At 37.3% G+C, this 60948-nt stretch overlaps 3 protein-coding genes, 2 long non-coding RNA genes and 1 pseudogene across 9 annotated transcripts; 2 read left to right on the forward strand and 4 right to left on the reverse strand.

Moving 5' to 3' along the window:
- Positions 1-10563: 10563 nt before the first annotated feature.
- LOC143877111 (hyperosmolality-gated Ca2+ permeable channel 1.8-like) lies at positions 10564-33504 on the reverse strand. The gene is made up of 12 exons (XM_077378951.1): positions 30978-33504; positions 29914-30280; positions 25537-25689; positions 23695-23830; positions 21894-21995; positions 16804-16923; positions 16574-16654; positions 15437-15777; positions 14430-14675; positions 12300-12624; positions 11361-11594; positions 10564-10907 (listed from the first exon to the last, which is right to left on the reverse strand). Exons 2-12 carry the CDS (start codon positions 30225-30227, stop codon positions 10776-10778), a joined length of 2184 nt encoding a protein of 727 aa, XP_077235066.1. The 5' UTR covers positions 30228-30280; positions 30978-33504; the 3' UTR covers positions 10564-10775.
- Positions 25046-25189, reverse strand: LOC143878042 (small nucleolar RNA snoR74; annotated as a pseudogene).
- LOC143876898 (uncharacterized) lies at positions 30480-31259 on the reverse strand. Its single transcript, XM_077378578.1, has one exon. It carries the CDS (start codon positions 31257-31259, stop codon positions 30480-30482), a length of 780 nt encoding a protein of 259 aa, XP_077234693.1.
- A 756-nt stretch (positions 33505-34260) lies between the features above and the next one.
- On the forward strand, positions 34261-42415 carry LOC143877113 (putative ADP-ribosylation factor GTPase-activating protein AGD8). 5 transcript variants are annotated; one of them, XM_077378960.1, is made up of 5 exons: positions 34261-34641; positions 36445-36883; positions 37046-37312; positions 41837-41938; positions 42018-42415. In XM_077378960.1, the coding sequence occupies exons 2-5, from the start codon at positions 36485-36487 to the stop codon at positions 42162-42164; spliced, it is 915 nt and encodes a 304-aa protein (XP_077235075.1). In that variant the 5' UTR covers positions 34261-34641; positions 36445-36484; the 3' UTR covers positions 42165-42415. The 5 variants fall into 5 exon arrangements, with proteins under 5 accessions (XP_077235075.1, XP_077235074.1, XP_077235076.1 ...); XM_077378959.1 differs by having other exon boundaries at positions 34261-34618; XM_077378961.1 differs by having other exon boundaries at positions 34261-34618; positions 36479-36883.
- A 906-nt stretch (positions 42416-43321) lies between these two features.
- Positions 43322-45147, reverse strand: LOC143877115 (uncharacterized). The gene is made up of 4 exons (XR_013250559.1): positions 45035-45147; positions 44805-44885; positions 43877-44040; positions 43322-43782 (listed from the first exon to the last, which is right to left on the reverse strand). It is a non-coding gene; the product is annotated as an uncharacterized LOC143877115 (long non-coding RNA).
- Positions 45148-47262: 2115 nt separating this feature from the next.
- LOC143877114 (uncharacterized) lies at positions 47263-50589 on the forward strand. Its single transcript, XR_013250558.1, has 5 exons — positions 47263-47398; positions 49130-49270; positions 49690-49754; positions 49886-49934; positions 50246-50589. It is a non-coding gene; the product is annotated as an uncharacterized LOC143877114 (long non-coding RNA).
- Positions 50590-60948: the final 10359 nt, after the last annotated feature.

The raw sequence follows: 60948 nt of genomic DNA on the forward strand, positions 1-60948 counted from the left end.
TGCAGGAGCGAGATGAGGCTTGTAAGTGGAATTGGGGAAGGGAGTTGAAAAGAGATAATGGCGCCTTGGGGAAAAGATACAGGCTAGTAAGGATCAATTAGATAGCCTGATCCAACAAAAGAGACCCATTAAAATTCTTCTGATTCTAATTCATAACTTCCCCTATTCTTCTTCTTCTCTTCTTCTTCTCTTCCCTCTCTTCTCTTCGTCTTCTCCTTTTCTCCACTTTCTTCTATTTCTTCTAATTCTTAACTTCTTCTCCTATGCTTCATGAACTAATACAATATTAGTTCATGAAGCATGAGATGCAAGAAAAAAATAATAAAAAAATTATGTGTTCAGGTCTATTCATGTAAACTAAACTTCACCGTGCTGCTTGTTTAAGTGATTCCAGCAACAGGAATGGGGGATTGATTTTCTCAGATGCGGGCAGCCCCCTAAATAGGCCTGTGGGGAAAGTATATAAAGAACATAAATAATACCAAATAATCAAAGAAAACAAAGATTATAAATAATATACAAATACTCTTTCGAAAAAAATAAATAGTATACAAATACTACTGATAAACAAGAAAAGAGATTGCCTTGAGGTCTCCAATACCTGTGTTTGAGGCATATCTGGCATGTGCCTGAGATCATAATGTTTTAAAATATGGAAGGCTGTTATTCATGCTTTTTTTTTTAATGGTACCCGTATTGCATAAATTACTGTTGAAGATAAATAACTGCCGTTGTGGTGGCAAAATGCATGCAGCTTCTGTTTCAGTTGTTGAATCTGGATAAACTTTTATGTCGACATTTTAAATAATGTGTTTATATATGTAGAGTTCAACAGCCATATCAAGTGCTGATCTCTTCGGTCAAGACATGGATGATTCTCAACTTGACCTCACAACATCTGACCTCATCAACCGAATCTCCTTTCAGGTAGTATATGTTGGAACTTTTTAGCTTAGATCCTTAGATTTGTTATGCTTGTGGTTGGTTTGTTTTGCAGGGATCACAGGATATCTCGTCCTTAAATAATATGGCAGGGGAGACTGGGAAGAAGCTAACATCTTTTGCTTCCAATTTTATAACAGATCTTCCAATATGGTAGTATATCTGTGTTGTTTCTTTCGTCTTGCCAATATGTATTGATAGTACCGAAATCAAAAGAACACTTGCGTTAAACACATTAAGATCTGCACTTGATATTAAAAGTATATCTCCGTTGTTCCTTTCGTCTTGCCAATATGTATTGATAGTACTGTCGAATAGACTATCCATAATGTTGGTAGTATATCTTGCCTGTTGGTGCATTTTCAGTTGTTGCAAAATAAGGATGCTGGAAACAACTGGAGTGACTTTAAAATATTACAGCATATACAGGAATGCGGCAAATAAAGCCATCTTTAGATGCCAGCAAAATCGGTTCTATTTTATTTTAAATCTTATATGCAATCGGGACCTTGAGGCCTTTTTGGAAATCACCATCATTTCTATAACTATAACAACTATTACTTTTTCCCATTAAAAAAAAAACAATTATTTGCAATTGAAAACCATTTATATGTAAGATTGTATGCAAATGATTTTTGGAGGTACCCCAAAGAGACCACAAATCATTAGACAACTCTATACGCTTGGCACAGGCATTTCAATGTCCTCATTTCGTACTAAATGAGAAGTGGGGAGCCGGGGACTGGCCATGAGAATTACCGAAAACCAACTTTTTAGCTGGGCTTCTCTACTGTTCGTAGATAGAATTGAGGGGCTCATTGGATGTGGCCAATTTTTTTTTCTGTTTTTTTTGTTTGGGAAAATGACAAAAAAAGCCTTTTTTTGAACTATTATTGAAAAAGCAGTGCGAAGTTGAAAATGACCAAAATGAAGTGCTTTTAACCGTTCATGGATTTTGGAGGACAAAAATGCCCTTCACCTTTTTTCAATCACATCTATTATTTTATTATTACCTTTTGAAACTTACCTCTCTCTTTCTTTTCAATCACATCCATTATTTTATTATTACTTTTTTGCAAAACAAATTTCAATAGCTATTGAGGGTTTTTTTGAGGGTTTTGCAAAACCAATTTCAACAACTATGTAGGGATTTTGTTATGGTTTTGTAAAGGTGAATCACATTTTAGGATTTTGTTAGGGTTTTGCAAAACCAATTTCAACCACTATTTAGGGTTCTGTTAAGGTTTTTCTGTGTTTGAGAACCCTAGTGGTTTAGAGTATTCAAATAGAGGTTGAAAGTTCCTAAATAGTGGATCAATTTATAAAATAGTGGTGAGAAAAGTGATCCTACTCGGTCGAGTAGATAAGCTTATCTACTCGGTCGGGTTAAAAACAGGCGAGCCCACATAGTTTGGGTGATCCAAACCATTCATTTGAAAGGCCCTTACCTAGATAGGGTGTCCACAAAAAATCAGATACATAGGAACATCTTAACCCATCCAAAAATGGAGGGAAAATGGAAAAAATGGACAAACACTATTTGTCACAAATTTGAGCATTTTTCCCTCCACTTTTGGATGGGTTAGGATGATCATATGGGGCTGATTTTTTGTGGACACCCCATATAGGTAAGAACCTTTCAAATGAATGGTTTGGATCCAAGGTTTTAAATTTCGACTTCGGATTTCGATCATACCGAAATCGAAATCAATTAAATTCGAAATGGTAAATTATTTCGATTGAAATTTCAAAATTTCGGTGGAAATTTCTTTTCCCTGAAATATCGGTGCGAAATTTTAGGGATTTCGCCAAAAAATTTGGAATTAGTTAATCATTCAATATAAATGCATTTTTAGTTCGTTGGATTTCGAACGAAATACAGAAGTTTCGGCAAAAAATTCGGTTTCGGTGAATACCGAAACGTATTCTGAAACCTTGTTTGGATCATCCAAAAAAAGTGAGCCCCCCACTGTTTTTGGCCGACCGAGTTGATAAGCATATCTACTCGACCGAGTACGCTCACTTTTCCCAGTAGTGGTTTATAGTGTTGAAATAGTGGTTTCTAGTGAGGAGTTAGTGGTTGAAATCTTGAATTATTGGTTGAAATTAGTTCAAAGTGTGTGTCCATAGTGGTCGGAATAGGTGTAATACTGATAAATTAGTGGTTGAAATATGTAATTAGTGGTTGAACACATCTATTTAGTGGTTGAAAATGTGATTAGTGGTTGTAAGTATCTATTTGAACCACTAATATGTAAATAGTGATTCAAAGATCTATAGTGTTGAAGTAGTGGTTGAAAATGAGAAAGCAGGTATAATATTGTGGTTAACAGTTACAAGTTTGTGGTTCCAAGTGTCTACTTAGTGGTTAAAACTCTGTATTTAGTGGTTGAACTCTGTATTTAGTAATTGAAAGTGTCTATTTAGTGGTTGAAAGTGTCTAAATAGTTCCTGAACTCTGTAATTATTGTTTGGAATGCGGTTGAATTCTATAACTAGAATTTCCCTTACCTTTTTCTCTTCTCATTTTCAGCTTTCATGTTCAACATTTTACCTCATACCTTTTCCAATAGTAGTTCAGGAGTATTGGAATAGTGTTTAATAGTGTTCGAATAGTGATTCATGTGTTTACATAGTGTTTCCTAAGTATAAATAGTAGTTAAAACTGTATAAATAGTGTTCAGAGGGTATAAATAGTGGTTCCAACTCTACCATCAGTGGTTAATGGGTGTACGTAGTGGTTAAAATAATATAACTAATAGTTCAGGGTTGTAAAAAGTGATTCATTGGATCTGATTCCATCTAGTTTAAATTGGTTCATTGGATTGGATTCCATTTACTTGAATAGTGGTTTAGGAGTGTTGGAATAGTTGTTCATAATGTTTGAATAGTGATTCATGTATTTATATAATGTTTCCTAAGTGTAAATACTGATTCAGAGGGTATAAATAGTGGTTCCAACTCTACCATCAGTGGTTAATGGGTGTACGTAGTGGTTAAAACAATATAAATAGTAGTTTATGGTTGTAAAAAGTGATTCATTGGATTCGATTCCATCTAGTTTAAATTGGTTCATTGGATTGAATTTCACCTACTTGAATAGTGGTTCAGGAGTGTTGGAATAGTAGTTTATAGTGTTGGAATAGTGGTTCATGTTTTTACATAGTCTTTCCTAAGTGTAAATAGTGGTTTAGAGGGTATAAATAGTGGTTCCAACTCTAACAATAGTAGTTTATGGGTGTAAATTGTTGTTAAAAAAATAACAACCGAGAGTCGACTCAAGCTTTGACTTCAAAACTTCTATTTTCTTTAAAAATTGAACATAAACGTTGCAAGGCGCCTCAAGAGTCGACCTCAAAAGAAAATGAACCTGAGTCGACTTTGAAACTACTGTTTTGCTTAAAATCGACTCTAAAGTCGACTCCGAACCTTATGTTGCATATCGTAATAAGCAGAAGCCTTTTGAGTCGCCCAAATCATGCATAGCTATATATTGACACACCCAAATCTTGAACATGTAAGAAAATAATGAACTTTTTCTTCTACGTATATTCAATTACAGAAAACAATTAAAGACATTAAAGTGGTCATTCATCTGTTCCTTCCATTTAGAATTTTGAGGATTTTTGAGCTAGGGTTTATCAAAACAGATCTAACGTCTTTAAAGATCTTCGAGTTAGGGTTTTAAAAACAATTAGATCCGAAAAGGAATGCAACAGATATTAGAAAATCAGCCACAAAAGTTGATCGGAAAATGAAATTCCGACAAAGAACTGCCTGAGAAGAAGATCTTTGATCTAAAAAAAAATTAAAACTCAGCAAGCAAGAAGGAGGATATGACTAAAATTTCACCGGAACATGGCCGGAACTTTAGGGAAGATGATCGAAAAATCGCGTTTGCAAAGAAACCCTAATTTTTCCCTTTTTTTCTCTTTTTCACTCTCTCTCTGCTATCTCTATTTCTGCAAAAATGAGAAAAACCCCCTCTAATTTTTTGTTGTTGTACGCAAATGGTAACTGATATTGGCACTACCCATTTGATGGGCGCGCCAAGAAGTGATGAGCGCGCGAATGGGTTTAGCCTCGGACGGGATTATGTACCCCCCCTTTATCGTCTTATAACAATAGTTTATATGAAATTTTTTTAACCCTCCATCTCAACTGGATAGCCCCCCCCCCCCAGTTATATGAAAATGATATTTTATCTCCCTCTTTTCTTTTCTTTTATGGACAACCCCTGATGCAGATAATTCACCCTCTTTTACCCCTTTTTATCAATAGAATGACATACTTATCCTCCCCCAAATATCATCTGGACAGCCCCTCTATGCATATTTTATGGCTATTTTCATTCAACAGGGGATGACCAAGATAAAAAAATATGAGGACCACCATTGACTCTTAAAACACTATAAAAACAAATTTGGAACACTAACTCACTGCTTTAAGGGAAATTTTATTTAAAATGAAGATTTGGGGTTCGGTCAAAATGGGGTGTCTACAAGTAGCTGTTGAATGCCCTCTATAGTTGCAATAGTTGTTCAATAGTGGTTCAATACTAGTTCAATTGTGGTTCAATGGCCTCTATAGTTGTAATATTGGTTGAGTAGTGGTTAATGGCCTCTATAGTTGTAATATTGGTTCAGTACTGGTTCAATGGTGGTTCAATGGGCTCTATAGTTGTAATAGTGGCCCAGTAGTGGTTCAATGTTGGTTCAAAGTCCCTATAGTTGTAATAGTGGTTCAAAAGTGGTTCAGTAATGGTTCAATGGCCTCTATAGTTGTAATATTGGTTCAGTACTGGTTCAATAGTTGTTCAGTGGCCTCCATAGTAGTTCAGTAGTGGTTCAATTGTGGTTCAATGAACTCTATAGTTCAATAGTGGTTCAATAGTTGGATTCTACCTTACCAGTGGATTGGATTGGTTCAAGGTCTCTATAGTTGTAATAGTGGTTGAATAGTGGTTCAAAGGTGGTTCAATGGCCTCTATAGTTGTAATATTGGTTCAGTACTGGTTCAATAGTTGTTCAATCGCCTCTATAATAGTTCGATAGTGGTTCAATTGTGGTTCAATGAACTCTATAGTGGTTCATTGGTGGTTCAATGGCCTCTATAGTTGTAATAGTCGTTCAATAGTTTGATTCCATCTACCTAACCAGTGGATTGGATTCCATCTACCTTTCAATTGGATTGGATTAATTGGGTTGGATTCCATCTACTTTACCTGTGGATTGGATTCCATCTACCTTTCCATTGGATTCCATCTACCTTACCAGTTCCTCTATAGTTGTAATAGTCGTTCAATAGTTCGATTCCATCTACCTTGCCAGTGGATTGGATTCATTGGATTGGATTTAATCTACCTTTCAATTGGATTGGATTAATTGGGTCGGATTCCATCTACTTTACCTGTGGGTTGGATTCATTGGATTGGATTCCTTGGATTGGATTCTATCTACCTTACCAGTGGATTGGATTCATTGGATTGGATTCCATCTACCTTTCCAGTTGATTGGGCTTTTTTTTATACTCTGTTATTGAATGTTGTCGTCCATAATTTGACATATTTGAGTATTTTACAATGGTTTTTTTGTAGATTACTTCTACGGACCTTGTAGCATCTCCTCACATAATGGTTGGCTAAAAGCATTGTTAATCTGTCAATTTGATTCCATCAATTTAGAGTTGTAGTGTATATGTTTTTATGATATTGTGTTTTTCTGCAGGCACATGACACAACAGGATGAAGCTATCGCCGCCGTGAAGACAAGACTCGACGATTTTATACTGCAGTATAGTGAGCCTGACGAGGAGGATGAGGAGTAGATGGGACATCTTCAGTTCTTTTTTGGATCTATGGGGTTTAGATGTTATCATTCGCATGTTCTTTTTTTGGCATCTTTGTAGTAGTTGGCATGTACTTATCTTATTTTGGTTTAAACTGTTCTGTGGTGTTTAAAATACTCTTTCGTTGGTATTAGGCGTTTAGTATTTTGTTGGTGTCGTTTGATGGATGGACAACACAACCCCCAAAAAATGGATTTTTTTTTGCACGGGTTGATGAATTTTAGAGATAAAAATGGATTCACAATATCATAATAGGATGATAAGAAATCCCCATACCAACTCCTCTACAAAAATACCTATGCCTTTTTCGCTCTTTGGGAGCAACAACGGATGGAATAGGTGATGCATAATGTGCTGGGACAGAATTATTGGAGTGCAAACCCGATGTAGGTTGACTGGAAAACGACACAATTCTGCTTTGGAAAATATTTGGAACTTCATTCAAGTCCACTTCAAACAATGGTAATTAGAATAATGGGTGCTAAGTCCATCGCCATCTCTTCCCTCAATCAGGGGACCTTCCGATGGAACAGATAAATTCGGAGGGAGTGTAGAGATAGAATTGATCAGGGGGCCAAAGCCGGTGCAACCGGCCACATAATTACTTCCTCCAACTCTATACTCTTTAGTTATATAGAGGCCCAGAGAATTGATCACATTATTGTCAAAAAGTATCATGACCAGCTCAAGGTCGTCATCATTTCCAACATCATATAGAATATTTGAAATGGATCTATGATATATCGATATTTTATTGACAATGCAACTTCAGCTCCTATAGTCCCAATTTTGTTGTGAATTAGGGTCTCCAATTCTAAGAATTTAATTTTTCGATTCACTATTAGAGGCATCATTTTCCCGCCAATGTATTCGAAGGATATTGCATCCTTCAAGCATCCATCAACAAAGAAAGCCCTTCGCTCTACCATATTCACAACCCTGTAAGGATATGATAGGAATGAAAGAATCAATATTTTAACAATAATAAGCAGTATTTAGTTACTTAGAACCACTAATTAGCAATCCCAAACACTATTTTATCACTAAAAACCACTGACAACCATATTTACCACTGAAAACAACTTTTTTAACACTTAAAACCACTATTTAATTAATTATAACCACTATCTAACAATCCCAACCACTATTTAACACTAAGAAGAACTATTTACCACTCCGAACCACTATCTATACACTAAGAAGCACTATTTATCAATCCAAACGACTGTATCAACACTAAAGAACCCATATTTATCACTCCAAACAAATATTTAAACACTACGGATTGGGTATTAAGTACTATAAACCACTATTTTAACTGTTTCAACCACTATTTAGTTAATTAGAAGCACTACTAAACAGTAAAGAACCCATATTTATCACTCGTACCCACTATCTAACACTAAGAACCACTAAATACCACTCTGAAACACTATTTAAACACTAAGAACCACTATTTATCACTAAGAACCACTATTTAACACTACAGAACCAATATTAGCACTATTAGCCACTAGTTCAAATTTACAGAACCACTATTTAGGTCTCCGAACCAATAAATAACAAACCACTATTTAACACTAAGAACCACTAAATACCACTCTGAACCACTATTTAACACTAAGAACCATTAAATACCACTAAGAACCACTATTTAACACTAAGAATCACTATTTAACACTAAGAACCACTAAATACCACTCTGAACTACTATTTAAACACTAAGAACTAGTATTTATAACTCCAAACCACTGTTTTAATAGTAAAGAACCCATATTTATCTCTCCAAACCACTATTTAAACACTAAGAACCACTATTTGAACACTAAGAAAAACTATTTAGTTAATCGGAACCACTGTTTGCCACTCCGAATCATTGTTTTAACAGTACAGAACCTCTATTTAACACTAATTAGCACTCTGAACCACTATTTATCACTGTGAACCTCTATTTTCAAAAAACAAAGTTAAGAGGGAGGGAATACCTTAAATTTGATGCGAAATGGAATCATAGATAGCTCGCAAGAATTCCAGGTTTTTAAATACAAGGTTTGGCATTGAGAAGAGAAGAGATTGAAGAAGAGGTTTTTAAACTATAGCTTTGAGGAGAGCTTGCCAAAACCATGGTTTTACAAGCCTTTGAGAAGAGGTTTTACAAGGTTACAAGGTTTTTATACTATTGGTTTGAGAAGAGAAGTGATTGAAGAAGCTCAAATGGAAGAATAAAAAGTGTTTATGGGACTATGAGAAGTGGTTTAATGGAAGTTTTTTCATATGTTTGAAAAAAGAAGAGGTTGAAGAAGATGGTTTCGTTGGGTGGGTTAACTTCAAAAGGTGAAAAGGTGAAAAAAGGTGCCTTTGGAAAACGTGAAAAAAGAATGATTGGATGGGTTAACTTCAAAAGCTATGTAAGGTTATTGTGGTCTTCCAATAATTATGAATTTGAGATTTACAAGCAATATATTCCAGGAGGGATTTCATAGGCAATTTTGCGGAAAGCCCTTACGCAGGTCAGTTAATTAAAAGAAGCTGACCTCTTCCAAATCGTTTGCCTATACACACAATCTGAATAAAACTTTCAACTCATTTATCTCATCAATTGGACTAACATAAAAGGAGAAAGATGTTATTTTCTCCACCTAGTTTTGCCGAACCTGAAAATCGCCACACTTGGAGGCAATAATCGGTGATCCAGGGTGGTTTAGGCGACCCCAAAGCTTCACTTGAAGATGATCTTCTTACCCATTAAAATCCTTCCATGAACTCAATGCATGAGGTTGAAGATGATCTTCCTTCTCCAAAGTGGTTGCAAGGTTGTTTTTTTCATTCTCCACCAAGTGTCTCAAGGTTACCCCAAAATCACGAAGGAGAAACTAAAAGTTACAGGCAAATGAAAATTGGGAGAGTGGAAAAAACAACCTACTACTTCCGTTTTCGGTTGCTCCAACCATTTTTTTTTTTTTTTTTCCCACTGTCCTGCAACCACTTTCCTCCAAGAGGGTAAAAAAACAACCTACTCGAAAAACAAACGATTTCAATGCGTTCAAATTCGTCGAACATGATTAGTTGACCCAAAAATCATTACCAATGAAGTGTCTTTAGGACCTGTCAAGCCATGAGTTTTAGTGGGTGTTGGTCTAACTGAACACATGTATATCAACTCATCGGGACCATACATGTGCTATGTGGAATCATGATCAGAATATTGGGTTCAACAAAAATGGTGATAAAGTCACCCCCATTCTAGGATAAAATCACCCACCTATACCAGTTGTGAAGCTACACGCAAAACAATGGTACAACCTCTCTCTCCAAAATGAACAGTTGGTGGGGCCCTGATTGATTAAAATCTTTCAAAATGGACTCTACGGTCCACACCATATGACAATCCAGACCGTCCATTTTATTGGCTACCTACAACATAAATAGGCTGTGACCCAAATTTCATTTGCATAGGATTATCCCAACCCTATGATCTATGGAGGTTTCCATTAGCTCAGAGGGCAGAGATCGGAGGTTTCCATTTACATTGTGGCCCATGAAAGGGATGGTTTGGATCATCGCATGGTGTGGTCCATACAGTCCATTTTAAAAAGTATACACTATACAGGTTTTCACGGGTACTCTCTTTCTTATATCTTTGAACACAACCATTAGTAGAGCCCAACAAGGAATTGTTTATATCCTTGATGTAGGTGGAGACCATAAAAAGATCACTTGGGTTTGCTTTGATCGAAACTCCAAACAATTCATTTGTTGCGACTCGTTAAAGAGTGGCCTAAAAATTACATTTATTACATGATTTTGCTAATGCATGGAAAATGAACCGTTAAGGAGGGGACTTTTTTTAAGCAAAACAAAAATAAAATGAAGTTTCCAATGGCAAAGGGGTGGTGAGTCTAGAAACAAAAGGCCCGCTTCAGACCATCTGCTGGGTGAAATTAGTTCGCTCATGGCGGGCGTACTTATATGAGATTGAGCCTTGTCTACCCTGAACTCTGCATTTCCACTTCCTCGGATGACCGAAATAGTGGGTGCAAGTATGCATTCGCCAAGTATTCGTTAATGTTGAGGTTTGGTTCCGAAGCTCGCTCCCATTTGTCCTTCGCCATGGCTTCCTGAAATACAAACAAGAGACTTTAAAAGTAAAATACAGAAAAGAAAAACACAAAACGCGTAAAGATACACATGTAGGAAATGAAATATGAACTCCCTTATTTTAATAATTTCATTATCCGCTTCACTAAACCTTTTGATTAGCTATCAATAGCTTTTGAGGAATTGTAAGAGCTTATAGGAGCTTATTAGAAAAGTGTAAAACAAATAAAGTGCCATCACCAAGGCAAGGGAGTGTTGATGTCATTTCCCATTATATGTTTATGTATATGTATATGCATACACACTACATTTGTATAACATAGAATGCTGGGTACTACTAGTTCCATATCATACAGACTGGGAAACTGCTAATTCTGAATCCATAAAGTATCTTTCTTCAACTGGTAAGAAATGTTTAATTTCAAAAATGAAAATAAATCCAAAAGTTACAAAATGCATACAAGCAAGCTCACCTCTAGAGGAAACTTTCTAAATGCAGGTTCAAAGCGACTCTTGCAGTACCGGTGGAACCATATCGTGAGTACAGGCAGAACAAGAAGAAGAGGAGTGGACTTAGCAGCTTTCTTTGTGGCGAGAAGACCAAGCAGAAGAAGATGGGATATTAACAAGCTAGCAATAATGCGGCCATGTACATGTGGCCAAAATGCAGCAACACTTTCATATTCTTGATTGTAGACATTAATAATCTGGAATATACAATGTAAAGAAGAAAACCATGAGCTAGCCTTCCAAATATTGAAGTAAAAATTAAGTTTGACAATAGGATTTATATGGAACGCAAGAATTTGCAAAGAAGGCAGAGTTATAGGGAAAAAGTAAATGAGTCACATGTTCTTCAAATGTTGCAAATAGAAAAACCACTGGAGATGTGTAAACCTCAATTTAACACCAACTCAAATGGTTTGGTCCAGTGAGCTTCATGAATAATAGATCAGTAAGCCTTCCAAAAATGCATCTGCAAATTGTTTATGCAAATTGTTTTCTTATTTTGCATATTTACCATATTTCACCAAACCTTTATTCCTAATCTTTCACGACTTCTTTCAAATATTTAACACACCAAGTCTAAATGTCCATATATTACCTGAGCCACTGATTAACTGATTTCAGACACGAGCTTACAGAACTTGCCAACAGTAATATAACACTCGCAGTTTATAACAATTTCAATATCCGATGTGCTTAAAAAATATCAACAGTTACGGCTTTCCACAATAATAGCCATGCAAATATTTGAAAATAGTTCCTTTTCAAGTTGAAAGGAAAGTTTATGATGGCAAATATTCAATGTCTTGTGTCAGTTTGCACCAGTAAAGAATGTGGTAACCTTCAACATTTAATTCAACTATGGGAATGAAAAGAGAAGGAACAGCATTGGGATGATTACAAACCTGATGACGATAAACAAGGTATGCCAGCCCAAAGAAGACGAGTATAAAAGGAAGAAGAATTGGAGTGATCACAACATAGACAATGCCCAGTAGAATGTATAACTGGAGTTTTGGCAGAGTCTCTGGGAGGTTAACACTTCCAGGGTTCATTGCGTTCTCTCTGTCCCTTTCAGTTTTCACCCAAAAAATGTTTTTAAAATGATATATGACCAGTGGCTTCAATCGTAGAATATCACTAGCAATGCCAGTCCATCCGTCAACCATTATATATGTAATGAAGAACGTAGCTTTCATCGGTATAGATACTCCAATGGTTCTGGGAATCCTGCAGAGAAAGAGAGAGAGAGAGAGTTTTCAGGATTTGTATGTATGTGCAAGATCAATTTGGCAAGGTAATAGAGTTGTTCACTAGATTTTTCAAATTAATCATGGACTGCTAAGGTTATGCAAGATTGAGTGTAGGAACTTGCAAACTACTATGCGCAAATTACCTTATCAAATACAAAATAAAGATTCAAAGTTTACATGACATACAAGCTACCACACCTCGCATTTTACATGACACACCAATCATAATTTTGAGGAAAGTAGCTAAAACCACCTTCATTGAACGGTCTCATTCATTTTTTGTGAAATTTCACTTCTGATCTAATCATAAGAGCTTAAACATCAAGCAATCCAAATATGGTTTTTGTTTTTGTTTTGTTTCATTAAATATGCAAACGACTCCACACAAAATAAAAGTGCATGCATTCACATCAAATATTTTTAAAAAAAAACTAAGCATATTGCATACTGATTTGTATGCTCTTGCACGTACTTAGGAAATGAGGCAAACGAATTTCAGGAAAAAAATTTATTCAAGGCTATAATTCAACAAAAATGATTAAAGAGAAGAAGAGGGTCAATCGGGATAAAAAAAAAGTAGACCAGTGACGAATGAAAACATCATGCTAATGCTAATTGTGAGCCCTACAAAGCTCCATTCATCAGAAAAGCTGGCAAGATGGGTCATTGTGATTAATGGAAACTAATGTTTATTTAATTTTGGGGTAGAGTTTCATTAGGTTTTGTGAAACAATCAGTTACTCCAAAAGCTTAAGCTGTTGGAGAAGGTGTTATATACTTTAACATTCCCCCTCATGTGTGGCCCCTCTTTTAGGATTGGCCCACATGTGGCCCCTTTATTGGGTTGGGCCATTACATGTGGATTTTTTTGCTATCAAGGAGGTTTGATCCCAGGCATTCGCTCTGATACCATGTGAAACTACCAGTTACTCCAATAGCTTAAGCTGTTGGAGAAGGTGTTATTTAATCCTTTATACTTTAACAGGTTTTAGTGAGCCATACGAACAAAAACTTGAATAGTGTTTTCGTCAAATATGGAGTCTAATTTTAGAGTTCTATAATTTTAGAAATTGGTTGTGTGGGTTTCATGGAAAGCAAAATGTAAAGGACTTGGGGGCTCTAATATCCTCTTTACGATCCCTACTCGTGATTCAAATGCCAAGTATTTAGCTATTGAGACTCATACTTTAAGTTAAACAGAAATCAAGCTTATCAATGGTTATGGTTGACCTAGGGTTTTAAGGTGTTTTGGGCATATATTATACTAAGTTTTGATATACTTTTCAAGAGGTCAATGAATAGTTGCGAGTTTCCCCAATTGATATTTGACTTTTATCCTTCTTTGACCATGTTCTGATCAAATCTATTTTCACTTTATCTCCCCAATTTTGGTTGTGAAGATCTATTGGATTGTTTGTGTGATCATTCAATTATCTAGTAAATTTTGTACTTTTGACGAGTTCCTAATAATTTTTAACTATGAATAATTTTGTGTGAACATTCAATTATCTAGCAAGTTTTATACTTGCATCATGAACCATCACTTCCTGAATCAAGAACATGAATAATTTTTAACTTTCCATTGATGTCTCATCATTCTAGGTTATATATTCTCTCTTTTTAAAAATTTGATAACTTTGAATTTCTATAAAGTACAACTATGAAGAACAATAAGTGAAATACATCCCAAAGATGGCCTCGTTTGTACTAAATTACTCTGAAATATGAAGTGTACTATCTGCAAATAAGAACATGCAATATCAGAAGGTGTGAGACAATTACTTGGTTGGTGATTGATGGAGAAAAGAATGGAGTTGCTGGAAAGCAGTTCCCGTCACTATGCTCCCCAAAAACACATTGACCAACATAAAATAGTAATATTTAGATGCAGTCTTTCTCTCGAGCGATGATAGTGACATGTAGCCTTCAACTTTTGACAAAAACATCAGATTCGAAGGAAGAAAGTATAAAAATATTTTTAAAGCCAGACCGGGGAGGAATCCTTGGAGGAATGATTTGATCACCTTCCTGCATGATATTACAAGCATCCAAAGTCAATACTAATAAAAATGAATGTGAGGCTAGAACAAACATTTAACTGATAACTATTCTAAGAGTTAGGCTTTGGAAATCTCACCAATAAAATCTTGAACGAGCAATCAAGACTACAATATTCAATAAACTTAAGCAGAGTAACTAGATTTGCCCAAATCATGAGTACATTTTTATAATATAACAGACTAGAAAAGCTACAAGAAACGATGGAAAGCAAAAAATATTCTAGTATCATTGGCACAACCCAAGTCATCAAACAGTCAAGAAATATATATGGGACTGAAACTGATTGGAAGTTCCTAATACAAATTAAGTGATAGGAATCAACACAAAAAATTGTAAGCATGCTGCACACAACCGAAATCATTAGTGAAGTCAAATTATTGCATGGGGCGTGCCAAAGTAAAATATACCAAAACAAACAAAGATAATATAGAAATAATAGAGGTTCCTCAATAAAATGCTGCTGAAATGCAATGAAATAATCGGACATAAAAACCAAATTGATCTAAGCTTTCAGAAGTTCCTAAAGATGGTTTCATTTTGAACTTGTAGAATACATTTCAATCGTCATGATCAATCAACTCTATGCTCCACAGTACACATTCAAACCCAAATATTCAAGTATAGATTCCCAACTAATTTGTCCTGTCATCTTAAGTAATCGCTTAGTTTAAAATCTCAAAATTATAAAATTTCTTCTACTTATAAAGCACATCCGACAGAAAACTTACACTTCGATCACTGGCCTGAGGAAAGGAGCAACTCTTTCTAGAATTTCAAGATTTGCAAATGATTGCACTATAGCAATGGGCATCATGTAAAAGAACACCAATGCAAACACCGATAGTGATACAACAAGCTTCCGGATGCTGAGAGAAACAAATGGTATTGCAAGATTTTGCCAGTACACATCATGTGGTTCTGGGGCCCAATCAGTTATCCACAGTGTAGAATTCTTGCTTTGCTGTGTCTGTGCACATACAGCTGCCCCCCATCGTGAATTGAATGAAACAAAAGCTACTGGCTTAGTAGCTTTTGGATCATTAAGAATCCTGTGACGCTCAGATACAATCTGAAACATGATATAAGAGAATTGTATAAATACTTGTTGGGGCATACTTAATTGAGAATCCAAACAAAACAAAAACAAACATATGATATCCATGCCAATCAAATCTAAGAAAATGCATCAGTCGTCATAAAAAACTAGGAAGTAGAAACCGAGTATGAACATCATGTGTTGCCATATAAGAGAAAATGCAAGGTTTTAAATTTCAGTTTCGGTTGCTGCCAAGGAAATGGATATGTTTTGGCTCCAGTTGGGAATTTTGGTGAAAATCAAATAAATCCATGGAAACATATGGAAACCCATGTAAATGATAGAATTTTAAGATGAAACTTAGGAAATGCTAGAATACATACTTAAAAACCATTGCATAAGCAAGACAATCATCCATAATGGTTTAATAACATCCAACATCTAGTGACGTGAGGTGTTGCACATGTCTAATAATAATTCAGCAGACACCACATTTCACATGTAATTTATATAATATGTATCACAATACATGCACCACATTTCATATGCAATTCATCTAAATGTAAACTATGTAACACATATTGATACAGTATACCACTAATGCACTTACGATTTGGATGTTGTATGTGTTTCAATTTCAATATCATTTAGGTGAGGATGGAAACAGAAACATTTTGGTCATTTCGTGTTGATTTCGGTGGGAATTTAAAACTGTGGAAAAATATAACGCATTTGCATTATAAATCCCAACAATTTTACAAAGATATTTATCATCAAGCAACTTGAATATGCCACACAAGATTATCATATACGAATCTAGAAGACTTACCTTTCCCTCAAGCTCATCGATCTCATGTTCATAGAAATTAATCAAATCCATCTTTGCACCAACAAGGCGAAGAAATCCGGTCTGGAACATGAAAAGAGAACAGCCAATAAAATACTCAAAATTTAAGCAACAATCAAAGGCAACAAGAATGTAGTGAAATTTGAGTCTTAATTAAATGTAGGTTAGCTTGACAAGGATTTTTATCATCATGGGATTGTAAAATGATATACCTTTCCACTTGGCCTTCTCTCTGGCCTCGTTTCTAACTGAAGCTGGTAATAGTTCAGCTTGTTTTGGAAAATATCCTTCTGGCTCACGAGCTTAGCAAGTTTGTTTGTATTGTAGACAGCCTGAAAAATAACAAACATCAATTATCATGAAATCAATACAATTATCCAAAGCAAAAACAACATATTTATCATGACGATAACTATAGTGTGGGACCCGATCCCGTGAGAGGGGTGGGGCGCGAACCGCCACCCTCTCTCTTCGTCTCTTGTACCCACGCGAATGACGTGTGCTTTTTATTATTGATTTTAATTACCCAACTAAGCAGGCAGCAACCAAGCCATAAGGTGCAAACAAACGTGCAACCCAGTACCCATAAGGGCAGGGGTAAGCCGCCGAGCCTAGCAAGGTGTGATTTAATTCATCGTTTCCGTGAACTTGGGATCACTAAGGCAATCCGAATTCCACACAAAAGAGAGTGACAGAGTCGCCACCTAGATGAGGGATCTAGGACCCATAATTGACCAGAAATCTAGACTCGTTACCTGGTTAGAAGAATGGAAGGTATGGGGAGTTACCACCACATGCACCATTCCTGCCCGATAATCGGTCTTCAATTCCAAAAGTTAACTCTTTTGAATTTATTTTAAGTGGCTCATTTAAATCTATATTAATATGCGAACTACGTGACATGCATCCTATGATCTAATTTCAATGTAATTCCTAAATGTGTATCTTGATTTTCTTAACTTGTTTGAATTCAATCTAAGTGAAAGTTCTCCTAAAATTCTAATTTCATGGAAAGTCCTAAGGGATTTCATTACTTTTAATTTAAGGATTAATGTACAAAACCCCACCACTTATGTGTGGAGCCGACTCGCGCTTGGTATGCCACTCAAGTATCCAAGTTGCCTACGTATCCCAGCCTCACTGGAATCAGAGTCGATCGTAGTTCGGTGCACCTGAACTAAGCTACTTATGCCTAACTCATCTAAGACACCGATCTAGACTGGATTGACTGTTTTACAGTTTAAGAGAAATTATTTAATTCAAGTTGAGTAGATTTTATTATCCTAGGACTCCATCAAGATGCTATATGGTCATATCTAAGTACAAGACATCCCTTTGACTAATGCAGGTGAACCTACATCCTAGGTAACTAGGCTTGTCCTATGGGAAAAAGGGGTGACTAGTGTAACTAGATCTATTGGCACGGTTGCTATCCATAGCAAATGAGCGTGATGAGGGTGGACTCCTAACTCTAGGACTCCCTAAAACCTAAGACACAACGAGACGTAAGTGTTCCTAAGGGGTCCTAAAGGTTCCTACGACAGGAGACCGTAATCCAAAGGCTCCTAAGACGCGGATCGAGTTAATTCGATTTGTTAAACTTAATGATTTTCGATTTTTGAGGATTTTCAATTCCTAAACATCTAAGGAATACCAAAGGCTCTATGGTTCGCAAGTTTCGGCCTCGAATTGCAACCATGGAAGGGAATCGTGCTCTCAACCCTTGTATAATTTTAGCACGTAAGTTATGGTATCTTATTGCCTGGCATATTTCTCAGGATTTCCGTGGACAGTGGACCTCGGAGCCAATAACATACTATAATTTACGCACTCCAATTATGCTGGATCGATCGCCATTAGTATACGATTATGGTTACGATCTCGGCAGCAAAACTATCCTAGCATATTATTTTACAAAGGAAATCTATTACTCCTAAAATTTCTGTTTCAAATGGCTTATTGATTGAATATATTATGAAAAGTTGTTCTCTGAAAATTTTCAAGGTGCTTTGAATTAATTTGGATTTTTAAATGAATTTATCACAATTGGATCAGATTAATGATTTTACAAAGAAGCCTACAGCTAATTAAGTTATCTGTTCCAGAAATTTTAGGATATGATGTATTCTTGAAAAATATATTCTGCTTTAATTTTTCATGATTTTAAAGATTGAAATTCGATTTTTAATTGATTTTCCACTTTCGAGTCAGATTGATGACATTACACTAACAAATATATCAAATTAATTCCAAATCCAACCAAACTTTTACTAGACCATTCTCGGACAAATAGAAAATTATGAGAAAACATTCAGACATTATTTCGATAATTATCTATTTTTAACAGATATATTCATATTCTGGTCAGAACAATTAAAATTGAATAAAAAATATTAAAATATGACCAAAATTTCCGAAAAATTCACAATATGATTCTGACTGGTCAGTTCATCTTGCTACCAAATTTCAGCTTTTAAGGAGTTCGTTTAATAATATGTCTTTCATATACATGAAAATCAGTGATTTTATCAAAACAATTCCAGTAAAAATAATAAATAAACTCCAAATCTTTTGAAACTTTTTGTATGATATTTGAACATTAAAAATCTACTGATGACCAAATTCAATCAGTTTTGAATGGTTTTGTTATATGAACGATTTTTAGAACCATCAAAATCCTATTTCAGGGTATTATTTAAACGAATTTTTATGTCATCAAAACAAATGAAATCTACAGGAATTTTTAGATTTTCGGTGCTATTTCAACTACATTAAAACCCAGAAAACATAGCTTCACGAAAAACCCTTAGTTTCAAAACACTCATTTCGTAAAAACGATTCAAAAGCCACTGGATATCCCAATCTGTCAAACGCCCAATTTTGTCATATAACGATTCTTTTTTTTTTTTTACCAAAATTGATAATCAAATAAACTGACCTATCAAAATCATATTAGATCATGCATGGTAGCTTTTACGAGAATCATGAAGAAAACAAAGAAGAAACGGCTCTAAGCATGCTTTTCTACCTTTGATATTATAAAAGTGGAGGAACCTACTGTTGATCGCGCTCCTTGTCTCTAGGGTGCGTAAATCCGAAGTATACGCTTTGTCGCACCCTTTTATACGCTAGAAAATCCCCGACGATTACGCAATATCGACGTCTATTGAAGAAGATATTGAAGAAGAGATGAAGAACTCTGATTGTTCTTCAAACGAGAACCTTAAGAGAGATGGCCCACTCCTCCAAAAGGGATGGACGGAATTTCTTTGTATTGGAGAGTGCTACCAAGAAGGAACCAAGATTGGGAGTGAAAGAATAATATGTTCAAGAGAGTGAAACGATGAAGCCTCCAAGGAACAAAAAATTTGAATCCTTCTCAAGAGAGCCATCGGCCTCCATATAGTGACCTCTCTTTGCCTTGAATCCCTCCCCAAAATATACAATAGAAAGTCTGTTAAAAAAGAAATAATTCTTCTACGCATAACGTACATGCCTTAATCAAGGATAGCTAGAGTTGGAAAGAGTTCAAAAAATTAAAGCTTCCTTCTATTTAAAAAAACATTCTTTATCTCCCAAGTAGTAGAGAGAGAGTGCCACCAACGTATTGAATATAAAAAAATAGTTTTTTATTTTTAGCAAAGGTGATAGTACCATGCATTCCTTTTTAAAATTGTTATTTTAAGAATACTCAAAACCGTGTGAACAAACAGCACTACACCCTTTCCAATATTAAAAAAAAAACGTGTGGGGCCCATACAAGGAAAGAGAGATATTACTTTTTCAATAAAATTAACATAACATGCTTTTTAGAAAGTATGAGGAAGACTCAACCATTTGGACTCTTTCACTCAAATTCTTTTTTTTTTATATTTAGCTTTACTAAAATACCCCTCCATGAAGTGTTGCACGAGCAACACTTTTCTTCTCTTAAATCATTTGCAGTATGATCCAAACCGTCCAAGCGATAGGCCAAAAATGTAAATTGGTTGCACCCTTTAGAACATTTCCATGGGCTGATCCGATCCGTCCGAATAATGGGCCGCAATGTGAATATGTTACACCATCTTTAAATCACTCCCATATGATGATCCGAACCGTTCATTTGATGGGCGACAATTGATGATCTTGACCGTTCAAATACTGGGCTGCGATGTGATTTAATTCCATAGGATGATCCAAACCATCTATTTTAATGGACCATAGTGTAATTAGGTTGTACCGCAAAATTAGATCCCCACTAGAACGATCTCAACCATCAATTTTATAATCCAAAGAGCAAGTAGGTGGCGCCTTAGAACCATTGTCATAGAAAGATCTGAATCATCCATTTGATGGACGAAATTCCGAATGAATTAATATCTCCAAAATCATTTCCACTAGCCACCTCAAATCATGATATCATGCCCACTTCAGCCCACATGCATAGTAATATATTAATCAATTGGGCCATTGGCTCGTCTAGTGGACCCCACAAAATGGTGAACGAATTTGGGAGTTTTTCCAAATTGACCGAATCATGGTCATACCACCCAACTTATTTACACTTCCTACATCTAATTAAAGTTAAAATCAGCAGGGACTCTTCCTCATTCAATAGCTAGTATTTAGATAAGAACAACTTTTGATGGGGCCCACTAGCTAGCGTAAGTTGTAAGGAAAGAGGGTGCTGGGTAGAAAAATCCAAAAGTGAGATTACGGACCCTGAGAAAAATTTACCGAATGGTGACACTTGGGTTTTATAAATTCCATATTGCATTGAGGCTCCCAAACTAGCCGGATATCCATGGAAATTCTAAATTTCAATAGCGGGCCCCTCAAACATCCATTGATTGAAATTCTGCAATTTTTGAAATACAAATTGTAGGCCCTGCTTTAAATTACCGAAACACCAACCATTGTCACGTAACATTTTTGAAAATGATATGCACCACCTCTTGGCGAAAATTTATGAATAATAATAAAAAGAAACATATGGCGGGCTTCGAAATTCCAACTTCTTCAAATTTTCCACGGAAAATGAACTCCAAAGAGAGGGATAAGAAAAATGAGATAGAAAGTGATGGAAGTAGAGGGAAAAGGAATGCTATGGAGAATATGACTTGGGACATAGGGAAAAGCTCGAGAAATGGGAAAATGGTCTTCAAATGAAAAATGCTAACGAAAACCTTTGTTGGTTAAAGCGGAGGAAAATGGGGGTGTCTACATATAGTGACAAGTGACAACATCTGCAGACCCCTTCCATGTCATGCAAAGTAACATTACTATTTTCAACAAATTTAATTACAAGAATGAATACTACCTGGTGACCAATATAATGGTTGGGGTGGTTAGTTTGGAAGAAGTGATCCACAGTCTCTGACAATGACTGGCCTGAAACATGTGGCACATTTCTGACCACTACCTGCAAAAATAACCAGAAACCAAATTAAAATTCTTTGTGAGCTTCAAAAAACTCCACAACCATTGGCTACAATGTTAGAAGAGGGATATCACATTACAGCATAGTCGAGACATGAAGTAAGAACTACTTATAATAAAGTGTAGATCATGAATCACCACAATGCACAATCATCATAAAAAATAAAATAGGCAGGACTTACTTCTATGCATGCATGAGCTTTTATCCTTTTTCATTATTACATTAATGAATAATACAGCACAGATTTCTCATTTTGAACAGTAACGCATAACTTGAAAAAAGTGTTTCCTTGGTAAATGCATCTTGAACACATAATCATGCCTTAAAGACCATGCTTTGACACCTAGAAACAGATTAAAAGTCACATAACCTCATATCTGAGGAGACTAAGGTAACCAACTGTAACAGGACCATCAAAGACAAGCAAAGATGAGGAAGCCCCCCACTGCTGGTGGATTTGTGAATTCAGAGTAGTAGGGTTCTGCCAACCAATTTGATCACACCCTAAACTCTTTGTAGTCACACCCGGATTCCTGTGGGATTTAAAAGCTTAAAGCATCATTTCCATTTCCAATGAAACTAGCTTGCGCACCATACATCCCAAAGCTCCTAAGGAAGTTAGTTGTATTCCCTGCATTTTCATCGTTCCATGTAGAAGCGAACACTATATGTTACCAGAACATAAATTTGTCACCTCCAGATGACTTGGAGTTAAAGTTAGCAGAGTAAGAAGCAAAACAAATGGCAAAACATGAGTGAGACATGAAGACCCTAGATAAAGAGGAAGAGACAAGAAAGGGATAATGAAGCAGGAAATGTTGGGAGAAGTGCATCATATCCATGGGAAATGTTGGGGAACGAACAAACATGCTTTGCTACATTATGCACACACAATGTGTTTCCCTTGCACTTCTTCGAGGTCTCCTAGGATCTTCCCAGACTTCTCCTTGGGTTTCACATTTTTGGGGAAACTATTATAAAATTCATTTTCGATTAGCTATTATAGGAGAAGTGTTTCTCCACTCTGGAACTGACATCCTTGCTTTCGTGATCGTAGCTCTAATAATTGCATCTTTTTTCAAAATAACTAGGAAATATTACCGAGATCGAGATGGACCTCATACTACCGTTAGATTAGTTTTTCAGGTCACCCTTATCATGTTGTAGACATTCTTAGTGCAATGCGCTCAACTTTGCACTCTAGAGACGACAACCAATTTATATCAGTTATCTAAATGAGAGCTCAATGAGTCACTATAGTACATGGTCATGACATTTCTTCCCCTTCTCCAATAGAGCAATAGTTCACCCACCCACATTTATTCAGAATATATCTATGATAGTTTCATTTTCCTTTCAGGTTTTTATGCATCCATGATCTGAAAGTAATTACAAGAAACTCCACTAAACCTCCACTTGTCTCTTCATAGTTTTATGCAGAAAGTATGCTCAGAAAATGGTAAATGCATATTGATGACAGTCAAAGTTAATGTGTGCATAAAGTTATGTCATGATATATTAGTACTCACAAAACATCAATAACAGATCTACTTTATGGAAATGCAAAATAATAGAAGTTTGAAAAGAAAGGAGCAAAAGAGCACATGAATGTTTTCTCCCAGTAACTAGGGTACTTAATTTAATTTCAGTAGTGCCATAAAGCTTCAATGAAAACTCTTACTGTGAATTGATCAACACGGCGATGGTTTGAGGCTAGAAAATGCAACCTCATAGATGTTATTCTATTATATTCCCAGTAGAGCAGATAGCAAGTCCATATTGTAAGCACGTATGCCATTGATATGTGGGCCCAAAACCTGAAACAGAAAAATTCTTTTCTTAATGAAATGTCCAACAATATCTCCTCTAAAATAAAAAGGAAAAAATAAGTGGTATCGAACACCAGAACCAGCATGAAACATTTATGCAAATGGAAATGTAGGTGTTTAGAATTAGTACACATTACTAAGAGATGGTGCAGTAGTTCATCAGAAGATCTATGTAAAAATTGATTATTAAGAAAGGAATGTACACCTAAATAGAGTATTGTATAAACTTTTCAATTAAAAAAGAATGACCACATTAAGAAAGGAATGTACACCTAAATAGAGTATTGTATAAACTTTTGAAAGTTTAGGAAAAGATATACATGGAATTTACAGTACACAAAGTTGAGGCATAAGACAGAACTATTCCACCCTCAATAAGCTGAGAAATAAAGCCACAGAGAGCTTACAAGTAGGAGAATTTTTCAGTAGGGAGAAGCAACATATGATCTCTTTCAATACTAATTAAATAATATAGTTTAGGTTAGGCTACAGAAAAGAAGCACTAAGAAAAAGTAGTAGAACAAGTAGACCCAAATACTACTGGGAATAATAAATAGATGATATTATCAATAGCATAAATCTGAAACTGATAATGATATGGATGTGAACTGATGGCCTCATGGCAGTAAAGCAGAAAATGACCTCACGTCGACATCCAAGTTTTTGGCAAACAGAAATTTTTATTTCCTTCTGTGGTTCTGTATTTGGTAAGTAGGTTAGGGTTGGGCCTGGGACATCAAGGTTACGTCACACAACATGACAACCAATGCCAAAAGACAAGTCACCGCCAAATAGCTAACCAAATACCTGATGCACTCAAAATCCTACATCTTTTATGGATGAAATTGAAGATGGTGGAGATGAATTTTGAATTTTCTGTCATCAACTCTATACACACAATATTTATCAGAGATCCAAACTTTACAAAAGCCAAACAAATGTGACACGAACAATAAGGCCCGACTGATCATGACCTTTTGTGCTAAATTGTGGGTCACTCCCGAGCGGTTCCTAGACACTCTGATACAGTTTGTGAATTGGCAAGTCAATTGTGAGGCAAGAGGGAACATTTGTAACTAAATTGTAGTAAATTAGGATTAGTGGATATGTACACTCAGGATACTATCCAGTGTTCTTCTTGCAATAGTATGATGGTGTTTTAATTTTTTTTTTTTGAAAAGTGTGATTATGAGGATAAGTTCATAATGTGTCATCGTTTACTGAACCTTTTGTCGTTAACAACATTAACAGAGGTTCACCCAATAACAATGCACTCACTTTCCCTGAAGTAGACGAGAATGATGGTGTTTTAATAAACAAGGTAACAGTTTCCATGTCATCATTTTTCAGTTTTCTCTAAGAAATAACCCATATCCTTAAAATATCCTAAGATGCTGACTTGCAACAAAGTAAAATAACATTAGATATTTTTTGACTAGGCAACAGAATCACATCTCCTTTTCTTACAATCAAGTAAAATTGTAAACAGTTCCTTAAGCTATTTTATAAAATGGGCATGTCCTATGAAATTAATCATCCAATCTTCTTATACTAAGACCAAATAAGGATAGGGAAAATATCTACTAGTACATAGCAATATAAACTTACATTCAATTGTAAGAGAAGCATAAATGTAGGGATACTTTGTGGTAAATAAGATATTTCTTCCATTAGTAAGAGAAGTATGAACTTACTTTTGGGACCGAGGGTTAACGTTTGATATTGAAAGCTTATCAATGTCACTGAAAACTAACTCTCCTTTTAGAAAAAGTAGTGTTCCACCGGATAAGTTGACAGGAATAAGAACCGAGACTGCTAGGATTGTCATTGGCACAAAAATCTTCAAACTGTCACATGAAATGAATAATCTTTAGATCAATAAACAATAATTATAATTGAAAGAATATTGACATGAACAACTAGACATTAACTTTAACAAACAAAGCTAACTCTGAACTATAAAAATTTAAAAAACCCATTTGTTCAAAACAACATAAACCCACAACCAAATTTAAAAAAAGAAAAAAACAGAGATGAAGAAGATAAAATTTTACAGTACCCAAGAATATAAAACGAACATGGCAAAACCAAATCTGTTCTTAGAATCTGAAACGAACATGGCAAAACCAACCAAAGCCTACACGCTACCATAAGCTTTGTATTCGAAGCAATTTTCTTCTCTATGTTGATGCCCTGCTCGGGGATAATCTACATCTTGAAAGGGTTGTTGTCTTGGTTGCATTGAAAGGGTCAAGTGATACCTGTCTCCCATCTAGGGGTCTATCTCACATACTGGTTGTAAAGAAATAGAAATGATGATAAGTTTGTAGTTTCAGATGCTCCTCCCCCATTTGATTCCCCATTAAATATTTTAAAGGGATGCTTCAATGCAGCCCTCTGTCCATTTTTATTACCAATAACTACATCTCTTGTGTCTGGACTCTGGTTTCCTCTTGTTAAACAGTTTCCTCCTGTATTATTCTGCTTTGTGAGGACCTCTTGTCCTCCTTTTCTCCTTGTTCCTCTTCTTTTCCAACAACAAAGTTATCAAAAAGGAAGAAGAAGAAGAAAATAAATCCACCCTCAGGAAGATAAATGGCAAATAGTCTAGATTAAAAATGTTAGCAAACCCACAAGTCTCTGTATTCTACAAATCAAACAGCCCAAATCAGTAGGTTGGAATTTTCAGACAACTACATTTTCCACAGTAATTCAATAGATGCTGAATATTGAAATACAGTTATGGCAACAGAAACATCAAATTAAAAAAAAAACCATCAGTCTACAACTATAAAAACCCATAAACTAAATAAAAAACAAATGTATCCAAGAATATAATTCCATGTCAAACGACAGTCTAATTTAGGAATAGTCAAGCACGAACTGACAATCAACCAAACCCCATCAGCAGTCTTTCATGTTTAAATAGTTGAATTGTTCAATAGCCAACAGCATAAAGTAATCAACAACAAAAAAAACCCATTTGTTCAAAACAACAAAAACCCACAACAAAATTTAAAAAAAGAAAAAAACAGAGATGAAGAAGATAAAATTTTACAGTACCCAAGAATATAAAACCAACATGGCAAAACCAAATCTGTTCTTAGAATCTGAAATGAACATGGCAAAACCAACCAAAGCCGACACGCTACCATAAGCTTTGTATTCGAAGCAATTTTCTTCTCTATGTTGATGCCCTGCTCGGGGATAACTACATCTTGAAAGGGTTGTTGTCTTGGTTGCATTGAAAGGGTCAAGTGTTCCCTGTCTCCCATCTAGGGGTCTATCTCACATACTTGTTGTAAAGAAATAGAAATGATGATAAGTTTGTCGTTTCAGAAGCTCCTCCCCCATTTGATTCTCCATTAAATATTTTAAAGGGATGCTTTAATGCAGCCCTCTGTCCATTTTTATTACCAATAACTACAACTCTTGTGTCTGGACTCTGGTTTCCTCTTGTTAAACAGTTTCCTCCTGCATTATTCTGCTTTGTGAGGACCTCTTGTCCTCCTTTTCTCCTTGTTCCTCTTCTTTTCCAACAACAAAGTTATCAAAAAGGAAGAAGAAGAAGAAAATAAATCCACCCCCAGGAAGATAAATGGCAAATAGTCTAGATTAAAAATGTTAGCAAACCCACAAGTCTCTGTATTCTACAAATCAAACAGCCCAAATCAGTAGGTTGGAATTTTCAGACAACTACATTTTCCACAGTAATTCAATAGATGCTGAATATTGAAATACAGTTATGGCAACAGAAACATCAAATTAAAAAAAAAACCATCAGTCTACAACTATAAAAACCCATAAACTAAATAAAAAACAAATGTATCCAAGAATATAATTCCATGTCAAACGACAGTCTAATTTAGGAATAGTCAAGCACGAACTGACAATCAACCAAACCCCATCAGCAGTCTTTCATGTTTAAATAGTTGAATTGTTCAATAGCCAACAGCATAAAGTAATCAACAACAAAAAAAACCCATTTGTTCAAAACAACAAAAACCCACAACAAAATTTAAAAAAAGAAAAAAACAGAGATGAAGAAGATAAAATTTTACAGTACCCAAGAATATAAAACCAACATGGCAAAACCAAATCTGTTCTTAGAATCTGAAATGAACATGGCAAAACCAACCAAAGCCGACACGCTACCATAAGCTTTGTATTCGAAGCAATTTTCTTCTCTATGTTGATGCCCTGCTCGGGGATAACTACATCTTGAAAGGGTTGTTGTCTTGGTTTTATTGAAAGGGTCAAGTGTTCCCTGTCTCCCATCTAGGGGTCTATCTCACATACTTGTTGTAAAGAAATAGAAATGATGATAAGTTTGTCGTTTCAGAAGCTCCTCCCCCATTTGATTCTCCATTAAATATTTTAAAGGGATGCTTCAATGCAGCCCTCTGTCCATTTTTATTACCAATAACTACATCTCTTGTGTCTGGACTCTGGTTTCCTCTTGTTAAACAGTTTCCTCCTGTATTATTCTGCTTTGTGAGGACCTCTTGTCCTCCTTTTCTCCTTGTTCCTCTTCTTTTCCAACAACAAAGTTATCAAAAAGGAAGAAGAAGAAGAAAATAAATCCACCCCCAGGAAGATAAATGGCAAATAGTCTAGATTAAAAATGTTAGCAAACCCACAAGTCTCTGTATTCTACAAATCAAACAGCCCAAATCAGTAGGTTGGAATTTTCAGACAACTACATTTTCCACAGTAATTCAATAGATGCTGAATATTGAAATACAGTTATGGCAACAGAAACATCAAATTAAAAAAAAAACCATCAGTCTACAACTATAAAAACCCATAAACTAAATAAAAAACAAATGTATCCAAGAATATAATTCCATGTCAAACGACAGTCTAATTTAGGAATAGTCAAGCACGAACTGACAATCAACCAAACCCCATCAGCAGTCTTTCATGTTTAAATAGTTGAATTGTTCAATAGCCAACAGCATAAAGTAATCAACAACAAAAAAAACCCATTTGTTCAAAACAACAAAAACCCACAACAAAATTTAAAAAAAGAAAAAAACAGAGATGAAGAAGATAAAATTTTACAGTACCCAAGAATATAAAACCAACATGGCAAAACCAAATCTGTTCTTAGAATCTGAAATGAACATGGCAAAACCAACCAAAGCCGACACGCTACCATAAGCTTTGTATTCGAAGCAATTTTCTTCTCTATGTTGATGCCCTGCTCGGGGATAACTACATCTTGAAAGGGTTGTTGTCTTGGTTGCATTGAAAGGGTCAAGTGTTCCCTGTCTCCCATCTAGGGGTCTATCTCACATACTTGTTGTAAAGAAATAGAAATGATGATAAGTTTGTCGTTTCAGAAGCTCCTCCCCCATTTGATTCTCCATTAAATATTTTAAAGGGATGCTTCAATGCAGCCCTCTGTCCATTTTTATTACCAATAACTACATCTCTTGTGTCTGGACTCTGGTTTCCTCTTGTTAAACAGTTTCCTCCTGTATTATTCTGCTTTGTGAGGACCTCTTGTCCTCCTTTTCTCCTTATTCCTCTTCTTTTCCAACAACAAAGTTATCAAAAAGGAAGAAGAAGAAGAAAATAAATCCACCCCCAGGAAGATAAATGGCAAATAGTCTAGATTAAAAATGTTAGCAAACCCACAAGTCTCTGTATTCTACAAATCAAACAGCCCAAATCAGTAGGTTGGAATTTTCAGACAACTACATTTTCCACAGTAATTCAATAGATGCTGAATATTGAAATACAGTTATGGCAACAGAAACATCAAATTAAAAAAAAAACCATCAGTCTACAACTATAAAAACCCATAAACTAAATAAAAAACAAATGTATCCAAGAATATAATTCCATGTCAAACGACAGTCTAATTTAGGAATAGCCAAGCAGGAACTGACAATCAACCAAACCCCATCAGCAGTCTTTCATGTTTAAATAGTTGAATTGTTCAATAGCCAACAGCATAAAGTAATCAACAACAAAAAAACCCATTTGTTCAATACATCAAAAACCCACAACCAAATTTAAAAAAAGAAAAAAACTGAGATGAAGAAGATAAAATTTTACAGTACCCCAGAATATAAATCCGGAGATAGACAGCAGAGTCTAGGCCAGCATGATCAATAAGCTCGCTCTCACTCATCCTCCAAGCCTCGGGTATCCAATTTAAGAAAGTAAGGTAAGTCCAAAAATTGAGATTTACAAACCTGCCAACAAAATTCTCAGACCTTGGGGGACGTGTTCTGGACCCAATAATGTACCATTTTGGGAAGTAGACCCTGTCATTAATAGGTTGAACTCTCAACACAGCAAATGCCAACAAAAAGGCAAATGCACATGCAATGTTTATAAAGGCTGAAACTCCAATTTCTTCAAGAGTAGCCATTAAAATTCCAGAAGAAACTAAAGGGGTTTTTGTTTCTTAGGTAGGATGATCACCTGCAAAAGAAGAAGAAAAACATGAATAACGAGAAAAAATCATATTTGTGGAACCCTAAATCCACCCAAAATCAAATAGATCAAGTGTTCAAATTGATAAAACCAATTGAGTATCAAATGAACTCAATCAAGTATCAAATAGACAGAGACTTGCATTAAACGGTTTCAAATGAACTCAATCAAGTATCAAATGAAAAAATCAGATTTCTGGTGTTAGGGTTTTAGTTTTACTATATGTCAAAAAATAGCACAGAAGTGAAAAACTCTGATGGTTTTCAAGGGAGATGGTAATGGGGCAGTGGTCAGAGATTCCAGGAGTGAGAAACTCTGCTAACGAATAAGCAAAATTCTGGAGCCCTAGCTCATTTACCAGGGTTCTATCAAGCTTAGCAAGTTTTCGGTTTGAGGTGGATCTGTTATGCCAAGTCCATTGATGACTGTTGGAACGGAGATCAGATAAGGCGCAGTTAGGTATACATTCATTGAATTCCTCTGTTTCATTCAAGTAATGATTTGTGTTGCCAATCCTTTCATTCACATATCTAACCACATTAAAATCTCCGATCAGGAGCCAAGGGAGGTTAACCTGGGGTTCAATGGATTCAAGATCTGCCCATAGAGCTCTACGGGAAATGTAGTAGTTATGTGCATAGATAGCAGTGAGATTAAAAGATTGGCTTGTCTGAATCAACCTTACCTCTGAATGGCTGAATTGGCTGGATTCTTCAAGAATGTTGACATTTACAAACCTTGGATCCCATAAGATCCAAATTCTTTCTTTCACAACAGAGGAATAGTTCCCATGAACTTGCCAGCCATCACAGATAAATGAGGAATATTCTGTCAATTTGTGAATTTTTGCTTTAGTTTCAATGAGACAGCAGATAGGGGATTGAGTTTTCCTTATAAGATCTCTGACTTCTATTCTTTTTGTGGAGGTGCAGAGACCTCTCACATTCCAAGCATCAACAATTTTCATTTGTAACCATGGGGGGAGGAGATTTGGCTGTCAGGGAGGCGGATTCAGGGGGGTTTTGGGTTTCAGAGACATCCAGTGACATGGGAGAGTTTAGACCTTCAGAAACCTCCAGCGACTTTGGAGGGAATGGGCGAAGAGAAGGGGGGAATGAGGATGGGGGCTTTGAGCTTTCAATACTGATGGGGGAGTGGATTGTAGCAGGGGCAGAGGGAGAGTGAGAGGAGGATGAGGAGGGGGGCTTTGAGCTTTCAATACTGATGGGGGAGTGGATTGTAGCAGGGGAAGGAGAGGGGGTGATTTTCTTCTTTTTCTTAGCTTTTTTTTAAATTGGAGTGCTGGAAGTGGGGGAATCAGAAGATTGATCCTTTGTATCAACCACAGGGAGGGGAAATCGGGCAGAAGGATTGTCTAATTCCTGAGCAGCAAGGGGTTGAGGGGTAATGTGGGGGGATGAGTTTTCTGGCATGAGAGTGGTTTCAGCTGCCTCTGGGGTTTCTTCAGGTTCCATTAATGTATCAAAGGCATTTGAGATGGGAAGGAAAGCAAGGGGAGGAGCTGATGTCGAGATTGGATTGTCAGGGGGGCTGATTTCAGGGGTCTCTTTGGCTCTCCACCCACTCTTGCTTTGATTTTGCTCTTTGCTTATTTTGGGATGGCATTTGAGCACAGCGATCTGAAGCATGGCTAAAATCCTTGCACAGGCAGCAGGCCCTGGGCTTCCAATCATATTCCACAGCTTGGGTTTCTAATCCTATGGGAGTTTGGATGTGGATTAAATCCGGGAGAAGGTCATCCGAGGAGATCTCTACGCAAACTCTGGCAAAGGTGAGTCGGGAACCTTCCGCAGTCTTGGTATCCATGTAGAGTGGTTTTCCTATAAGGCTCGCAAGCTTCCCAAGACCTGTTCGGGTCCAATATTTTAGATGAAGCGCAGGGAACTTTATCCACAAAGGAATGGTTGATAATTTCATCTTTTCTAGAGCACAATCAGGGGACCATTTCTGAATGATGAGGGTACGACCTCCATAGGTTGTTGGCGTCTCTAAAGCCTTAGTACAATCTTCTTCATTGGTAAATTTGAAAAGGAAAAAACTGTTTGGGAGGGCCACGAGATTGAAGTCTCCTTTAGGCCTCCATTTTCTAATCAGCTGATCTTTCAGGGTGAGGTAGTAAGGCCGCCTTCCCAGGAGGCAGTGATTCCACATTTCTTCAGCTTTTTGGAAATCTCCCTCCTCAAAGTTAGCTCTTCTTGGTCCAAGGTCAGATTCTATAGGGGAGTGGTATTCAATCTTTGTCTCCACTATCTGGGATGAGGAATGGGTAAATAGGGAGTTCCACTTTGGAATACTTTTCACCCTCAAGGGTTTGAGGCTGAGACGGTTTGGCTGAACTGGAAGGTAGCTGGGGCCAGATTGTATCTTGGGGAGTGGAATGGAGGTTCAATAAAGGACTTGATGGAGGAGCATCTTGCAGGTGGGTTGGGAAGGGTTGGGGAGTGGCGGGAGTTGGGAGGGGGAGAGGGAGAGGTGGGCACTTAGATGCTGGTCTGAGAACTTGGGCGGGAGGTTTGGGGATGGCTGGGGAGTGGCGGGGTGTGGACTTTGGATGGGGGAGAGGGGGGCACTTAGGCGCTGGTCTGAGTAGTTGGGCGGGCAGGTATCCACTTTTGAAAATAAACCATTTTGATTTGGTGGTGGGCCCGAGGAAAGGGGGGAGACCGAGGCGGATTTAGGGAGCGAGTCTACTCGCCCAGTTGGGTCTGAGTTGGAAAACGCATCCGAGTTCCTCAGAGCCACCAAATCAAGAGAAGATTGATGAGGGGTGTGTGGGTTTGGACTTACAGAGGTGATTGTGAAAAAGTGGGAAAGGTTTGCTGGAGGGGGTGGGTTGAGATGGTGCAGGGTGTCGGGGTTAATGGAATCTTTGATTTTGTGGTATGGGTGGGGTGGGGTCAGCTTGTTTTTAGGAATGGTCTTGGATTTTTGAGAGGAAAGGGTGACAGGCTTCTCAAAAATTTTGTGCGTTCTTGTTCCTCTCTTATAGTGGGTGCTAGGATCTAGCTCCGACTGGATTTCAGAAAAGAGAAGGGGGTTTAAAGCTCGGGGTTTTGGACTGGGTTGAGGTTCGGGCGGAAAGGATTCGCCTGGCCAATGTTCCTTCATCGTATTCCAGGGTTAAGAAAGGTTGGTTGGGGAGGGGGAACTTACAGGGGGGAGGAAGCAATTTTCATGGGTTTTGCTCAGGGAAGAAGAGGGAAGGGATGAGATGTGCTCGAAAAACTTTTTTGGGTTCCACGTAATTGTTATAATTTTCCACCTTTTGCTTGTAGTTTTTATTTTTTTCGTAATTTTCAAATTTTATAACATTTTCTAGGTAAGTTTTCATTTAAAACTTTATAATTTTTTATTTTTTATTTTTGGTAATGATTACGGTTTTGTTTGCTTATTTTGGCTTTTTCTAAGAACATTTTCGCACATCTTTCACAAGGCCACATGCCCGAGAAGGGGCATAGGAGAAGTTTACTAGCAAATTGATATAAAAAAAAAAACGAAAAAAAAAAATGTTATCAACACTACTGTTCTTAGGAGGGTACTCTCACTTTATTAAAAGTATGGTATGGCCCACACCATAGGATGATCCAAACCGTCCAATAGATGGGCCATAGCCTAAATAGGTTATGCTCCAAAAATCATTTCCATAGGATGATCCTAACCCTCCAATCTGAATGTTAGAGGGTTGATCCTAACCCTCTATAGATCAGAGGGTTAGAATCAACCAATGGAAATAATTTTGGGACATAACCTATTTAGGCTATGGCCCATCTGATGGACGGTTTGGATGAGTCATACCGTACCTCATCAAAAAAACATTTTCCAAACAGATCTTAAAAAATAACCAAACAACGTCGGCGAAAAGTCTTCTGCTATGGTCCCCTTAAAATTATAATATTTAGAAAGTCGAAAAACAGAAGATGATATAAAACAATAAATAATAGATGCAGAGAAACAAACATACCAGCACACTGTCGAGGGGTTCTGAACGGGGAGAGAGATAAAGAGAGAGGAGGGGGTATTTTAAATCGGAAGTGGGGAGTGTTTATGGCAAAACTGACAGAGCCAAATTTCAAGGGGAGAGAATTTCTCACCCCGATTTCGTGAGACTTTTTCTTATTTCGTGGAGTCGTGGAGACGTGGAGAGAGAGAATCGGTAAAACAATCTTGTTCCGTTTCAGATGTGCTTCGATTGCAGTGCGAAGAATCCGACATGGGCGTCCGTTACCTACGGGATCTTTCTCTGCATCGATTGCTCTGACGTTCACCATAGCCTCGGCGTCCACTGCCAGCATACATTATATTAAGGTGTTCTCTATCTTGAGTTCTGTGTAGGTATTGGCACAAATAGTATGAAATAGGTGTGAAAGATCATAAATCACCATTTATCTTTTCAAATCTCAGATTCTCAATAAATGGGTTGTTTTGAAGATCGGAGAGTCTCGATCCATATTTACCTGTTGTTTAATAGCATCTTTAAAATTGGAATGGGGATCAGTATTCCCATATTTCCTTGCCTAGTCCCAAGAAACAAGCGTGCAACTCGAACTCCTAAAAATAGGGTTTTGGTCCCAAAACCCTTATAATTTCCCTTCGGAAGCCTTAAGCTTACAATAAGAGGTATGATTTGAACAGGAACTGTATGATACATCTTGATTTTTGATTCGTAACACATGGATCAAATTCATTCTATTTAATTTGAACTGAGATTTTGATAACATTGTGTGTGTCCATCGTACATCGTATCGTATTGTTTGATACATTGTGTCTCGGACAAGACGTCAAGACAGACTGCTTTTTTGTATATATAGTGTTTTGTCTTGGATGTAAACTTATTTGTATCTTCCATTTGAAAATCAGAGACATATTGGAGGTATCCAATATATCTCATAATATATGATACTTTACAGTTTACACCATCGCATGGAGTCACTGTGTCAGCTTTATTGGAGCGATCCAATATATTTCATAATACATGATACTTTACACCATGGCATGGAGTCACTATGTCAGCTTTCTCTTTTATCCTGTCTTATTCTTGAGGCTTCAAGTGCCATTTAATTATATTGCATTCTGAAAATTTTGAACTTTAGGGTGCGGTCTTTAACCATTCTCATGATTCTCATTCTGGAAACTAGAATCAATTCTAATTCTTTGGAGTCATTCCAAAATCAGAATCACGTACCTTAACTCATTTGATCATTTCTAAGACCCAGGAATTTGCTCAAGGGGGGCCAGCATAGGGTGAGGCATACTGCTCTTTTACACCAGAGGGTTTGTTCCGAGTCAAAAGGGGGCGAATATATCATTTCCCCTTATATTTTTATATGTAGTGAGGCCATTATATAATTTATATTACACTTCATGTTTGATGGGAGGGACCCACTATTTAACACAGTATTTTGTTTTTTCTATAAAATATTTTGTGTGAAAAATCATTTTTTAATAATTTTTTTGGTTTTGATGGATCCAAACTGGTTATATATTTTGGAGTTTCATATGGTGAAAACCAGTATACTATTTTTCACAAAGTACAGTAGGACTTGCACCATTTGATTATCCAAACTGCTCATTGATAGGCCACAACATGAATAGGTTGTGCCCGAAAATTCATTTCAATTGGGTGATCGTAGCTCTACGATCTCTAGTGGAACTGCTTACTATGGAGACCTCTATAGAACGGAGGGTTAGGATCATCTAATAAAATGATTTTGCAGGCACAACGTATTAATGATCTGGCCCATCAAATGGACGGATTGGATTATCCTATGGTAAGCTGCACCTGAATCATCGGTCTTGAGTGGAGATGTGTAGAGTGAGAGAGAGGAGAACGTGAAGAGGTTGGAGATAGGGGAAATCGATGAATCGTTCCCTTATTTTTTGGAGCGACAAATAATCGCTCCAGAGAATAATGACTAAAAATCAGGACAGATTCTTTGGATAACTCTTCAGAGTTGTTGCAGAACGACATTCTCGCGCCCACGGAGCGGAAAATACGGAAAGCAATTCCCAAAAAGCGTTAAAGAACACACCCTTAATTGCCATTATTTTCTTGTTCGGCCAGATTAAAAGTTGTTATTTGCATTTATTTTATACTTAGGCCAGTAAGAATTTTTTATTTATTTGACTCCCAGGTCTACAAATCTTAACTCATGGAGTCTTGAACAGTTGAAGATGATGAGTTTTGGAGGAAATAACCGTGCACAAGTTTTCTTTAAGCAGCATGGATGGAGTGATGGAGGCAAAATTGAGGCAAAATATACATCAAGGGCTGCCGAGTTATACAGGCAACTACTCTCAAAGGAAGTTGCTAAAAGCTTTGCCGAAGTGACCATTTGTCCCTCATCTCCTGCTTCTTCCCAGTCAACACCTACAGCCAGTGAACTTTCGAATGTGAAGGTTATAGATGCACCAAAAGAAAATCCCTTTGAGAGGCCTATAACACCTGAAATTTCCCCTTCTCCTAAAGCTCCAACACATTCAGTTGTTACTAGTTCTGTTAAAAAGCTCATTGGTGCAAAGAAGATTGGAAGTAAGACAGAAGGGCTTGGTTTTCGCAAGCTCACTACGAAGGTAGATCCGTCCTTTTCAATATTTAATAAGATTTCTGTAATAAGAGAATAATATAAACAGACAGGCCTTCACAGTCTTTAGTTTAAATTGGGATTTCATGGTTAGATTTGATTTACACACAAAAAAGGTGATGCATTTTCCTTAACAAAAGAATATATGCAGCCGAGTGAAAGCCTCTATGATCAGAAGCCTGAAGAACCAGCACCTGCCGTGACCTCCTCAACTAATGCCACCACAATGTTGGGTGCATCACGCACATCTTTTCCTTCTCGCTTTGAATATGTAGAGAATGTCCAATCTGCTGAAAATGGTTCTGGAAGTGCACACACAATTAGTCATGTTTTACCGCCCAAGTCGTCATACTTTGCAGATTTTGGAATGGATGGTGGATTTCAGAAGAAAACAAGCTCCGGTACATCTAAAGTGCAGGTATTTATATAAATGTTTTTACATTGTTTATATATATATAAATATATATATATATGTGTGTGTGTTTTTCATTGTTCAATTGAAATCCTGCATATCAGTCTGATCAAGAAGTGCAAACTATCAAATATTTTTTATTTTCTGAACAGTAAAACCCTACTGCTCTAACTGTTCACCGTCTACTAACTTTCTGTGTGCCCCTCTCTCTCAAAAAAAAAAAAAAAATGTTCAATTTTAAATGCTACTGATATTGGCACTACCATGTTTTGATAATTGGACAACAGCTATCTAAGGTTATTATAGTTCTCAAAAATCTCTGAGAAGCCAATTATAAAAGAAAAGACAAGCTGAGTTAGGGCAATTATCAAACATGTTAGTGCCAATATCAGTGGTCATTTTAATTTTTCTTTTCTTTTCTTTTTTTGTTTCGTTTCTGTGTTTTCAAGTCAATCTTGGTCTGGGTCTGGACTGTGAAAGGGCTGATCCTAGTGGACAAATTATCTCAACTTATTGCTTGCAAAATGGCTTATTTTGTTGCTACTACAGATTTTTCCTATTTGTTATATGCGCTAGTTCACTCTCAGAACCAATGCATTTTGCTTACTGAAACCAGGTTCTTATTTTGCTATCTCTGGTGAGTTAAATCAACTATACATGCTTTGCTGTTTGGTCCTTTCGATTTCATTGTTTATTTTGAATTTGTATCAGTCTTTTGTATGAATGGCTAATTTTTATCGGTCTTTACAAGCTTAGGTGCAAGCTCACTTGCTCTTTTGACTTCATGTTGATTTACTAGTGCTTGATCATGACCAAATATGTTGAGGGTTCAGGTTTTGTTAATTTTTTAATCGGCAGCTGCTTTTCCCCATGCCTCTTTCTCATTGCTGCAATCATTTTGTTATTTGAACCTCATTAGAGCAATTAATCAGACAGATTTTGCATATAGTGTCATTTTGTTTTGAAAAGTAACGAAGTTTTATTAATAAGAATGGGGGACAAGGTGTCCCAATACAGATCAAATAAAAAGATGCCTATGATGAGGCCAGAGAATCATTACAATAGACAATAGTTTCCACAAGGATGACTCCCTCCTTGGCCAAAACATCAGCCAAAGAGTTGGCCGTTCTCCTTCGATGAACCAGAGTTGTATGAATACGCCGAACGAGATCCTGGATTTCATCAATGATAAAGTTTAACCTTCACGGCCCACCGCCTCGATTCCCGCCCCAGCCAATAACATTCGACAAGTCCCCCTCCACAATCAAAAGGCCCATGTTGTGGTCTGCATACCATCGAAGGCCGAAAAGCAATCCCCTCGCTTCTGCCTCGTTGGCATCACACGTACCCGCAGGTCCCGAATTTGACATTATAGTCCTACCCATGGACTTGCGAATTAGCCCACCAAAACCAGCCGGCCCGGGGTTTCCCAATGAACTACCGTCGAAGTTGAGCTTTAGCCATCCCTCCCCAGGGGCTATCCAATGTGGTGTAATTGATTTCTGGGCAATTCTTTTGCGTATCACCACATTCCAATTTCTTAATGCGATTCCAATGGGGTAAGTTAATCTTCCTTCTGCCTTTGCCCAAGCAACGAGAGATAGCCTTATGTCCAGAGCAATATGCCTCCAATGCCTACCTTTGTCAGAGAAAACACGTTTATTCCCTTCCCTCCAGAAGTGCCATATAATAGCAGATGGTAATGCCTTCCATAAATATTCACCTATGCACCCATGAAAGGCATTGTACAAGTTGAGAATGACATCAGTAATTTCCTTTTGCATTACCCATTGAACCCCAAAGGAGCAAAACATTGCACTGCATATTCGGTACACGAGTAAGAGGAATGCATAAATAGGTGATCAATAGTTTCCTCCGTCTCACAGCAACGTATGCACCTACTGGCAAGCTAAAAGCAACGTTGTTTCAGACGATCATATGTGTTGATACATTTATGCGATACCGTCCATGCAAATGCCATAATCCGGATTGCTAGACGCCATATCTTTTGACTGCTGGAATCTACGCCTTCTTCCATACAAAGTTGTTGAAAGAATGATCTAACCGAGAATCCACCCTCCGAGTCCGGTTGTCACAAAACTCTATCCTTCTCATATGGTAGTTTGTAACACTCCTCCAGGATCCGAAGAAGATCTGTGTATAAATTGATTTCTTCATCTTTAAGGTTCCTCCGCAACTTTATATCCCACACAAATTTCCCGGATTCGTCGCAGCGACTGAAATGTTCCACCACCGAAGCATGTTGATTAATCGCCAGCCGATACGAAGCCGGGAACCTCTCCATTAGTGATTGCTTGCCGAGCCAAACATCCAACCAAAAACGGACATTCGCCCCCCGCCCGACTTTGAATTGGATATGAGGGATGAAAGCCTCCCAAGCAAGACTAATGGACCTCCAGGCTCCAGCGCCCCTACCTCGCTGAGGATTCTGACATATCCAATCACCCCAATTACTCCCATACTTCCCCCCAATGATTTTACGCCATAATGCATCTTTCTCATTCCAAAACGCCACAGCCATTTTCCCAAAAGAGATTTATTTCTCAGCCTAAGTTTGCCAATCGCAAGCCCACCTTTCTATTTTTGCAGACATACCTTCTCCCATTTAAGCAAATGTTTCAACTTTTTTCCTTCTTCAAACCGTTCCCAAAGAAAATCTCTCTTTAGCTTCTCGATTCTTTTCGCCACCGCTACTGGTATTCCATCTACTTTACCTGTGGGTTGGATTCATTGGATTGGATTCCATCTACCTTACCATTGGGTTGGATTCATTGGATTGGATTCCATCTACTCTAAAACACTATTTAAACACTAAGAACCACTATTTATCACTAAGAACCACTATTTAACACTACAGAACCAATATTAGCACTATTAGCCACTAGTTCAAATCTACAGAACCACTATTTCACACTAAGAACCACTATTTAGGTCTCCGAACCAATAAATAATAAACCACTATTTAACACTAAGAACCACTAAATACCACTCTGAACCACTATTTAACACTAAGAACAATTAAATACCACTAAATACCACTAAGAACCACTATTTAACACTAAGAACCACTAAATACCACTCTGAACCACTATTTAAACACTAAGAACCAATATTTATAGCTCCAAACCACTGTTTTAACAGTAAAGAACCCATATTTATCTCTCCAAACCACTATTTAAACACTAAGAACCACTATTTACCACTCTGAACCACTATTTGAACACTAAGAAAAACTATTTAGTTAATCAGAACCACTGTTTGCCACTTCGAATCACTCTTTTAACAGTACAGAACCTCTATTTAACACTAATTAGCACTCCGAACCACTACTTTAACAATAAGAACCACTATATATCACTGTGAACCTCTATTTTCAAAAAACAAAGTTAAGAGGGAGGGAATACCTTAAATTTGATGCGAAATGGAATCATAGATAGCTCGCAAGAATTCCAGGTTTTTAAATACAAGGTTTGGCATTGAGAAGAGAAGAGATTGAGGAAGAGGTTTTTAAACTATAGCTTTGAGGAGAGCTTGCCAAAACCATGGTTTTACAAGCCTTTAAGAAGAGGTTTTACAAGGTTACAAGGTTTTTATACTATTGGTTTGAGAAGAGAAGTGATTGAAGAAGCTCAAATGGAAGAATAAAAAGTGTTTATGGGACTGTGAGAAGTGGTTTAATGGAAGCTTTTTCATATGTTTGAAAAAAGATGATTTCGTTGGGTGGTAATCATGAAACAAGGTGAAAAGGTGCCTTTGGAAAACGTGAAAAAAGAATGATTTGATGGGTTAACTTCAAAAGCTATGTAAGGGTATTGTGGTCTGAAAATGGGCTAAGTTTTCTCCCTCCAACCTTCTTTGAGAATTTAGAAATCATCCCCCCTTTATGACAATTTCAGCTAAAAAGTACATTTTTCTGATCATTTTCCCTTTTAAAAATTAATCAGTGATTCAATTAGTATTATAAATACTTTTCCAATAATTATGAATTTGAGATTTACAAGCAATATATGCCAGGAGGGATTTCATAGGCCATTTGGGGGAAAGCCCTTACGCAGCTCAGTTAATTAAAAGAAGCTGACCTCTTCCAAATCGTTTGCCTATACACAGAAGCTGAATAAAACTTTCAACTCATTTATCTCATCAATTGGAATAACATAAAAGGAGAAAGATGTTATTTTCTCCACCTAGTTTTGCCGAACCTGAAAATCGCCACATTTGGAGGCAAAAAATAAAAATAGTATACAAATACTACTGATAAACAAGAATTGCCTTAAGGTCTCCAATACCTGTGTTTGAGGCATTTCTGACATTTGCCCGAGATCATAATTTTTAAAATATGTAATGCCCTTATTCCATAATTTTTTTTGAATGGTACCCGTATTGCATAAATTACTGTTGAAGATAAATAACTGCCGTTGTGGTGGCAAAATGCAAGCAGCTTCTGTTTCAGTTGTTGAATCTGGATAAACTTTTATGTCGACATTTTAAATAATGTGTTTATATATGTAGAGTTCAACAGCCATATCAAGTGCTGATCTCTTCGGTCAAGACATGGATGATTCTCAACTTGACCTCACAACATCTGACCTCATCAACCGAATCTCCTTTCAGGTAGTATATGTTGTAACTTAGAACATTGTAAATTTGGTTTCTTGTCAATTAAATGGACCTTTGACAATTCCAAGCACAGTCGGCCATTACACATCATGGCGTGGGTGGGCTTGGCACACCTTGCAGGGTCGGCCGTGGCACCGTCTGGCATAGTTGCTGGGCTTTGGCGGCCTTGGTTCATTTGGAATTGCTTCAAATGTTATTTGAACTGCCCTTGGTTCATTAGCTTAGATCCTTAGATTTGTTATGCTTGTGGTTGGTTTGTTTTGCAAGGATCACAGGATATCTCGTCCTTAAAGAATATGGCAGGGGAGACTGGGAAGAAGCTAACATCTTTTGCTTCCAATTTTATAACAGATCTTCCAATATGGCAGTATATCTGTGTTGTTTCTTTCGTCTTGCCAATATGTATTGATAGTACCGAAATCAAAAGAACACTTGCGTTAAACACATTAAGATCTGCACTTGATATTAAAAGTGTCTCAAGGTTACCCCAAAATCACGAAATAGAAACTATAAGTTACAGGCAAATGAAAATTGGGAGAGTGTGGAAAAAGTTGCTCCAACCATTTTTTTTTTTTTTTTTCCACTGTCCTGCAACCACTTTCCTGCAAGAGGGGAAAAAAACAACCAACTCGAAAAACAAACGATTTCAATGCGTTCAAATTCGTCGAACATGATTAGTCGACCCAAAAATCATTACCAATGAAGTGTCTTTAGGACCTGTCAAGCCATGGGATTTAGTGGGTGTTGGTCTAACTGAACACATGTATATCAACTCATCGGGACCATACATGTGCTAAGTGGACTCATGACCAGCAACAAAAGATGGTGATAAAGTCACCCCCATTCTAGGATAAATTCACCTACCTGTACCAGTTGTGAAGCTACACGCAAAACAATGGTACAACCTCTCTCTCTCTCTGTCTCTCTCTCTCCAACATGAACAGTTGGTGGGGCCCTGATTGATTTAAATCTTTGAACAAGTAGACCCCACCCATACTTAATTCTCACGAGATTTTATATGGAGTAAGTTTTTCAAAATGGACTCTACGGTCCACATCATATGATGATCCAGACCGTCCATTTGATTGGCTACAACATAAATAGGTTGTGACCCAAATTTCATTCGCATAGGATTACCCCAACCCTATGATCTATGGAGGTTTCCATTAGCTCAGAGGGCAGAGATCGGAGGTTTCAACTTACATTAATGTTTGGATCATCGCATGGTGTGGTCCATACAGTCCATTTTAAAAAGTACTACACTATACAGGTTTTCATGTGTACTCTCTCTTTCTTATATCTTTGAACACAACCCTTAGTAGAGCCCAACAAGGAATTGTTTATATCCTTGAAGTAGGTGGAGACCATAAAAAGATCACTTGGGTTTGCTTTGATCGAAGCTCCAAACAATTCATTTGTTGCGACTCGTTAAAGAGTGGCCTAAAAATTACATTTATTACATGATTTTGCTAACGCCTGGAAAATGAACCGTTAAGGAGGGGACTTTTTTAAGCAAAACAAAAAATAAAATGAAGTTTCCAATGGCAAAGGGGTGGTGAGTCTAGAAACAAAAGGCCCGCTTCAGACCATCTGCACGTTGGGCAAGCACCAATTCAAGGCTTGACTTCATAATGAGACATAATGGGGAGGGGACGGTGAACTTAGTTCGCTCATGGCGGGTGTACTTATATGAGATTGAGTCTTGTCTACCCTGAACTCTGCATTTCCACTTCCTCGGATGACCGGAATACTGGGTGCAAGTATGCATTCGCCAAGTATTCGTTAATGTTAAGGTTTGGTTCCGAAGCTCGCTCCAATGTGTCCTTCGCCATGGCTTCCTGAAATACAAACAAGAGACTTAAAAGTAAAATACAGAAAAGAAAAACACGAATGCTGAGAGAAACAAATGGTATTGCAAGATTTTGCCAGTACACATCACATGGCTCTGGGGCCCAATCAGTTATCCACAGTGTGGAATTCTTGCTTTGCTGTGTCTGTGCACATACAGCGGCCCCCCATCGTGAATTGAATGAAACAAAAGCTACTGGCTTAGTAGCTTTTGGATCATTAAGAATCCTGTGACACTCAGATACAATCTGAAACATGATATAAGAAAATTGTATAAATACTAGTTGGGGCATACTTAATTGAGAATCCAAACAAAACAAAAACAAACATATGACATCCATGCCAATCAAACTAGGAAGTAGAAACGAGTATGAACAGCATGTGTTGCCATATAAGAGAAAATGCAAGGTTTTAAATTTCAGTTTCGGTTGCTGCCAAGGAAATGGATATGTTTTGGCTCCAGTTGGGAATTTTGGTGAAAATCAAATAAATCCATGGAAACATATGGAAACCCATGTAAATGATAGAATTTTAAGATGAAACTTAAGGAAATGCTAGAATACATACTTAAAAACCATTGCATAAGCCAGACAATCATCCATAATGGTTTAATAACATCCAACATCTAGTGACATGAGCTGTCGCACATGTCTAATAATAATTCAGCACACACCACATTTCACATGTAATTTATATAATATGTATCACAATAGATGCACCACATTTCATATGCAATTCATCTAAATGTAACTATGTAACACATATTGATACAGTATACCACTAATGCACTTACGATTTGGATGTTGTATGTGTTTCAGTTTCAATGTCATTTAGGTGAGGATGGAAACAGAAACATTTTGGTCATTTCGTGTTGATTTCGGTGGGAATTTAAAACTGTGGAAAAATATAACGCATTTGCATTATAAATCCCAACAATTTTACAAAGATATTTATCATCAAGCAACTTGAATATGCCACACAAGATTATCATATACGCATCTAGAAGACTTACCTTTCCCTCAAGCTCATCGATCTCATGTTCATAGAAATTAATCAAATCCACCTATGCACCACTAAGGCCAAGAAATCCGTTCTGGAACATGAAAAGAGAACAACCAATAAAATACTCAAAATTTAAGCAACAATCAAAGGCAACAAGATTGTACTGAAATTTGAGTCTTAATTAAAAGTAGGTTAGCTTGACAAGGATTTTTATCATCATGGGATTGTAAAATGAAATACCATTCTACTTGGCCTTTTGTCTGGACTCGTTTCTAACTGAAGCTGGTTATAGTTCAGCTCGTTTTGGAGAATAACCTTCTGGCTCATGAGCTTAGCAAATTTGTTTGTATTGTAGACAACCTGAAAAATAACAAGCATCAATTATCATGAAATCAATACAATTATCCAAAGCAAAAACAACATATTTATCATGACGATAACTATAGTGACAAGTGACAACATCTGCAAACCCCTTCCATGTCATGCAAAGTAACATTACTATTTTCAACAAATTTAATTACAAGAATGAATACTACCTGGTGACCAATATAATGGTTGGGGTGGTTAGTTTGGAAGAAGTGGTCCACAGTCTCTGACAATGACTGGCCTGAAACATGTGGCACATTTCTGACCACTACCTGCAAAAATAACCAGAAACCAAATTAAAAAAATTTGTGAGCTTCAAAAAACTCCACAACCATTGGCTACAATGTTAGAAGTGGGATATCACATTACAGCATAGTCGAGACATGAAGTAAGAACTATTTATAATAAAGTGTAGATCATGAATCACCATAATGCACAATCATCATAAAAAAAAAAAATAGGCAGAACTTACTTCTATGCTTGCATGAGCTTTTATCCTTTTTCATTATTACATTAATGAATAATACAGCACAGATTTTTCATTTTGAACAGTAACGCATAACTTGAAAAAAGTGTTTCCTTGGTAAATGCATCTTGAACACATAATCATGCCTCAAAGACCATGCTTTGAGACCTAGAAACAGATTAAAAGTCACATAACCTCATATCTGAGGAGTCTAGGTAACCAACTGTAACAGGACCATCAAAGACGAGCAAAGATGAGGAAGCATTCTGCCAACCAATTTGATCACACCCCAAACTCTTTGTAATCACACCCGGATTCCTGTGGGACTTAAAAGCTTAAAGCGTCATTTCCATTTCCAATAAAACTAGCTTGCGCACCATACATCCCAAAGGTCCTAAGGAAGTTAGTTGTATTCCCTGCATTTTCATCGTTCCATGTAGAAGCGAACATTATATGTTACCAGAACATAAATTTGTCAGCTCCAGATGACTTGGAGTTGAAGTTAGCAGAGTAAGAAGCAAAACAAATGGCAAAACATGAGTGAGACATGAAGACCCTAGATAAAGAGGTAGAGACAAGAAATGGATAATGAAGCAGGAAATGTTGGGAGAAGTGCATCATATCCATGGGAAATGTTGGGGAACGAACAAACATGCTTTGCAGCATTATACACACACAATGTGTTTCCCTTGCACTTCTTCGAGATCTCCTAGCATCTTCCCAGACTTCTCCTTGGGTTTCACATTTTTGGGGAAACTATTATAAAATTCATTTTCGATTAGCTATTATAGGAGAAGTGTTTCTCCACTCTGGAACTGACATCCTTGCTTTCGTGATCATAGCTCTAATAATTGCATCTTTTTTCAAAATAACTAGGAAATATTACCGAGATCGAGATGGACCTCATACTACCGTTAGATTAGTTTTTCAGGTCACCCTGACCATGTTGTAGACATTCTTAGTGCAATGCGCTCAACTTTGCACTCTAGAGACGACAACCAATTTATATCAGTTATCTAAATGAGAGCTCAATGAGTCACTATAGTACATGGTCATGACATTTTTTCCCCTTCTCCAATAGAGCAATAGTTCACCCACCCACATTTATTCAGAATATATCTATGATAGTTTCATTTTCCTTTCAGGTTTTTATGCATCCATGATCTGAAAGTAATTACAAGAAACTCCACTAAACCTCCACTTGTCTCTTCATAGTTTTATGCAGAAAGTATGCTTAGAAAATGGTAAATGCATATTGATGACAGTCAAAGTTAATTTGTGCATAAAGTTATGTCATGATATATTAGTACTCTCACAAGGTATCATTTTTAATCTCTTTTGTGGAATTCTTTTTGAAATGGAATTCTTTTGTGGAATTCTTACGTTTTGGTTTATCAAATTTGATGAAATCTATAGGTTCGACCAGTTTTTCATTGATGGATTCACTGTTTTCTTTTGGGTGGCTTAGATTGATCAATATCATTTTTAAATCATGTAGTAAATTTAATTTTTGTTGCTTCTTTATAGTTTTGAGAAATGTCAGTTTTTTTTTAAACGATTTCCTATCTGCTATAGTAGATTATTCTTATGTTTTCTATTGACATTTTTGGGGGATATTTTTGCATCCTTGAACCATTTCTGTTTGCAGGTTAAATTGATCAATATAAATCTGTTCCAGGGGTGGTTCTGATCACAAATCGAATGTGAAGTCCCGCCCAAGAAACTGATCAGATGGTTGGGGGAGATACAATACATGTCCTACTTCCTAACAGGTTTTACTCCATGTTAAATATTCAATTTAGTTTTTTCTGATCTCTTCATATATTTTTGACCAATTTCAACATTTAATTTGTTTTCTAATCCCCAAATGTATATTTCACTTCCACTTACTGTGTCCCACCTCCCATGTACAGTAGGTTTTGAGAATGGACCTAAATTGTGCTTCCTTCCGTATTTTATCTTCTTAATTTTAGACTTCCCCTTATTTTCCTACGTACACCCTCTCCTCATCTTACATAGACCCCTAGCAACCATATCCAGCCTATCTCCTATCTCATACAAGAATAAGAGTAAGAGTTTTTTTTTCCAATGGTAATAAGAGTAAGAGGTTCTACATTTTTATTTAGGGTTTTCACTTTTTGAATTTTATTCGAATGGATTAGGGCCATTTATTGGTCTATTGTTGTTCGTTTTTTTAGAGTAACGTTAGACAAGGTCCTACATTTTGTTATTGGGTTTTTTTTTAAATGGTTCATAACGCCCCATTTGTTAAATTGATTAGTTGTGCTCTTTGGATCATAGATGAATGGGCGATACTCTTTTTGGAGAGGATGAAATTGAGATACACTTTTGGAGAGGATCGAATTGAAAACATAATGTGGATTCCTTCATTTCATTTATTGGATGTTGTTATGTTTTTAATGTTCCCTTCATTGTTTCCATGCTCTTTTTAATGCACAACACACTTTCTGATTTTGTTATTTTTGAGAATTTCTATTTTTCATGTACTATTGCAAGGGGAAGGACTTTCTCTGTTGCTTGAATTTCCACTTTGATTCCAATAAGAGTTGTTAGGATTTGAGTTGGAGTATCTTTCGGTATCTTTAGTTGATATAATTAGGATTCTAATAAAATTTGTTCATGAGCTCTCTCAGATTTTCTTATTTTAGGTAAGAGGTTGTGATGTGAAAGTGCTTCCTACATGTAAGACAAATCTACGTTCCCATGGCCGCATGGTTCTTGATTTATTTCTTCCCAAGTTTCCTTAATCTTATTTGCTGATTCAATATTGAGGTTTCTACTTTGGAAATCACTAAATAAGAATACTATCTATGATTTTTTTTTGCCTGTAATTTTAAGGAAAATTTCTTCAATTATCATTTATCAAAATTTTCTTTGTTAACAAAATCCTGGAAAACGTGGTTGCGCCACGTGGCACCCCCCCCCACACACACACAAACGTAAAACTCTCTATTAGTTCCTTTCCTTAAGATTCCCGATTAGGAAAAAAAAAGAGAAAAGTAGCTGATTTTTTGCCTAAATACTCTAGAGGAATAAATTGAGAATAATCTACTTTCCTAATCTAGAATTTTACTAATTCTCACCCCTTCTATATTCATCGGAGTGGCATTCTACCACTCCACGTTTCCTCTTCTCGATTTTCCATGCTTAAAAAGACATAAAAAGGAAGGAAAAAATGTCAATTAGAAGAACCGGTGAAAATGATGCATATAAAGGAAGAAGATGAACTGGTGAAAATGCTTGGGGAAACGGTTCTTTCCCAAAGGTGTTTCACATATTTCTATTCAAAAATTTCTATATTTCCATATATTTTCTCTCTTCACCTTCCGTTGAAACCCATTTATGACATCGCACATGATTTCACATTTTCTTTTTTCTCTGATCATGTGATCATGTTTGAAACCTCTATGTTCTATTAATTTCTTGCGTTGTATATGTGATGTAAATATTGTTATTGGCTTTATTTTGTTTTTGGTTTGCAGATCAGATCATAACCCTTGGGATGGAGGTGAGTAGATTTTGCCTCTTGATTTTTTCCTAATGTTTGAAGCTGATGTTATATGGAGCAGCTCCTCTAAGCAAGAAGATTATACAGGACTTCCAACAGTTTCTCTTTCTTTCAGGTAAAGGCAAAGAAATTTATATCGTTAGTTATAAATTAGCTGAGTGTAATTATTTAGTAACATTTGTCTCCAAGGTTCCGTGAGTTTGGGACCTTATTTTTTTCCCCTATTACTCTCTTAATGTTCAAGGTATTCTTAAGGTAGTCTTAGATGTTATTTTATTTTTCCTGTGATGGCGATCATGCATTATTTATTTTCTTCTCATTCTCTGATATTCAAGCTTTCGGATTTGTCTAGCTATTTTGATCGCGATCTTGCAAGTTTTTGGGTCTTTTTCAGGACTTGCGTAAATCATTGTTTATTTTTCCTTTTCTTCTCAGCCTTTTTCTTCCCAATTTTAATATGTGTCATGACTTTTATTTAAACCTTAAAATTGTATATTATTTTTAAATATCTTCTATGTGTTCTGGGTTGAGCAGGCTTGGCAACTGGGAAAGAGGAGGATGTGAGTTTTTGATGTGAAGGTGGAGAGTGGAAAAGAAGGGTGAACGATATTAATTTCGGATAAATTTTACCTTCTGTTTGTTTCACATCCTTCCTAAAATTTTCTTTTAATTGATCTTGGGTATTGCATTACAAGTTTTCCTGTAATTCATGTCAAGTGTTTTGTTTCAGGGAAAGAGAGATCATGGGCTTCATTTTGTTGCCATGGAAGCATAAAAGGGTATATAAATAACTTCTATTTATATCATTATTGTTATTATCTTAGTTTATGGGGGAATATATGGAAAGTAAATTATTCTCTACCTATGATGTTTGGGCTATTTTGTCTTCAAATCTTATTTTCTTCCAAGCTTTTATGAATTTATCAAATATCAATTCAAAGTTTTTTGAATTAGTTACATGGGTTGCAAATATCCCTTTGCATTCCTTTCTAGATAAATACAATTTATCGACTCATTTTTGTTGTGTCTTTTCATGTTATAGTGATTATTGATGCCTTTTCATCTTACTGATCCCACCCGAATTTTGTAGTTGGACTCCATGCCGATTGCAACATCTCCTGGTGATGTCGATTGCCATATAATACTTGAGAACAATGGCAGCAAGCCTGTTGTTTTTTAATAGCAGAGATGCAGATAAGGTATGTATTAGAGGTCGAGCTCTGTGTCCCTGAAGCACAATCTTCTAAAAGACTTTTCCATTAGAAGAGCATGCAGAGTTTAGGTTTCTATGGTGCCTGGAAATATTGGCCAGCTGGATGGTCACTTTGTCCATCTTTTGTTGCTGTGAAGTTTCTAATTGCCCTCATTGTTGCTTCATCTACTCCAGAAATATAATCGTGCAGTACATTGATGATGATTTATGTAATGTAAAAGTAGGCCTTTAAGCCAGTGAAACTGAAATCGTCATGAAGGGTTGTGGACCCCGGGAGCAGGACGAGTGCGGCGAGGGACGTGAGATCCCCCCTGCAATCCTCAAAGATCTCCACATGTGAAGGAGAGCTCTGCCAATGAACTCTCGAAACGGATGCCACCCTCATAGCATAGCACGAGTGGCGATATAAAAAGAAAGAGATATATCTTGATCCGGAGCCAAGGCTCTAAACCAAGACATACCTAAAATAAACTCAGAGTCGCCATCCATGGATACACCATGTAACCAAAATAAATGCTCTGTCTGCAACGGATAACGAGAGATACAAAAGGTCCGTGCCTGATTACGAATGGGGAAGGTCCGAAGAGCACCCCCAATTCGTCCGAGTGCAAGCACTTGGTCTCTTATGCCGTTTATTATTAACCTCGAAGAGTTTCGGACGAAAATCATACAAAATGGGAACGAAATATTCCCGAGTGGACGTCTAACTAATCATGCATGACTCGGGGATGAAATAATAAGCACATATAAAACAAAAATAAAAAAATGTGTCGCCTAATCACAACTAGGTTATGAGTGACATACCTAACTGGGTGTCTAAGTTCTGATGTGCAAACACATGCAAGCTATAGCTAAAGGTATAGGATCAGTACAAGAAAGTAAGAAAACACATCAAATCATACAATAACAGCATAACAAACCCTGAGACTCTAAACCATTTAGCTCGAGTCCTTGGATGGTCTGATGTTCATCCAAGGAAGCCTACGTATCCCCGCCTCCACAAGAATCAGAGCAACGTAGTTCTTTGCGCCTATTCTAAGCTATGATGCCTAAGACACCTAGACCTCTATCCTAGACTCGATCTAAAAGACCGGACCAGTTATTAAAGTTTCTTGTACGATTATTTAAATTCCAGTGAATTGTGGATTTTAGGACACCCTATATGCCCTAACTAAATGCAGGTTAGCCCTAAGCTAATGTAGGTGGTTCCTACAACCTATGTGTAACTAGGCTGTATTTCCTAAGGAAAATAATGGGTTGACTAACGCATCATATTCTAGTCATCAGTCGGCGATGTGAATCGCCAACTGACCGGACGGAGGCGCTCCTATAACTCTAGGACAAACCCCTAACTCTAAAACAATCACAAACAAGCACACAACAAATCAAAGACAAAACCCTAACTCTAAAACTCTCTATCTAGGACAAAGTCCTAACTCTAGATGAAGATTTTTTTCGAAAACAAAATTTTGGAAGATTTTTGGTATTTTTTTAAAAGGGTTAAATGATTTATTTACAAAGTTTGGCTGTACTTGGGATATGTATCCCAAGCTGCACTACGTACCTCGTGGAAGAGGATCAAGCCAACGTAGTTCGAAAATCGAAAATTTTTACAGTAGTAAGATATAAGTACAAATAAGGCTGTGAGATTTTCATGAATTTTGGAAACCATTTACTATCAATTTCGGATTTTTCAATGTTTAGACCAGATTATGAATTAACACTACATCCCACATGAAACAAGATCTAAATCACTTGAAACTTTTACAGCAAATAGAAATGTGAAATTTAAGACTACTGTAAAAATTTTGAGAATTTTCTCTGTGATCTGATGTCAGTACAAATTCCCCCAAAATCTGATAAATTTCAAAGAAAGCATAAAATAATATACCAAACAAATTCTAAAAATTCTCAAAACTTCATGGTAGAATGTATTGGTATCATATTAGTTTCCCATGAAATTTCATTAATTTTGGAATTCATTTAGTATATATTTTATTTTTGAAACACTCATGTAGATCATGATTTTGAGCATACATATTTAATATTCAACTAAATCCAATTAAATACTAAAAATCCGAAAATATACCAAATAATTCTGAAAAGAATCCAAAAACAGTATACCTTCCTACGGTGGAGATCCTCGCCGAATCCGAGAGCCGAAAAATTCAAAAATCGCGCCGCCGCTCGATCCGCTTCCGCTTTCTTTCTCTTTTTCTTTGTTTTATTTTCTTTTATATTTTTTTTATATGGAACAAGGGAGAGAGATGGGGAGAAACAAATAAGGAGAGAAAGTAGAGAATGATAGGGTGAGAGTGAGAGAGAGAGAGAGAGAGAGAGAGAGAGAGAGATATTGAGGGAGAGAAAGAGAAAACTACCCCAAAAACAATGTGTTTTTTTTTTTTTTAACATCAATGGCTTCCTCCTTTTATAGAAATAGAGTGCATCCTCCTTTGCTCAACCTCTCCTCTCCCCCATGTGAATGGCTTCCTCCCTTTCTTTTCTTTTCTTTTTTTATTCCTTTCCACCATTAGTTGTTTCCTCCCTTTCTTTTTTTTATTCCTTTCCACCATTAGTTGCTTCCTCCTTTTTTTTTTTTATTCCTTTCCACCATTAGTTGCTTCCTCCCTTCTTTTTTATTCCTTTCCACCATTAGTTGCTTCATTTGCTTAACCTTTCCTCCATTAGCTTGCTTTTTTTTTTGTTTTTTTCTTTTTTTTTTAAAACCTCCCATCCCTCACAACAACTCTCTTTGTATATAATATACATTGATTTTCTTAAGTGGAGAACCCATTGTTGCTATTCTTTCTTTTTCTATTATGGCCACTTTCTTTTTATAATATATACTCTCCTTTTTATAATCTATTCCCACAAGAAATTAAATAAAAAAATGCCATAACAGCCCCCACTTCATAGGATGATCTAAACCGTCCAAATGATGGGCCATCTCATAATGTGAATTGATTATGCCCTTCTAAATTAATTCCATGGGATGATTTAACCGTGCATTTTATTGGGCTGATCCGAGCCGTCCGAATAATGAGCCGCAATGTGAATATGTTACACCATCTTTAAATCATTCCCATATGATGATCCGAACCGTTCATTTGATGGATGACAATATGGATGGACATATCCCACAAATCAGCCATTGGATGAGCCAATTCGCCCAATTGGATGATCCAATCCGCCCAATTGGATGATCAATATTGCAAATTAGTTGTGCCACAAAATTAATTCTAATTAGAACAATCTCAACCATCAATTTGACGATCCACAGCTTCAAAAATCATTTTCAAGAATGGTTCGGATCGTTTGGTGGGCCTCAATATGGAATGGATGTGGACCCAAATTATTTCGATAGAATGGTCTGAACTATCCATTTGATGTAACATAATGTAGATTGACTGTACCCCTCTAAATCATTTCTGAGAGTTATCCGAACAATTCAACTTGATGATCGTAACAAAATTGGTTGTTAAAACGACTTCTCTGAGATCTTGACCGTTCTCTTGATGGTAATCTTTAGGCGTTGGATCGAAGTAGGTTCAAAACTCATTTTTCACTAAAACAATGCGCGGGTCCCCCTGTTTAATCTAAATAAATGCTCAAGGCGGGCCCATCAAACGGATCCAAATTCTCTCTTGCTCGGATTCTCATGAATAACCCTTTTCAACACTTAGCGGAAAAATACGAAACACAGCAGAAATGATCGGAAAGATTGAGAAAGCATAAGGGACAGACACGGAAATGGAAAACACTGAAAAAGACTGATAACAAGAACACTAACTTCTTTGTTGATTAAGGCGGAGCAAAATGGGGTGTCTAGAGATGCCCCTCTTTGGTAGAGACGACGTAGTCATCGAATACCAAAGTCAAAATGACAGAACCATTTTGCGTAGCTTTAATCGACAAAGGACTCCATAAATACAATGCAACTTAATATAATGCAAGACCTTAGATGAAATCCTAGAATTGGAATGTAATAATCAAACAATGGGTGGACTGGGGAATTGGAAGACTAGATGACTTGGAACTGGAGAAGTGAAGATTGGATGAACTGAAGAATTGGAAGACTGGAGAAGTAGAAAATTTAGGGATTGGATATTTACAGAGCTAGAAATTTGGAGAACTGGATGATTAAGAGACTCAATAGTCAGATAACCGTAGAATCAAAGAACTGAGAAGTTAAGGAGCCAGTTCACTGGGAATTGTAGAATTTGATTACTGGAAAACTGGAGAGTCAAAAATTGATAATTTGTGAACTGGGGATTAGATTGGATCGACATTTTGATTGATTCAATTGGGATTGGAATTTGATCACTGGATGTTAGGACTAGAAACTGGAAATTGGAATCTTGATCTAAACATCGGGAACTGGGAATCTAGAACGAAGACATACCGGATACTAGAATTAGGGTACTAAAACACTGGATTTTCGGACACTGGAACAGGGTGTTGGAATTGGAATGTCGAAATACTGGGAACAGGAATACGAGTACTGGAAAATGGAACACTGGAATAATGGTGATAGGGAAACTTGACACTAGAACTGTGATACCAGAATATTGGATACTGGAACTGGAGACTAGAACTGGCACAGTGAAATACTGGAATACTGAAATTGAAACTGGATACTGGATGCTGGAACTGGAATACTGGTATTGAAACTGAATACTGGATGTTGGAACTGGAATATTGGAATACTGGATACTGGAACTGGAACTGGGACTGGAACTGGAACTGGAATACTGGATACTGGAACTGGAACTGGAATATTGGAATACTGGATACTGGAAAATGGAACACTGGAATATTGGTGATAAAGATACTGGAGACTAGAACTGGCATAGTGACACACTGGAGACTAGAACTGGCATAGTGACACACTGGAATACTGGAATCGAAACTGGATACTTGATGCTGGAACTGGAATTTTTGGAATACTGGATACTGGAACTGGAATTGGAATTTTGGAATACTGGATACTTGGAACTGGAACTGGAATTTTTGGAATACTGGATACTGGAACTGGAACTGGAATTGGAATTTTGGAATACTGGATACTTGGAACTGGAACTGGAATTTTTGGAATACTGGATACTGGAACTGGAATTGGAATACTAGAACTGGAACTGGAATATTGGAATACTGGAATTGAAACTTGATATTGGCAAATCAGGAATTGGTAATTGATGAACTAGTAAACCGGTTTTTACACAAGTTTATTCGCCTTTTGAATTGTTTACTGGGGATGAACAAGAAAGTCTCACAGGGCTTGAAATTTCTTAGATTAAGATCTTCTTTACTCGGGATATAAACTGGGACCTTGGAATATTTGGACATTGGTACAGAGGATTCTTCTTTTGACAAGCATTCAGACAAATATTCAACTGACTGGAAGGAGATTCCGATTTTTAATGGTTCATCTTTATGAGAAATTGGCTCAACCACCATTGCATCCAAGGCTCTTCTAAGCTCAAGGTGCCTTCCTGGGGTATGATTTTCTTACGGGAACTGGTTTTTCAGATTTTTCTGCTTCTGGATTCTTCTGGAACTGACTTTTCTTAGACTGGATTTTTTTTTTTTTTTGAAATCCTTGCCTGCGGATTAACTTAGCTCTGGAACAATTACAGGGGATTAGATACACCAGGCATCTTTTACCGAGACAGCTGTAACATTTGACTAACTGGACAATGATCGACTCTTTCTAAAGAGAAAACTTAGATAAAAGGCACTACTCAAAGGACTGAGGAGCTCTGAATGAGTAAACTTAGAATAACAAAGATTGACTGACTATACTGACAGACACAGTGATGCTTCTGACTTAGTTAATATTTTGTTTGGTAAGTCTATCCTTTCGAGGAATAGTTTTTCAATTGGTAAACACTGGACTTTTTCCTTAAAACAGTAATGCCTCAAGAATTTAATTACGACCCCTAAGATTGCTTAGCTTCAATGCCCCCAGTTTTGAGGATGTCACTTGAATTTGTTTGAACTTCAGTTGATCTTCAGTCTTGATACCGGATGTAGCCTTCTTATAATGATTCTCTTACCGTGACCAAGTCACCTTTTCGGGGTTTTTAACTTGGCGGACCGTGCTAGCCTTAACTTTTGCCTGAACCGCCTTTCTAGGTTTTCGATTCAGCAGGCTATCCCCTTAGCTTTTGCCTAAGCCGTTCTTTCGGGTTTTCAACTGTTGTTTGGTCCTTTTGATTTCATTGTTTATTTTGAATTTGTATCAGTCTTTTGTATCGGTCTTTACAAGCTTAGGTGCAAGCTTAGTTGCTCTTTTGACTTCATGTTGATTTACTAGTGCTTGATCATGACCAAATATGTTGAGGGTTCAGGTTTTGTTCATTTTTTGATCTGCAGCTGCTTTTCCCCATGCCTCTTTCTCTTTGCTGCAATCATTTTGTTATTTGAACCTCATTAGAGCAATTAATCAGACAGATTTTGCATATAATGTCTTTTTTTTTTTTGAAAAGTAACGAAGTTTTATTAAGAAAAATGGAGGACAAGGTGTCCCAATACAGATCAAATAAAAAGATGCCTATGATGAGGCCCGAGAATCATTACAATAGACAATAATTTCCACAAGGATGACTCCCTCCTTGGCCAAAACATAAGCCAAAGAGTTGGCCGTTCTCCTTCGATGAACCAGAGTTGGATGAATACACCGAACGAGATCCTGGATTTCATCAATGATAAAGTTTAACCTCCATGGCCCACCGCCTCGATTCCCGGCCCAGCCAATAACATTCGACGAGTCCCCCTCCGCAATCAAAGGGCCCATGTTGTGGTCTGCATACCATCGAAGGCCGAAAAGCAATCCCCTCGCTTCCGCCTCGTTGGCATCACAGCAAGTCCCGAATACGACATTATAGTCCTACCCATGGAGTCGCGAATTAGCCCACCAAAACCAGCCGGCCCGGGGTTTCCCAATGAACTGTCGTCGAAGTTGAGCTTTAACCATCCCTCCCCACGGGCTATCCAATGTGGTGTAATTGATTCCTTGGCAATTCTTTTGCGTATCACCACATTCCAATTTCTTAATGCGATTCCAGTGGGGTAAGTTAATCTTCCTTTTGCCTTTGCCCAAGCAACGAGAGATAGCCTTGTGTCAATATGCCTCCAATGCCTACCTTTGTCAGAGAAAACACGTTTATTCCGTTCCCTCCATAAGTGCCATATAATAGCAGATGGTAATGCCTTCCATAAATATTCACCTATGCACCCATGAAAGGCATTGTACTAGTTGAGAATGACATCAGTAATTTCCTTTTGCATTACCCATTGGACCCCAAAGGAGCAAAACATTGCACTGCATATGCGGTACGAGTAAGAGCAATGCATAAATAAGTGATCAATAGTTTCCTCCGCCTCACAGCGATGTATGCACCTACTGGCAAGCTGAAAGCAACGTTGTTTCAGACGATCATATGTGTTGATACATTTATGCGATATCGTCCATGCAAATGCCATAAACCGGATTGCTAGATGCCATATGTTTTGACAGTTGGAATCTACACCTTCTTCCATACAAAGTTGTTGAAAGAATGATCTAACCGAAAATCCACCCTCCGAGTCCGGTTGCCACAAAACTCTATCCTTCTCATACGGTAGTATGTAACACTCCTCCAAGATCTGAAGAAGATCTGTGTATGAATTGATTTCTTCGTCTTTAAGGTTCCTCTTCAACTTTATATCCCACACAAATTTCCCGGATTCCTCGCAGCGACTGAAATGTTCCTCCACCGAAGCATGTTGATTAATCGCCAGCCGATACGAAGCCGGGAACCTCTCCATTAGTGATTGCTTGCCGAGCCAAACATCCAACCAAAAACGTACATTCGCCCCCCGCCCGACTTTGAATTGGATATGAGGGACGAAAGCCTCCCGAGCAATACTAATGGACCTCCAGGCTCCCGAGCCCTACCTCGCTGAGGATTCCGACATATCCAATCACCCCATTTACTCCCATACTTCCCCCCAATGATTTTGCGCCATAATGCATCTTTCTCATTTCCAAAATGCCACAGCCATATTCCCAAAAGAGATTTATTTCTCAGCCTAAGCTTGCTAATCTCAAGCCCACCTTTCTATTTTTGCAGACATACCTTCTCCCATTTAAGCAAATGTTTCAACTTTTTTCCTTCTTCAAACCGTTCCCAAAGAAAATCTGTCTTTAGCTTCTCAATTCTTTTCGCCACCGCTACTGGTATTTTGAACAGCGGCATGAAATACACGAGCATATTGGCCAATGCTGCCTTTATGAGAGTTATTCTTCCCCCAAAAATTAAATATTTCTTTTTTCATGTAGTCAATTTCCTTTCTATCATTTTCACCACAAGATCCCACTGTGATTTCGATGGTATTCCAAATCCCAGTGGGAGACCGAGATGGGTTAGGGGAAGTGCGGTTGCCACACTCCCCAATTTTTCAGCGTGGGCCATTAAGAGGCTTGCATTAATATTAATGCCAGCGAGAGCGCTCTTATACATATTGATTTTCAGCCTAGTAGTGATTTCAAACCATTTGAAAAGACGTTTGAGATTCAATACCTGTTCAGGCCTGTTTTTTTATAAATACCAACGTGTCGTCGGCGAACTGTAGGTGAGTCACCGCCGGGGAATTCTCAGTTACTTTGAGCGCCTGAATGTATCCCAACTCCTCCGCTTTTGCGAATAAACAGTTCATCACTTCCGCCATCATGATAAATAAGTAAGGAGATAGAAGATCCCCTTGCCGTATTCCCCGCGATGAGCCAAAAAATCCCTCTAGAGAACCGTTGATGAGCACAGAGAAGGAAGCCGAAGAAATACAAGCCTTCATCCAACCCCTCCATTTTAAACCAAAACCCATTCGCTCCATAACATGATCAAGAACCCGCCACTCAACGTGATCATAAGCCTTCTCAATGTCCACCTTCATGATTATACCACTCCCTCCTTCCCACTTAGTTGAATCGAGGATTTTGTTTGCAATTAACTCCATCTAATATTTGTCTATTACTCACGAATGCTCCCTGGAATTTTTATATGACATCACCCATAATTGTCTTAAGCCTTCGAGTAAGAACTTTCGCCAAAAGTTTATAAACCCCATGGACAAGGCTGATAGGCCGGTAGTCTTTAATCTCAACCGCTCCACTAACTTTTGGAATTAAATCAAGGTAATAAACATGGTGTTAATGGCTCTGTTAAGGACCGCCCTTTCATGGAATTCAAAGAAGAACACTAGAATGTCAGATTTGATCATCTTCAAGTGTTGATCGTAAAACGCTAATGGAAACCTGTCAAGACCAGGTGCCTTGTCTTTGCGTAACGATTTCAACGCCAGTTCAATTTCCTCCATAGTGAAAGGCCTTTCCAACCATTGATCCCGACCCTCCGGTATCCTTTTGAACCGTAGCCCCGCCAATTTAGGACGCCAATGATGCTGAATTCTGTGCAGATTTTGATAATAAGACACAATTTGATTCCGAATTACTTCTCTGTCTTCCACTAATCTCCCATTCACCACTAAGCAACTGATAGCATTCAACCTTCTTGTGCAGGCCATGCGATGGAAATATCTAGTATTCGTATCCCCCTCTTTCAGCCAGGTTGCACGGGATTTCTCCCTCCAGCTAATCTCTTATTTCCTTATGATGTCTTCGTATTCCGCCCGTCAACAACCACTGATAATCATTTGACTGAGATCCAAATCAGATCGAGATTGAGTGATCCTTTGCAAAGCTTTCCATCCACACAAATAAATTGTCACGCCATATTACTACTAGTCCACCTGCAGATCCCCTAGCATCTTTGGCCTCCCACCTTCTATTTGACCTTCCCCATAGATCATCAATGAGACGCTTCGAAACCCCTGATACTTTTGGCTCCACAATTACCAGGATATCAGGGTTTCTCGTGGAGCATAAATCTTTGACATCCAGCTTTTTCCTTTCCGACCCCAGCCCCCAGATATTCCAGAAAATGATCTTCATTTCTAACTGTGCCTTTCCAGTAACCCTTTCCCTAGGAGGCAATCAGCGCAACCGCCTCAACTCCCTCATTCCCCTCCCATTCTTAATGGCTGAAGCCTTATTCTTCACTTCCCTCTTATGGATGTCGGCAAACATCATCTCCGTTAATGGAATGTTTTCCTCGAAAAGAATTCCGAAATCCCTTCCCATTTCCGACAAAGCCCTCGAATTCTGCCTAATCACTTTCAGAATTCGTGTCTTCGTCACAACGGAGACAAGATTTAATTCTGTCCTGCAATTCAACCTCCATAGAGTCCACCTCCACCAACACGTCCAGACACCCCCTTTTTGAATCCGAGTTTTCAATCGGATTTTCGGACTCTTCAGCAATAGCGGTATGCATCCCAATATCGTTATCTTGGCACTCCACAGACAGCGCCACCAGAGTATGATCCATGATCGTAGTATCTTCCTCTCTCAGGCCCAAAACAACAGGAGCAAAGAGAATTGTAGGCTTCCTTCAAGAGCAAGCCATTCATGGTTATAGGTTTAACACCATCGACGGATTGCTTCTCATTGTCTTCAGACTGCCTCGACGCAGACGATACCA

Source organism: Tasmannia lanceolata, unplaced genomic scaffold (genome assembly GCF_043159265.1).
Source record: "Tasmannia lanceolata isolate RefF3 unplaced genomic scaffold, GAP_Taslan_0.1 ptg000005l, whole genome shotgun sequence".
Taxonomy (NCBI): Eukaryota; Viridiplantae; Streptophyta; class Magnoliopsida; order Canellales; family Winteraceae; genus Tasmannia; species Tasmannia lanceolata.

Bases quoted from the DNA above. Each gene is read 5' to 3' on its own strand.
- LOC143876898 (XM_077378578.1), bottom strand. From the start codon at position 31,259: ATGAAAATTGTTGATGCTTGGAATGTGAGAGGTCTCTGCACCTCCACA.
- LOC143877113 (XM_077378958.1), top strand. From the start codon at position 36,041: ATGATCTGGCCCATCAAATGGACGGATTGGATTATCCTATG. The intron at 36,082-36,444 runs GTAAGCTGCACC...TTTGACTCCCAG, and splicing joins ACGGATTGGATTATCCTATG to GTCTACAAATCTTAACTCAT. The intron at 36,884-37,045 runs GTAGATCCGTCC...GAATATATGCAG, and splicing joins TTCGCAAGCTCACTACGAAG to CCGAGTGAAAGCCTCTATGA.
- LOC143877111 (XM_077378951.1), bottom strand. From the start codon at position 30,227: ATGGCTACTCTTGAAGAAATTGGAGTTTCAGCCTTTATAAACATTGCA. The intron at 15,778-16,573 runs GTAAGTCTTCTA...ATCATGTTTCAG, and splicing joins TCGATGAGCTTGAGGGAAAG to ATTGTATCTGAGCGTCACAG. The intron at 10,908-11,360 runs GTGAGCTTGCTT...TTTGTATTTCAG, and splicing joins TTAGAAAGTTTCCTCTAGAG to GAAGCCATGGCGAAGGACAA.